Source organism: Zeus faber (genome assembly GCF_960531495.2).
Source record: "Zeus faber genome assembly, chromosome: 14".
In the NCBI taxonomy this organism is placed as follows: domain Eukaryota; kingdom Metazoa; phylum Chordata; class Actinopteri; order Zeiformes; family Zeidae; genus Zeus; species Zeus faber.
The window spans coordinates 29,346,302-29,418,390 of NC_137200.1; the positions used below are offsets into that span (position 1 = coordinate 29,346,302).

A 72,089-nucleotide genomic window follows, 5' to 3' on the forward strand; every position below is an offset into this window, starting at 1 on the left:
CTCAAAATGTTTCATGTCATATGCAGAGCGTGTGATTGGCCACTTTCACTTTTTCATTTCCCCTTTGGTTCTTCATCATTCTATCAAATCTTAATTTCCTCATTTTCCTTCTTCGTTCTGTTATCTACGTCATGAGTGTATATTATGTGTACGTTGTACCTCCCTTGACGCTGCAGAAGACTGTAATAATGTGACTTGAGCCCAATAACACTCTTGCTGGAAACACTCATTTCGATGAGATGTCCTCGGCGGAGACTCACAACCTGCACAGAATCGGGGGGAAAAGCCAAAGGTGTTCACCAAGCAGAGACGGATTTTAAAGGGAAATTGTGAAGCCAAGGTGAGGTGAGGTGAGGTGAGGTGAGGTGAGGTGAGGTGAGGTGAGGTGAGGTGAGGTGAGGTGAGGGGCTTTGAATCAGTAGGTGGACGACGTCTCCAGGATCCGTCCACCTGGTCTGGAAGCAGCTCAGCCTCCAGCAGAGATGAGGGGAGATAAGAGGAGCCGAGCTCACTGCCGAGTCACGGAGCGGCCGGAGCCTCCAACGGCCTCTTTAAAAGAGGTGCATTGCTGCCAGGGGTGGGGGTAGGGGTGGGGGAGTGAGGGAGGGTGAAGGGTCCGAAGGTTCTTGTTTTCGGGGTTTGCCTGTAACTTTGACCCTGAGTGGATAGTTAACCACCATTGTTCTAACCCCCCATGCACACACACACACACACACACACACACACACACACACACACACACACACACACACACACACACACACACACACACACACACACACACACACACACACACACACACACACACACACACACACACACACACACACACACACACACACACACACTAGCTCGAACCTGAGCGACTAACGTAAATGTATTCTTTTGTCAGCCCCCACCACAAGAGAGACACACAAACACAAACCTCAAACCCCACTCTATCCTCACCCAAACCTCACTAAAACCTCAAACCTCACCCAAACCTCACCCAAACCTCACTCAAACCTCACCCAAACCCCACTCAAACCTCACCCAAACCCCACTAAAACCTCACCCAAACCTCACCCAAATCCCACTCAAACCTCACCCAAACCTCACCCAAATCCCACTCAAACCTCACCCAAACCTCACCCAAACCCCACTCAAACCTCACCCAAACCCCACTCAAACCTCACCCAAACCTCACCCAAACCCCACTCAAACCTCACTCAAACCTCACCCAAACCCCACTCAAACCTCACCCAAACCCCACTCAAACCCCACTCAAACCTCACTCAAACCCCACTCAAACCTCACTCAAACCTCACTCAAACCTCACCCAAACCTCACCCAAACCCCACTCAAACCTCACTCAAACCTCACCCAAACCCCACTCAAACCTCACTCAAACCTCACCCAAACCTCACCCAAACCCCACTCAAACCCCACTCAAACCTCACCCAAACCCCACTCAAACCCCACTCAAACCTCACCCAAACCTCATTTAAACCTCAGCCACAGCCGCCACCAAACTACACCTCAAGGTAAGTGACGCCAAAAATGAAAATGAAATAAATTCAACGGGTTGATTTTCTGAGGCAGGAAATAGAGCCAGTGATCAAGGGTTTCACACACACACAGTAAAAGGTTGATGTTGATTTGATCTTTCTTCTTTTCATTACTAATCTTTAATGTTCATTGTTTATCTTTCGGTTCATTTTTCGGGGTCATCGTCGGGTTCACTGCACGTGGCAAATGTGTGATGTGTGTCAATCTTCCAGCAGAGTCCAGCAAGTTCTTCTCACTTATTTCTTGATGTAATTTTTTTGTTACTTGCAGCTCTATATTAATTGTTTATCAACACGTTTACTGTATATTCAATATTTTATTTTGCTTTACTGCTGATTGTCCATTTTTCTATCCGTCCATTCTTTACACATCTCTCCATCCATGTTCTATCCATCAATCTATTGAGAGCTCTTTGTTATTCTCATTCTTATTCTCATTCTTATTCTTATTGTAGCTAAGTAAGAATTCTACTGATAGAGGCCCAGAGTAGAGTGACACTGTTGATGCTACGGAAGAAGACGTCCACGTGAAACACAATTGAAAACTGAATGAAATGAAAAAGGAAGAAATGGAAATTGAACGTGGGTGAAGGCAACAAGTAACGGCGCCGGGACGGGAGCGCTGTGTGCGGTGCCCGGGATGGGATGTTCAAAAAGGAGGCGTCATTTTCATAAATTCAAACCTCGTCAGTTTGGGAGCCAGTATGAGCATGTTTTTATAAGCCGCCCCCCCCCCCACACCCCCCGTCTCACAAAACACACACACACACACACACACACACACACACACACACACACACACACACACACACACACACACACACACACTCTCACTCAGACATGTGCACGGTTGCACTGATCCCACAGTGATCTGCAGAGACAGGTCGTCCGTTGGAGGCTTTCTGCCTGTGAAGTGTGACGCTCCTCCAGAGGCAGAGACCGGGCAGACGGCGAACCATGCAGGCGGTTAGACAGACAGCCAGACGGTTCGGACAGAGAGACAGACGCAGACAAATCTTTCATCTCATCTTCCCAGAGACAGGTGAATCACGGAGTGATGGCGTGTGTTTATGTGGGTGTCTCTTCTTTCAGACATCCTGCCAAGGCTGACAGTTGGTGTGACTGAAGTAATCTTCCCCCCGCAGTGCCAATGACCTAGTCATAACAACACACACACACAAACACACACACACACACACACACACACACACACACACACACACACACACACACACACACACCGTCTGTAGTCTGAACTGATGTCTGTGTTCTAACGGACTGGAGAGATTGGCGGTTTAATGGACGCTCCTGTCTTAAGAGGAGATATCGAGTGGCTCCTGGTTTCCTAAAGCACCAGGAAGGACGCGCGGTAGACCCAGAAAACCTCGTCGACGTTCTGCCGCCGGGTTCAGCTTCACAGATCCAAGCCACTGCGACGACAACTTGATGAAGACAACGACCCACAACCCACTCTGCTTTCCAGTACAACGTGGAGTGCGGTCGTCACACTCTCCCTCTAATTGACTTTATTGATATTGATTCCCCCCCCCCCCCCCCCCCCCCCCCCATTCCTGGCTTCCTTCCAGATATATTTTATAAACGGTCATTGCGTGAGTGATTTCCACACCGTGTCGGGTTTGTTCTCCATGAAGCGTCAACGGGACCCTCACGTCCACGCATGTGATCCAGGCGTCATCTAGTGGCCAAGCAGGGCGGCAGCAGGGTGCGGGGGGGTCCTCTTACACCCATTAAGTGAGGCCTACGACGGCAGGCCTGGCTGACTTCCACCTGTCCCCGTTTTCCCAGCCTAGTGCGTCAAAAACAAATGAAGGAAGTGAATTAGTACTGTGACTAGTACTTACCGTAGACAAAACTGCTACCTGCCCATTTATGGATTTAGTGGTTAACTGTCTACATAGAGAGTGTGCATATGTGTTTATTATCTCATTTTAAACTGCATCTCTTTCTTGACTGCACTGGTTTTTGTTTTTTTTGCTGCTGCAACACCTGGAGGGTGTTCCCTCAAGCACACCTGTCAACCCTCCCCTTGTCCCAGAAATGCTCCCGTATTTCACCCTTCTCTCCCGCCGTCCCCCCGTTTATATATTTTCCCGGCATAACCGCCGGGCCTATTCGATGTGTTTGGAACATCCCCCTCCAGTCAAGTAGGTGGCGGTATGTAGAACATAAGCCTGAAAATGTCAATGCTTTGCGCCGAAAATAATGTGGCCCTCAGCTTTTGCGATGTTTTCAGCCGTTTGAATGTACTTAATATATTCTGAAGTTTGAGAACTCCGGCTAATTATGGTTTTAATTAATTTAATCACTAAGCTTCCAATGCATTTCCAGGGAACGCCCCTCGCGCCAATTGACAAAAACTCCCGTCGCAGGTCTCAAACTCCCACGACGTCACCGCCTGGTGAGGTCCTTTGCGTCATGCGCTCCCTCACGTTTTGGACGGGTATAAATCTAGTTTTCCTCTCCTGTGCGAACGGTGCGACTCGGCTTTTAACGTTTGGTTGAGAGCCAAACAGCAGCGGCGCTCGTCAATGTTGCATCACGGTCGCTTAGCCAATCAGATAAAAGAGGCGGGTCGTAAAAGTTTTCACTACCGATAACGTCCGGTTCATACAAACTGTCTGTTATTCCTTAACATGTTACACATCAAGTATATATCAAGATCAAGTTTGAGTTCATATGAAAAGTAATTAAGGACAAATGGGTTTAGTTGATAAAAAAAAATCTCCAAAATAGCCCAGATTTGATTTATTTTAATTTTTTTTAACAAACAAAAGAATAATAAGAAAGAATAGTCCCGGCTCTATTCATCTGTCATTCCGATTATGCATTAAAGCCCTCGAAAATAATATATCGTCCCAAAAATGCGAGCACATTTTGGGTCTCCCTCTCTATGCACAACGGAGACATTGGAAAAGGAGCCGTTCCTCTAAATTAAGCAAATAAAAACATTGTGTTTTTATTATCTTACTCAATTTCCTTATTGAACGAAACTAAAAAAACATGGGGACTGTTTTCCCAATAATTGCGTGCGAGTAAATAAGAAATGAATGAAAAAAGTAATGAATGCAATGAAGTCGATATAGATATATATATATATATATATATATATATATATATATACACGCACATATACATACACATCCATACATACACACACAGTCTGCAGCTACGCAGCAAGCTGCCATGCCCTGTGTGTTCTACACCTTTCTATCATAGCAACATTCACTGTTTCACCACTTTGTGCTACAGTAGTTCTTCTGTGGGATGGAACCAGACAGTCTAGACTTCACTCCCCACGTGCATCAATGAACCTTGGGCTCCATGACCCTGTCACCAGTTCACGGTCGTCCTTCCTTGGACACATTTGGTAGTAACCACTGCAGAGCGGGAACAGCCACAAGACCTGTGCTTGTGGAGATGCTCTGACCCAGTCGTCCAGCATCACAATGTGCTCCTTGTCAAAGTGGCTCAGACCCTGACCACGCCCATTTTTCCTGCTTCCAACACATCAACTTCAACAACTGACTGTTCACCTGCTGCTTCATACATCCCAGCATTTGACAGGTGACACTGGAACCAGATGATCAATGTTATTCACTTCACCTGTCACTGGTTTAATGTTGTGTTTTTGCAGGTAATTTTTTTTCTAATTGTACACAATATGTTGGGATCTTATTTTCTGTGGCAATACACAGTAGTTGCCTCCATATTTAAATACTGTATAGTGATATTATTTCATATTATAGGCTATGATAATAGTGGGACTGAACATACCTTGGCAAAAGAAAGTGCGCACACAGAATATGTACATGCAATACAATTATCTGTGACCATTTGTCCTCTTAAAAAATGATTAAAAACAGAAGTTTGAAATTGCAAGTTGATGAAGGCTTCGTATCAGTTTCTTTTATTTACAACATATTTTAAGGGAACTAACCGAGTATAAATGGAACGTGGAGATTGTTTACTTTCGATCAGTTTAAGTAACTCATGCGTTTCATAATCGATCTGCGCCCACCCATCGCCCCCCCTTGTGCGGGGCATGGGTGGGCGTGGGGGTCTTGCCGGCCCGTGCCTTACGCCCGTGGCCCGGGTTCTGTGCCGGCAGCTGCGTCTTGTGCCTGCGCCCGGGGGTTAGTACCAACATACAGCCTCCTCGTGCTCCCTGGGACTTGGTCATGCTCCTCGGGCTGGGCGTGGGAATTGCTCCACGGCCCCTCTGGCTTCTCTGGGGGCCCAGGGGTGTTCCGTGGCCGCAGGGCGGGGTACCTGGGGATTTCCTGCAGCCGGGGGTTGTCCGCGGGGCCGTGGAATTCGGGGGGCTTCGGGGCCCCTTGCGCTGCCTGGAGGCGCCGCAACATAATACCGACTTATCCCCAATGGGGATAAGTCGTGTACACTCACTGGTGGACATCTTACACACATGCACTCACGCACCCCAGCAACCGGGGGTGCTTTCCCCTCCTTTCCTCCCTTATTTACTGCCATAACTTGACAGGAAGAGGCCACGGGACCAGTTGTAGTTCCAGTTTTCCTGGACCTAACTGGACCTAATTTAGTTTTTTCCAATACATGTTGTCGTCCACTGTTCATGTTTTTGTGTAAATGTTGTTTGTTTCTATGTTTATTTGTCTCACCGGGGTGATTCTCTCCCTCTTGGAGCAGTGATCAGTTGTTATAGATCCAAACATGAAGTTCTCCAAAGAGGGGGGTTGGTGGTGGCTCTCCATAACGAAAAACTGTGTTCTTGTCATTCTACAGGGCTTCCACAGGACAGAGTTACTGCATCAGTTCTTGATGATTTAATAATGAATAAAGAGTTGCATTGCAGGTGGAGAACTTGAACTCCTCTTGCAGACTAACTCTGTCCTGGATGCAAATGGCATAAAAATACTCTGTGTTGTATGCCCAGCATGCTGACAGCACAGGTTTATATATATATATTAAAAAAATAAAGGAATGCAAAGAGTAAAACGTTTCATCATATTTTGAATCATGCCTAATTCATTCGCATGACTTTCCTTGGAGTTGAATTGAATCCTCAGCAATTAATTTTATTTTGTGATTGGACTCGCTCGCCCACTGTTGTGGTTCGCTAAAAACAAATCGGCCACAAGTCTGTAATCGCTATTAGGCCATAATATATATTTAGTGTTGTGCCGTGGGATTATTTCATTGTTAAAAAAAAAAAAAAAGTTTGTTCAACAGTTCAGAGAAAAACAAACGGCAGATTTGATGCAAGCACAGGACAAATCCTGAATGTTTGCACCGTAGAGAAATAAACCAGACATTTTGCATCTTGGAAACCTTCTATTGACTTTTAATAAGTATTAACCTCATTAAAAAAAAAAAAAAAAAAAAAAAACAAGACTTCCAGACGAGAACTTTTAGTCCAACTCAAGCTGCATCTGAGCCATTTAAATTACAACGTATAAAACCAAACTTGGACACGCCAAGAATTATTTTTAAGTTTTACTCTTTAACAGCATGTCCGCCCTGATCAGGTCCGCTCAAACGATCTTTGTCTACCTGCGTGAATAGCTTTCATCAAGAGTAGTACGCAGATTAAAATAAAATCTTAGCGTACAATATATTTGTATTCAAAATGTGTGTGTGTGTGTGTGGAGCTGCTACTGCGGGTCCTCAGAGGGGCTTGGGCAGCGTGGACACCTCCTCCACACACTCGTCGTAGGACTCCTGGTACTCCACGTGGGGTTTGATCAGGATCACGCAGGTTGGTCTCTTGGAACCGGCCGAAGAACCCAAGTCCTGTGGCGCGGGAGAGGGATGAGGAAGATAACACACGTTTAACAACGCATCACAGAGGGAGGCTGGGGCATGGCCCAACAAAATTGCGCCTTTCGGTGGAATCCCGCTGGCATTAAATTCAGATGCCATGATTCACAATTTGGCCCTTTTAAATGAATATGCAGCGGTGTCTGGAGCGGTGAAGAGGGCGCATAGAACGTGATGCGGCAAATGCGGTCTCCCAATACAGTGTGCAGAATTTATTATTTACAAGTAAAGTATTTCGGCAAAAACCATTCAGTTTTTACGAAATGAAGTCACATAGCAACGGAGGCGAATGGAAGCTCCCGACAGTGGGGACGCACAGGTTCATATGGAAGGAGACAGCCCCGTATCTCAGCTGTGTTTATTTTTATTTGTTTCCTACTCGTATGAAACTTTTTTTTATTTTTTAAATAGATCTTCACCCTTTGACCCTTGATGCCCCCGTGCATGAGTACCGTGCCCTCGCCGCACCCGGCGTCCGATGCGCACCTTGGCAGCCGTGATCTGCACTCTGCCATACTGCGCCCTTTGCCCAAGGTGGCAAAATGCCCAGCAGGCTGGGGGTCTATGTGGCTTTTCTTTTCTGTTTTTTTTGAGCACCTACTCCCCTCAAAGTCTCTGCACGGGACTGTAGAGCAGGGGAAGTGAATGATCACCAGCTGTTACTCGACAGCTCTGAGCGGAGAGCCTTCGCTCCCCTTCTCTCCGCTGCTGTTTCAGAAAACGGAAAACTCCACACAGACCGTTTCAACGCTCTGGGATTTTCTGGCAGATAAAAAAAAAAAAAAAAACAATCGCCAATAGACGATTTAATCCTAAATCCGCCCAAGCCTAACCCCAAACCACTGTCTCAAGCCAACATGGAATGGGACAGTTCCTTGACTCAGTCCTGTTAAAAATGTGTTTCATACAAGTAGGAAACAAACAGAAATAAAAAAACATTTAAAATAAAAACACAGGAAAAGGACGGTGGCGCGTGCGGCGCACAGCTGTCTAGAGGAGAGATAAATTCCACTCCAGTTCTGAGTTATGTTCACATTTTTGATTTTCCACACAAGTAAGAAAACCAGGAAACAAAATAAATATGTTCAGCCTGAACCCGGCGCTGCGTACAGTACACACGGCACCAAAACTTCAGTCTGTATTGTTTTGATTTTGCCCACACGCCAAGGTCTCTGCATTCGGTCTTCGCAAACAGAAGTGACGTACGCGTTTATTTAAATATGAAGCGGGGAAGTAAGATCTGATCACAAGTGGTTACTGGAGACGCAGTCTAACGCCAGGTGTGGACAGACGTACTTAGAGCTGTGAACTTGTGATTGGATCACCCAAGACGCATGTCTATGCCAGGTGTAAACAGGGCCCGACCGCACGCTTACACCAGCAGCCGCAGGCAGCCACCGCAAGCCCTTAGTTTCCGATGGCAGATGGTGATGGGGAGCAAAGGGGAGCGATGGGATCTCAGAATAGGCGACGGTAGAAAGTTGAATGGATTTCAACTCTTTCCAAATTAGCTGTGACGCAAAACGGCGATAATGCATTTCCGCTGGGACATCCGCTTAAAAACGTTAAACTTGTTCCCAAAACGGAGGAGGAGCTGATAGTTGCGGTCGCCAGTTTCCCAGTGCCGTACGCGAGTCACTCATTAAATACTTAAGATGTGTTTTTTGGTTTTTTTTTTTTTAAACGATGCTTTGAAGAAGATTTAAGAGGTAGTTGGGATCCTTGGTGAGGTTTATCACATGCAAAGTAAAAATGTGAAAGCATTTTCAATGTACAGTATGATGTCATGTAGCACAGAACACACACACACAGTAAACAAATATAAAAAAATAACCCCGTCACTTCGCCATGTGCACATGATGCGATGAGTTGAACAGCTTCTGGTGCGAGCTACAAGAGACAGCTCTTTGCGTTCGAGCGTACAGAGGATGACATGGCGTCTGGTGTGAGCGCTCGCTCACCACTTTGGATGGAATGTAGGCGTAGGGGAGACTTCTGTCTTCACACATGACGGGTAAGTGGCAGTAAACGTCTATGGGGAGGGTGTCACCTGCGAGCACAACGATGCTGGAAAGAGACAGAACACGTTTCTTTTTTTAAACTCACACGAGAAACACGAAACATCAGTATTTCCGTCCCCAGGAGTTCACAACGTGCTTTTCTGATCTCGAGTTTGTTTCCGTATGGAACCGTGGAGGACTCACCCTTTCTCGCCTTTGTTGATGAACTTCTGAACCTCTTTGACGCCGCGTCGAATCTGCTTCAGCTTGGCAGCTGATATGAGAGACACACCATGAAGGAGGGACACTTTATGTACATCTTGTTTTTTAATTATTACCAAGACGTGCCCCGTGTATCAAAGAAGAGAAACAACCAGACGGTGGCTGCCTGCTACTTTTTCACGACTAAAAATCGAAGGACTATTATTCATGTTAAGATGACCATGAGCAAAATACAATAAAAAATAATAAAAACATTCTCAGGTATTACAGAGTGACATTTAGTCATTTTTAAATAAACTTTGTCCTTGGTTTAGCAAGGTAACGTGATTTCGGCACCGTAATACATCCAAGTCAATTCGAACGACAAGAATACGCCATGTTAGCTTCCTCACTAGCATGAAGCCCCGGGGGGAACGCTCTCTCTGCCACTTTAAACCACCATTACCGTAGTGTGTACAACAACAACAACAACAACAACAATAACAACAACTTCTGCGGCTACTAAAGCACATTCACCCTTTTTGACGCATTTGTAGAGCTTCTTGCTGAGTTTCCGCGGGGCCAACGGCTGCGCTATGGGGTTGATGTTGGCGATGAGCTCCTGGTAGGACTTGTCGTTGCCCCCGGTCGCCTCCGCCGCCTCCTCCGCCTCGGGCGCTGCCTTCTCCTTCTTGGTTTTGGCCATTTCTCCGCGTCAAGTCGAACAGAAACCGAGGAAAGTCTGGAAGACGGCGCGAGGTTGGCTGCGGCGGGTGGAGCAACGTGCGTCCGAGCTTCTTCTCTGCACGTGGTTGTGGAGGCCACGAGCACCACCTGCTGCATGGGAGGATACCTGACGGCGCAGAGGGTGGATGGACAGACAGACAGACAGACAGACAGACAGATAGTGTAGGTTCTTGATGAATTTGATGTGTTGATGAAGAAGGAGTGACCGCTGACGCTGACTTGAGTAAAATAATAGATTTATTACAAAAGAACAGCATCAGACCAGACCTTCCATGGACGCCCAGGAGGTGGGAGGACGGATTCTCTGCCGAACGAGACTGGAGCGGCCTCTTTTATGCCTGCCCCTTTCTCCCTCATTTGCGGCCATAACTTTGACAGGAAGACGGACCTAGACGATGGACCTAATTTACTCATTTTTACTGATACATGTTGTCGCCCGACGTTCCTTTGTTTATCTTTTTCCATGTACGTGTTGTTGTTGCTTGCCCTGGCTTCTCGGAATCGTTCCTCAATCGTCCCTGGGCGCTGCTCATGGAACCGTCTTTCACAGGTGTCACACAGTATCCGTAATATGAAAGTGACCGTCAAATCTGATACATCTTCTCATTGGAAATAATGAAGTAGATGTGCAATAGAGAATGCTTTATAGTTCTAGGCAGGAAAATGTTTATTTATAATCATTTTCCATTCATATTTCTATATGGAGATTTATGTCCCCTCCATTACATGTAGCAATCATCAGCCTACACATCTGTCTCCCATCTACTTATCACCTGATCTGTGTATGATCTGATTAATCCCATATGCTTGTATTCATTTTTCATGATTTGTTTTATGACATTTTACTCTGAAAACCGGTCAATGTGTTTAAATCTGGTGTCCGTGCGCTAACTTCTCCCAGTCTGCCCCGTCAGCTCGCTCTGGGTCGGTTCAATGCATTTGCCGTAAGAGTGAGAATACGTGTGCATTACGATTTTAGGGGCGGCTGATTCGACCACGGGGCTGCGAGTGACGGCCAGTTTGAGCGCAGTCAGAGAATCAGGGTGCAGGGAGACAGGCAGATAATCAGACTCCGGGGAATCAGGCAGATGTTCGGACGGAAGGCACCGGAAACAGGTAGTAGTGCGGGAAAGCTTAGCGTAGAGCAAGGGACAATTTGGCAGAGAGCAAAGGGAAGTGGACTGGTATTTATACTGACGGAGTATTGAGGGAATGAGCTGCAGGCGGGGGAAACCCAGCGAAGGGAAGCAAAAGACAAGTGGGCGGATCTGAAATGACATGGAGGTGATTGACCAGATGAAAATTAAACATGAAAACAAACAAATATTTATACCGGCGGATCCGGGGGGATTCATGAGTTACATACGACATGTTTGCTTCCTAATTGCTCCACATTGATTCTGACCGGCATAGTTTGTGTGTGTGCGCGCGCGCGTGAGAATATGTGCAATGAAAATCCTCAAATTCCTTCATAATCAGTTTTTTCGATTCCCATGAAGCATGGTATTTTCTTTGAAACTTCAGCCGTATCTGAAGGCTGGTAATGTTATTTAGTCTTTATTTTAGCTCAGTGACTTCAGCTGATGCCAATGAGGACAGTAACATTCTGACATAAGCGCACACACACACACACACACTGCGTCTGTGCATTTGTGTGTGTTTGTGTGTAGCTGCATGAGCTTGTTTCTCAGCATGTCTGTAGTTCATGTAAATGTGAGAATCTTTATTAAAGTCTGGGTGGATGTGGCTTCATAAATAAAAAAAGACACATCCGTTTGTTAGTAAACCACTCCAGTCAGTATCAGTATATTTTATTGTATATTTGCATGATGATTATTGCATATGTCGAACCCTCAAGGGGAGGGAGTGCGGAAAGCGGAGAAAAGGGGAATAGAGGAAGAAAGAAATCCCTGCTTGGACAGGTTTCGATTTATACAATAATATTTATTTGGAACGAGGTTACTTCTTTACAAGTTAGTGTTAGTACACAAGCAGGGAAAATAAAAGTGTCGTATAAATGCCATGATGAGTTACTCTGGCAGCAGACACTGCACCTTATGCTGCAACACTCTGAAATTCATTGAAGGCTGAAAGTCAAAAAGGGAATTTCATGAGTGGCTTTTATGTTTATTATTCAGTCTGACCAATGGAAGGAGTTAAAAGATCAAAATTGATGTCACCAACACATCAATTAAACATCTTTTATGGGAATTGTAGTTGAATAAATGAGGAAATATATGTATATATATATATATACACATACATACATACACACACACACACACACACACACACACACACACACACACTGTATTGCATATATTGTGGCAACCAAAGGGAATTAGGCAAGATTCACAATAAAATAGCAGGCAGAAAGGCAAAGGGGATGGGGTCCAACTTAGGAGGCCCCCTGTGGTGGGCACCTGGCTTGTCCCCAGTCGCCGTGTAGGGTGGTTGGTTTCCTTAAGCAGGGGAGCCACAGTATTCCAGGACATCAAGCACTTTTCCACGGCCCTTGTAAAACATCTCTTAGCAGCCTCTCGGTGGGAATCCGGCTGGTGGTGGCTGCTTGGAATTCTGTTCTGCACGGACTCACCTCCGCAGCTTTGTGGAGGCCGCCGTGAACAGCTGCTGTCATCTGTCGTTGCCTGACGGGCGGCTGGTGCGACCACATCCATAAGTCCATCCCCCGATGGAGCTGGGTTGGCTTGGCTCTGGCCCCTATACAGTCAGGTAAGAATTCCTCACATCATTTTCAACATGTTCTTTAGTTGAGCTTTGTCCCTTAGCTTTGTGTGTGTCTGTGTGTGTGTGTGTGTCTGTGTGTGTGTGTGTGTGTGTGTGTGTACGTGTGTGTGTGTGTGTGTGTGTGTGTGTGTGTGTGTGTGTGTGTGTGTGTACGTGTGTGTGTGTGTGTGTGTGTGTGTGTGTGTGTGTGTGTGTGTGTGTGTGTGTGTGTGTGTACGTGTGTGTGTGTGTGTGTGTGTGTGTGTGTGTGTGTGTGTACGTGTGTGTGTGTGTGTGCTGCAATGTTGTTGATTAAGACCTTTATTTGCTTGGCACTTTCCAGTGATACTGTAAATAAAACTGCTGTGAGTACATCGGTTTGTGTGTATTGAATTGGTTAGTTGATGAGTTTGTGCATTAGGGGTGTGTCTGTGTGTGTGTGTGCGCACGCACGTGTGTGTGTGTATGTGTGTGTGTGTGTATTTTCAAGGTCTAATATTTATCCATTTCTCATTTGCAGAGGTTGGCGTTTGCGTTCGTCTTTCAGACTGTAGGGTGCATGGCAGAGGAATGTGCCGCTGCTTGGCCCCCTCCCTGACGGACGACGTGCAGCACACAAAGCAGATGTGGCTCAGCCCGTTTTCTGTTGACTCAGCGAACACGCTGCCTCGTTTTATGCGACGTCGACATTCTTCTCGAACAGGCCAGCGGCTACTGCCTCCGTAGCAGGTGGTGTTGGTCTCATCATCTCAACCATCAGCTGACGCTGTCATGGAGACGTACGGTCTGAATGTCCTGCTTCTTACCCCACAGTATCAATATCATATTTCTGAACCATATAATGAGGCTATAACTGTGGAAATTGTGCAATGTCACCCTATAAGGGGTAGATAACATATAACTAACATTTAACTAAGTAATAAATTTAACAGAACAAACAGGGCGACAAGATTTGCAAACCGTAAGAGTGTAGAACACGCCCCTGCGTGCAAAGTTTTATATTCGTAACTAGAGCAACATTCAGCCCGTAATTACACTTTAATAACTTAACGATATTATATCATTTCCATTTTAGCCTCAGCTTGCAGCAGTGGACGTCAACATGTTGACCAACTTTTGTTACATTTTTTTTTTATTCGTGCACCAATTCTCATTTTGTAAACTCAGTTTAGCGGAAGCGTCGCGAGTCCATACGTCTGTCTGCCTGTCTTTCTGTGTGTCCGTCAGTCGGTCCGTCCGCCTGTTTGTCCGTCCGCCTGTCTGTCTTTCCCTCCGTCCGTCTGTCTCCACCTCTCAGACTCTGGGCGTCCCCTCCTCCCTCTGCCGCTGCCTCTTCATCCCTTCACATCAAAGAGAGGCCATGCCCTGTTGTTTAGAGCAGAGGATGACATGACGCTCCATTAAAACAATTCTTTCAGTGGAGACTTTTAAATCCTGGTGAGTGCCTCCCAAATGACATTCCACTGTAAAAGCCCAAACTTGCTACACATAAAGATGACTCCCCTGCTCCCATAGATCGGATAGAGAAGAGACTCCGTTATGGTGTAAATGCCTCATGGGCTGCTGTGAGCACAGTTTATATGATCTGGTAAATGAATACTCGATGTAAAATAGCAGGCGGTAAAGCAGTGAGTGAATAGAGCCACTGTCCATTCAACGTCTAATATAGTAGAAGATCAAGGATGGTAATGACATTATGGGGTGACCTCATGACTCTCTCTTTGAAACACAATCGTACCGAGACGGACTCATCCTGGCAGCCGGCCATGACACAAATCACCCAGAACCCTGGAAAGGAATTTAAATGTCTATGGCCACACACACGCACGCACGCACGCACGCACGCACACACACAAACACACACACACACACACACACACACACACACACACACACACACACACACACACACACACACACACACACACACACGTTTCAACTTAGAGTTGAAGTTTTAAAAAACGCCATATGCTGGGTATCATGACTAACTTTCAGTTACACTTGCATCATTGATTTAATATTCACTGTAGAGTCAGAGTCATATAAGCATCGATTTGCATACAGCTACAAGTACATACAGTTTATACATGTGAACGTATAATAAAACAGAATAATAATAATAATAATGCAGAAACACTCTGCATTAAGACTCAAGACTCGGTGTGAAGTTTGCATGTTCTCCCTGTGCCTGCGTGGGTTTTCTCCGGGTACTCCGGTTTCCTCCCACATGCCAAAGACATGCAGGTCAGGTTCATCGGTGACTCTAAAATTGACCGTAGGTGTGAATGTGAGCTGTATGTGGGCCCTGTGATAGACTGGCGACCTGTCCAGGGTGCACCCCGCCCCTCGCCCAATCACAGCTGGGATTGGCTCCGGCCCCCCCGCGACCCCTCGAGCATAAGCGGTATAGATAATTGATGAAGGTCTGAACAAGTGCTGCCGTCTCCTTTTTCGGGGTCTAGACGTTAAATGTCAAAATGCGGTAGAATAAAAAAAAACAAAAAAAAACGTTTCAATTTGTTCCCACATACATATCTCTGAACTGTGGAACAGCACGACACAGCGTCCTCCTCCGATCCACCACTCACTCTCCATTGCTGTCGTGGCTCACTGGGGACGCAACATGTCCCCACACGGCTGGTTTAAAAGAAGCAGGCAGGTCTTCTAGCTCCTCTGTGTCGGACTCACCTGCACTCTCCATAGTGTGAGTGACTCAGTCAGACGACAATCAGCTTTCAGGTGTTATGTGCAAACCAGCTAACCTGGCAACGCAACTAAACTGGCACCTATATGAGAGATGGTACATGCAAATATCCAGATGTGCAACACGCTCAGCTAAACAAACATAAATTGAATTCAAGAATTTTGCAATCATCTGTTCAATGCCCAGATGAAACAGGAGAAGCACTGAAAACAGTTCAAACGTGCGAGACACCTGGAAACAAGAGATGTACAGAGACGTCACTATCATCATCTGTCTCTGTATCTGTGCTCGGAGAGAGTTATAGACCAGACGTGGTTTATACCGGAAGTCACATAAATCGGGCAAATGTTGTATTTTCTTACCAAATTTTCAATGGCAATGCAATTTTGGTACCTCCACCTCCAGAGCATCAAATTGATGTAATACTGCTTCGGACTCCACCCCCTCTCTCACGCTCTGCCCCCCCGTAACCCCTCAGGCTACTGGCTCACTACTCTCCGTTTCCATCAGGTTCCACTGCAACCGTGAATTCCTGAGAAGAAAAATATGTTTGGAAGCCTTACACTCTGGTGCTCCACACACAAATTAAACTTAAATGCATTGCAACTGGTCCAAACTTAATTTGTGCAGTCATGGGGCTGAAGCAGCCGACAGGAGAGCTTGCCGGGCACACCAGAAAATGCTGTATCCCCCACGTCTCCTGCAGCCACAGCCCCACAGGAAACCTCCCCTAGTCATAAAATACTCTGAATACAAATGTTATAAATACAATTCCGACAATTTATATATTAGGAAAGCACTATAAAACCTAGCTAAGGTCTAAAGATGATGCGGCTGCGTACAGACATCTACCTGGCGGCTTCGTTGAGACTGTGCTTTTATTTTTATTTTTCTTTGTTCGTTTTTTTTTTATTTTTCTGCACCAACTTTATCAACACTATGCAACCGCAGCACACTCATGGACATTGGTTTACATATTACTCACCAGTTTTTATAATTTTTAACAAGATATCAGTGCAAATGGCAGCCACGGTGCTACCACGGTGCTGTTTTGCATCTTTTTTTGTGTTAATGTTGTTTTTTGTGACCGCACATGGATGTCTGTACGAGAGAAGAGATCCTTAACATCTGGATTTATTCCCAAATTTTCTCTGCACCTTCCGTGGAATCAATGAACATTGTGCTGAAAGGTGCTGTGGCCCTTGGCCAGGCGGTGAGACGCTGGAGATGGAAGCACTAGGGAATGCTTATGTGCTTCGGGCGCAGGAGACCACGCAAGGCGTTGCCGGCGATATTCCTGTTCAACGCGCACTCACCGTGTAACAAAATGGAGGAGTTATTCCAGTCTGCGCTGCAGCTGAAACGAAAGGTGGAGGGACCTGTTTCAATGACAGCAGGGAAAACCCCGAGCAGCCTGCCCTGCAGCCACAGAAGACCCCCCAGCCCCCAGAAAAGCCGGAAGCCCACAGAGCAACATCCACGCCCGGCCCCGGGACCATACCTTAGTCCCGGAGCACGTGAAGAGACCCTGCACCCCTCAGGCGCACACATACAACCTACCCCCACGTGCAGGCAGAAGACGCAGCCGCAGGTACAGAACACGGGCTGGGGACTCCAGGCACGGACCGCAGGCAAGCCCGGCCGGGCCCCGCGCGAGGGCGGGGCCCGCCCCACCACAACCGGCCAGACGCCCCATCCAGCCGCAAGCCCTGAGTGCCCGTCCATTGGAAGTATAGCATTGCAGGTTGGTAAGTTGAACTCCACTTGCAGAAAAACTATGTCCTGGATGCAATAGCATAGAAATACTCTGTGTTGTATGCCAAGTATCTGGATTAAGAACGGTACTGTTAAGATCACGGCTACGAGGGACTCAAACCCACGACACAGAGACAGTAGACAGACCAGAGTAAACGGAGGAGGTTTATTAGGAGGTACAGTGGAGATGACCGGAGGGGTCCAGTCGATTTGGGATTGGTCCGAGCCGATGGGGCTACAGGAACGGTGGCGGCTGGGAAGGAGGGATCCAGGTTCCGAGTGGAAAGACCGAGAACTGGGCTGGACGGACAGAATTGAATGGTGAGAGGAGACAGGAAGGTTGGGACAAAGACCCGACACTTTGATAAACAGATTGGATAGGATCTACGGACCAGGAAGGAGCCAGGAGAGTTACAAATTCAGTTAGGTTTGCTAACGATTTGGCGCTGAGTGACAGGGGAGCCGGAGAATAAATAGTGCAGTAGGTGATGAAGATAATCCGTCCCAGGTGTGTGGAATTGGCCGGAGGGAGGAGCAGCAGACGAGGAGAGGGGGCCTCTATGGTGTTGTCAGGCGATCGATAAAAAAATTATCTAATCTTCATCGTTTACCTTGAAATACCTTCAAACAGCCGACATCTTTCTTTTGCTCCTTATTTTGAGCGTCAACTATGCAACTACTTTACGTTACATAATATTTATATCATATACATTTTGTGTAGGTTCAGCTTGCTGAGAATGGCTGGCCAAGTATTGCATAATCCACAGTCCAAGAGCGACGGTAACCACTGCAGCCTAAAAAGGCCATCACTTGCTTTCTTGTCTGTGGTTTTGGCATATCCAAAATGGAGGCAACTCTTCTGTTGCCCAGGGTGCGACCCTGAGAACAAAAAGAAAAGTAAATAAATACATTTTATGACCCATCTGCCGGTTGGAGTCTAGCTTTGAGAAACTTTGTTACCATTTAGAGCTAAGTATTTTATAAGAGCCTGTGTATCTGCGACACATGACTCCTCGTCTGGCGAGCAGATCATTAAATCATCTACATATTGGAATAATGAGCTACCATTTATAAATTTGAAAGCAGCTAAATTTTATTTTCCGGAGACTCCGCATAGCCCTGTGGCATGCAGGTGCATGCGTGATATATCCCTCTAAAATCAAAAAAAACAAACATGATTGTGAGTCCCTATCTACAGGGATGCTAAAGAAAACATTTGCAAGGTCATAGGACTTCAGAAGAAATCGCAGTGTAATCATTTACAGCACGCATATTTTTTAACAAAATGCCACGAGACTCCGTCTGCCTTCTTGACATACAGTATTGATGTAATGTATGTAGATGAGGGACAGGTAAAGCAATTCCTGCTTCTGTCCATATACATATACAGTATTTAGGCATATATATATATATATATATATATACATTATATATATCGGATGGCGGGAGTGTAGCCTTCTTCGTTTCTGGCAACCGGGTGAAGATCTCTGATCATTCCACTCTGTGTCCTTGAGGGTTCTGTGGAGAAGCTGAACAGGGGAACAGGACGTTCAGTCCTCAGGGCCGCAGGATGCTAAATCAGCCGTTGACAGATAGAGAAATTCCATCTCCTTCAAAAGGGCGGGGGCGTTGAGAGCCAAGCGCCCGTGCGTGTTGCGAGGCCGGGGTCGGAATAGGAATTTGGGTTCGCGGTTGTAGATAGGGTGGCGGGTGATCCAAGAGCGCTTCTGCTATGCGCGAGGCAGGAACGGTTACCATCTCATGAGTGGCATTGCTTTGTTTCTGTCTTCTCTCCCTATTCCGTGCCTCCTCTGCCCGTGCGACATACGCTTGCCGATCTACCTTCCCTTTTCATAACGCCGTCGTTTTCCCTTCAAATGCTTGAGTCGGCTTAATCTAAAACTAACGTTTCTCAGAAAATTAAGTCTTTCACACAGTTGTAATGCTGTGCTGCACCATACGTTCAGCAGGCCTGGTCCACTTCATCGGAGGCCTTCGCGCTGGCTCCCCTGGTAGCAGTGCGCGGTGGAATCCGAAGGGGAAAGACAAAAAAGACAAAGAGGGAGGGGGAAACAGAAAATAAGGAAAAGAAAAAATAACGAGTCAGTCAATCAGATTATTTTCCACACGCACACACTTTGTCTCTTAAGTTATTTCCAAATTATTTCAGGCCTTCTAATATTCTTTGCCAGCAATTACAATGATATGTTTTATTTGAGTGTTAATCATGTTTAATGCTGTCCTTTCACAGGGCTCATGTTTGGGGCTGATATATTTTGTGCAAACATACACGCAGCACTTACTCCACTCTAATTGCGTTCACTTGTTTCATCGTGATTTGTTCAGCCAGGTATGATACGTATGGTTTCGTACCCCAATGCACTGGTAAAATCAATGTGAAATCATAACATGGATACGTGTTCCAGCGTGATCTATTGGCCAGGTGGTCGCTATCTCATACATTTAACAAGATCTCTGCTTTTCTCTTTTTTTTTTTTTACTTCATAGAACGAGAGCAGAAGTGCACTGCATGTTTTACTGAGCGGTGACCTTCACCGGCTGCAGAGCTGCAGACATAGCAAAATAGAATTATCTAACAAAATAAGAATTTTCTATCACACCATGTAAGGTAACACATTACTAGAATGTGTACGAATGATGTACGAAGGCATATAAACCCAGTTTGTCTGAGGATTGTTGGGCTTTTCCTCATGTGACTTGGGACTTTTACTTTTTAAAGACTTTCTATCTCTTTCTTCACTCCTTCGTGTCTGTCTTTTCTTTGTCTCTTTGTACTTTAACCATGGTTAGTTTACCATTATTCTTAATTCATAGCTCACTTTTTCTTCAGGATCTTAAACTAAATATTGATAATGTCCATGCCTTTATGTTTGTGCACTTGTAGTTTGCTCTGTCATTTAGATTTACTGGTATTTCTTCAGTCACTCGTTGTGATGAAGCACTCTCTCATAGACAAAACAAAGGTGTGTATTTGCACCATGTAGCACACTTGTAAAAAGTGTATAAATTATGTGTAAAATGTATAACCTTATTTGGAGAAGGTATTTTATTGTATTACACTATGAACAGATTCAGTAGTGTTCCCAGGTGCCACCTGTTGGAGCAAATGACGGAGCCATGGCCTGATGTCCTCTTGGAAAGGTGGAGGCGGTGCAACCGCGACGTTAGCAGCCAAAATGCTGCTGACGGAAGGAGGAAGGAGAGGGACACCACACATGTGAGAATCGAGATGAGTCAGAGAGCCCGACCTGAGCCACCTGGTTTTTATTGTTCTTTTGTTTTGCTGAAGAAATCACCAAAGACTTCGATCATAAACTGTATGTCATGTTTTCTCCATTCTCTGTACAATTGTGAATAAATGCCCATGTGGTTTGCAAAACGCCTCCGCTTGACATTTTTTGGCCGGATCTGACTCCATTTTATCGAACCATCTTGTACATCCTCACAACCCTTTCATGGTTAGTGTGAGGGCACGGCTGGCGCTGGGCCAGGGAATGAGGAGGAGGGAGCAGGCGGAGGCGAAACAGCGGCGGTTGGCGTGTTTATGAAGTGTTCTAGTTAAAATCAAACTGTGGCTCGCGGGCCAAAAGGAGAACTCAGGGGCTCACAGGCCAATACATACATAGTCCGTGCGGAATTTCAGCTTCTGCGGTCTGTCCGGCATTTTGCCTTTCGGGCGGAACTCGCCCCGGGCGTCCCGTCTCTCCCGCACGCCGATCCTTACCACGGGGACCAACAAACAATTATTCCTTCCTGTTTTGGGATCAGGCCAGTCAGCGGAGTCCCTCCTGCCTCGTCTCCCGCTCTAACAACTTGCTGCTGAGGTCCGCACCCTCGACCTCCTGGGACAGAACGGCTCCGAGCCCCCTGTCCGACGCGTCCGTCTGTAGACGGAAGGGAAGAGCAAAGTTAGGGGTACGCAGTACAGGCTCCCCACAGAGAGCTGCCTTTGATTTGACAAATGCCTGCTGACCCTCTGACCACTGCACTGGATCTGGAGCACCTTTTTCGAGTTCAGCTGGTCAAGAGCCTGGACAGTGCCGCAAATTCCGGCACAAACCTCCGATAGTCGGGCCCAAAAACTGCTTTTCCTCCTTCTTAGTCTTGGGTCTCGGTGTCTTCGCGTCCGTATCTACTTGCGGTCGGAGAGAGTGGTGCCCCAAATACCGTACCTCCCTCCGCCCAACTGCACACTTCCACTTTGGGTTGGAGCCCTGCACCCTTTGGGGAAGCTAGCACTGCGTCCATATGCTACAGATGCCGCTTCCATGTATCGCGATGAATAATAACATCATCTAAATATGCAGCGGCAAATGCTGCATGCGGACGCAGGTCCCGGTCCATGAGTCTCCGAAAGGTCGCGGGGCCACCAAACAACCCAAACGGAGGCACTCGGAACTGGTAAAGGCCTCGTGCAGTGGAGGAGGCCGATTTTTACTTGGACTGCTGTGACAAGGGAATCTGCCGGTAGCCCTTGGTTAAATCTAGCGTCGTAAGAAAAACGAGCCATACCTAACCCTTCGAGAAGCTCGTGGACAGGGGGCATCGGGTAGGCATCGAACTTTGACACCGCGCTCACCTCCCGGTAATCTACGCAGAACCGCACCGACCCATCGGGCTTACACACCAGCACGATGGGGCTGGACCATTCGCTCGTAGGTTCCTCTATTACCCCCATGTCCAGCATGGCCTCTAACTCCGCCCGCACCATTTTCTGTTTATGCTCATGCAGGCGATGCAGCCGAGGGCGCACCTTCACCCCCGGGGTCGTCTCCACATGGTGGAGTGTGAGGGAGAGAGACGGTCACTTAAAAGGGCTGCGGTGCGATCTGCCGGCTTTGGAACCTCCGGCCCCAACTCGCCCCTCTCAATCTGACTCCACGTGGTAATGAGTTTCTGTGGGTCAATGTTTTTTCATCTCTTTTCGCGAAATCCGGCAAAGTAAGGATGATGCTGCACGATGCTGCATCTAACACGGGGCCTTAAGCAGATGTGGAAGCCTCACACATGGTCAAGTCATGGTGGAGTTTTCCTGAGTGGAGGCTGTGAGCAGTCCTAGTCGTTCGTCTCGTGTCGTGTGGGAGGTAGCGGTCAGCGGTTGGATGGTGCTGGGAAAAGTCAAAGTTCCCAGGCGACCGGAGTGGTTCACAGGCTTGGGAAGGCTTATATATCCACATATATATATATATATATATATATATATATATATTTACTATAGTGTATCTTGTGGGGCACATGCCCCCTAGCTTGAATGGGCATGACACCCCTGCTTGTCACACTACGAACAAATCTGGTGAAATAATGATAAAGTGCAATTTACTCTGCAAAACGAGAAGATGACGTCAACAAATACAAAAAAAAGCAACTCCTCAATTGAGCAATAGGAGATTTTTCATCGAATACTTCCAGCACCTGCGTAGACCTTTTTTTTAAGGAACCAGAGCCACCAGGGCAATCTGTCTGGTAAAAGTCATTGAGAAATGGTTTTGTGTCCAACGAGAACCAGCTGTGGTGGCACCGTGCAGCTCCATGGCACCAGGAGGAGACGTCTGTGGTCAGACATCAGCGCTTCATCACATATCTACATTCAATGTGTGAGCAAACAAGACTTTAAAGGCTTCAAGGAAGGTTTGGGAGCAGTTAGCTACCACGGATACACACACACACACACACGCACACACACGCACACACGCACACCTCCAGGAAACGTTAATCTGCAAACAACGAAAACCAACAAACCACATTCTCAGACTCAAATATTCAAATTGTCTATAATACATGTATATACAATATATATATATATATATATATATATATATATATATATATATATATATATATATATATATACAGTATATACAGTTTATATATATATATACTGTATACTGTATATATATATACTTTGTATATATATATATATATATATATAACTTGTGCAGATACTGTAAAGCACTGTGACACAAAATATTTCCCGAAGGCAGTTCTGCCGCTGATTTGCTACATTGCTTGGGGGCGGGACCCCACGTACAGGTGTTCTATCACGTCGGCGTGATCAGATGATGCAAAGTGTTTGTCATGATGTACAGCAGATATACAGAACCTAACCAGAGCAAAGGAAAGCAAGATCCCACTTCACCGACCACTGATATAAACTTAAAATGCGATGCAGCGATTACGAAAATGAATCAACAAAAGGAGGGTTGTGACAAGTTTTCTTTTTTGGGGTAACTGTAATATTAATACTGAAATGTTATTAGTAATTTGTTGCACTACTCATTACTGGGAAAAGTAATATTATTACTGGAATTAGTGCTGCCCAACACTGTTACATGGACACCCACCACATGCCCCGTAACATGCATGAACTGTACTGAACTCCTGTCATTTGAAAGAAGCAGCCACTCTCCTCCAGCGTGCAGCTTCTGGGTTCCTCAGCCCAAATATACGACCTTGGCCACCGCTCTGCATCTCTGCGTCGTCAGTGGAAATTGTCACTTGTTGCTGTGGGATGAATTCCACAGAGAGATTTGACGACTTGTGTACGTTACCGCGCAATTCATCGTCCTCTGATTGCAGGGCGCTGTTTATGCATTTAAGAGGGATCTTAAAGCTGAGCAGGATGAGTCGGCGCTGTCTGCTCTTTGAAGAGTAACGAGTAAACACTAAATTGTGTTTGTCTATTTTTTTGCCATGTTTGTCAAACTCCTTCATGGAGAAATGTCTTCATCGTGGCCCTGACTTCAACAGGTTGTTTTCCACATCATGTGGTCGGAAAAAGAAAATGGAAAAATAAATCGTCCCTCCTTCCTCTTTTGGTTCTTTGTTTATTTGTCTCTTCTGTGGTGTTTCTCCCTCTTGGAGTAGTGATAAGTTGTTCTTATCACTACTCCATAGTGTTCTGTGTTCTTGTCGTCCCACAGCTCGTCCACAGGACAGAGTTATTGCAGCAGTTGTTGATGATAAAAGAATGAATACAGAGTCATTGCAGGTTGACAAGTTGAACTCCACTTGCAGACTAACTCTGTCCTAGATGCAATGGTACAAATACTCTGTGTTGTATGTCCAGCACGCTGACAGCACAGGTAACAAAATATAATTTAAAAAATGCAATTTGGAGAAGGACAACAAAAGGGTGGGTGGGGGTCTCTGCCCTAGGCCACGGTTTACGGTGTCTACGTTGATATGCAATCGATCCACACACACACACACACACACACACACACACACACACACACACACACAAATGTAATTATACAAACAAACCTGTACAGATGAATGCAACCACATTTGAACCTACAGACGGATGTGGATTCAGAAACGCTTGCACACAAAAACAGCTGAACACACGTTTACTGTCCTCTCATGCACCGTGACGAGTTTGTGTATTTTGGGTGTTTATTAGTCGTCCGCAGCTCGGCCCTGAACCCCGTTTTGACTCGGGTGGAAAAATGAAAACCACACACTTCAGTTCATCATGTCTCAGCGCAAACACTTTGGGATGCTCGAGACAAACGGCAACAGCATACACAGAAAGGAAGTTCTACGAACACCTCTTTCCGCTGAAAAAGAAATTGCCCAAATAATACAAAAACAATCAATAGAATATCAAAATATGAGAAATACAACAATGTAAATACACTGTTGTACACTGGTATAAAAGTCTTTAGCATAGTGAACGGCAGCCCATCAGCATTGCAATGGACTGGCAGAGGAGTGTGAGCCTGCTGCCTGTGTTGCTGTGCTCCCCCCACCTCCCCTGCCTCCACCTCCCCTGCCTCCACCTCCCCTGCCCCCACCTCCATTTCAAATTGAATGACAACTGTCCAAGGCTGACGCCTCTGAATTTGGGCAAAGAGCAATTAAATCATGTTACAACATGAGCTGTCTGTCAATGTATGACATGACTTACTTAGCACCACCTTGCAGTATTTATTGTTACACCAATGTTGTTGTTACACTAATCTCTGTCGCAATGTAGCTTGAATGTTATTCTCCCTTGTAAGTCGCTTTGGATAAAAGCGTCTGATAAATGACTAAATGTAATGTAATGTAATGTAAGGGAGGGAGGGGGGGTGAAGGGGGGGGGGGTGCATGGAGCGTTTTTGACACGTTGGCTTTTTTAAACCTTTTAGCTTCAAGCCCTCAACTGCTTCTCACTTCACTCTTCACTCGTCGCATGGGGCCACGTGGAGACGGCAGCAGGAGAACTGCAGGTCAAAGGAAGCTTCAACGGCCAAGGGAGGAGGACGTGTGCGTCACTGGTTCAGCTCCTTCTCCGCTGTCAGTCTCCAATCTCATGTTTGGGCCCCACCTGAGTGACGAGGAGCAGGACGCCGTCCGCCAGCGTTGCAACATCAAAAACAGGCGCCGAACATAACATTTGTAATGGCAGTTACTCTGGCAACAGTTGAGACCAAAGATATGAGTCCAACCCCCTGCTGTGTCCTGTGCGTTAGAATATAAGAAAATTCTGTGAGCGTAGAACATTGCGACGGCAATTGTTATCCACGTTTCAAGCCCTGACCCTGACCGCAGCCCACCACCAAGACTGCAATTCTGCACCGTTTTGTGATGCATCTTGACGCCTCACGGGTAAAGACGTGAATTAATGGGTAAAAAATGAGATACATGTGTTAATGGGGGTTCATTTGGTGCTGCACCCCACTGCTACACCCCACTGCTGCACCTGAATAATGCACCCCACTGATGCACCCCACTGCTGCACCTGACTAATGCACCCCACTGCTGCACCCCACTGCTGCACCCCACTGCTACACCCCACTGCTACACCCCACTGCTGCACCTGACTAATGCACCCCACTGCTACACCCCACTGCTGCACCCCACTGCTGCACCTGACTAATGCACCCCGCTGCTGCACCCCACTTCTGCACCTGACTAATGCACCCCACTGCTACACCCCACTTCTGCACCTGACTTATGCACCCCACTGCTACACCCCACTGCTGCACCCCACTGCTGCACCCCACTGCTGCACCCCACTGCTGCACCCCACTGCTGCACCCCACTTCTGCACCTGACTAATGCACCCCACTGCTACACCCCACTGCTGCACCCCACTGCTGCACCCCACTTCTGCACCTGACTTATGCACCCCACTGCTACACCCCACTGCTACACCTCACTGCTGCACCCCACTGCTACACCCCACTGCTGCACCTCACTGCTATGGCAGGTGTGGATTGTCTTTTTATTTTGTGGTAGAACAAAACCAAAGACATTGAGACAAGGTCTCATCTTGTAGGTGAACACGTGTAGGTCTGAGAGGTTTCAGCGACGCCTTCTTCTCCGTTTCCCTTTTTTTTTTCTTTTGCTCCGAATCAAATGTTTTGTGGTCACGATTCATCTGGAGCTGGTCGGCTCACGTCCAGGATGAAAACTCTTGATAAAGTGATTTTCTGAAATGTCGACGGAGTGAATGAAGGGAAATTCACTTCCGGGAACGGAGCCGTTCTAAAGGCGGGCGTTCACTGCTGAGCTCTGTGGTGAGGATGTAGAGAGGGAGGGATAAAGTGGAGAGGGATAGGGGAGGGAGACGGGGAGGGAGGGAGACAGGGAGGGAGGGAGACGGGGAGAGGAACACGCTTCATCTTTGCGGGTTTTTCTTTCTCTTTTTTTTAGTTTTTTCTTCTTTTTTTTTTTTTTGGACTTGACTTCCCCAGACTGAAGCAGCCGCTGAGGGAGACATGATGGACCAAGCCATAAATGGACTCTGGCATATTTTCTCACAGTCCCCCTTGTGTTGTCTCCATGGCCCCTGGAAGATTACAGTTCTGACCGCCTCTTAACCACCTCCTTCCCCATCCCGTCGGAGCGGCTCCTCACCGTCACCGATGTCAGAACCGGCCCCTCACCGCCAGGAGCCCACCAGTCTGCCATGGAGGACAAGACCACAGCGAAATGAGTTTCGGTGACGAGGATGTGGCATGGAGCGCCTCTTCCTATTCCGCGGGGCTTTACGGAGGGGCCGAGGCTCCCACCGCGGTCTGGAACTCCTCGGACCTCGGCACGGGGGTGGCGCCCGGCTCCAACTGGACGTACTCCAACCGGACGTACTCCAACCGCACGGCGCCCGTGGACCTCGGCCGGGCCGTGCCGGTGGGCATCGTGCTGGGTTCCTTCATCGCCTTCGCCATTGTGGGCAACATCATGGTGATCCTCTCCGTGGTGTGCAACCGCCACCTGCGCATCCCCACCAACTACTTTGTCATCAACCTGGCCATCGCGGACCTGCTGCTGGCCACCATGGTGCTGCCAGTGTCGGCCACGCTCGAGGTGCTGGACTACTGGGTGTTCGGCAGGATTTTCTGCGACATCTGGGCCGCCCTGGACGTGCTGTGCTGCACAGCGTCCATCATGTCCCTGTGCGTCATTTCCATCGACCGGTACTTCGGCGTCCGCTACCCGCTCCAGTATCCTGCCAAGGTCACCAAGAAGCGGGCGCTGCTGGCCATGTTAGTGGTCTGGGTGCTGGCCACGATTATCTCCATCTGCCCGCTGTTCGGCTGGAAGCAGCCCCCATCACAGGTACTACCAAATGTAAAAATCTATACTATATTCTATACTATATTCTACATTTTTCCATACTGAAAGTATTTTGAACTATGGAAAGTGCATTTATTTCTATCCATTTGCTACTTGAGTACTTTTTTTCTACTTCGTATTTGCTTCATTTACTACTCGTGAGTCGGGAGTCACTCTGGCAAACTCCAGACAGACACGCAGCCGTTCGCTGGGTCAAATCTCTGGACTCACTGATTCGGAGCCTTTCATCGCCACTGACATTGACCCTGTGTATTCTTTTGACCATTTAAAAACTTTGAAATAACAGTTTTCAAATTTCAGAAAGCTATGGCATAACAGGACATATACAGTACACACACACACACATGCACGCGCACACACACACACACACACACACACACACACACACACACACACACACACACACACACACACACACACACACACTGCACAGTCCTGTTGCTGGGGGAGCAGTGTGCAGGGTGACGCTCGGTGGCAGCAGAGCGCTTGAATTCTGACGACAGCACTGTCCCCATTGGGGAGCTGAGCCGTGTCAAAATTAACCTTAAAACCTATTCCGGCTGCAGATATTCCTCTATCTCATTCGCATTTGTATGATTTATTATTTTTAACATTATAACGTAGGGGGGGGCGAAGCTGCAGCTTTATTCGCCTTTAAGTTTCCCAGATGCAGTAACCTCTACCCAACGTTATTGTGTGATCATTTTCAACCTGTTCTCTCTGCCCCATGGAGAGTGAACTTTCTCCACCCGCTCTTTATTTTATTAAAAAATAAAAATATGTTATCATTTTTTTTTTTTTTTAATCGATAAAATCTATTTAATAGCAATGTCCGTGGCTACCTATTAAAAAGTCTCTGTGTCTGTGCTTGGTGCGACAACATCGCAGCATCGTGTTCCGTTGACATTGTTATCTTATGTTTCATATCACAATCCAAATCATATCCACGACAAATCACGGGTTCAAAGCTTTTTGCACTCAACAGCAGGAAGCAGCTCAATCGGCCAAATTTAAAGCCTTGTGCAGCAACGAGCGGGTTTCAGGATTCACAAAGCCAAGTAATGTCACTTCAACTAGTTGAATTCTGTTTAATGGAGTGAGACCAGTAACACACTTGTATCATCACGATGTACGCAGCATTTCAATAATTGCGCACTTAAAGTTCTGCCATTTGCAGCCATTTGCAGCCACCATCTAGTCTGAGTTAAGGCCTCTTTCCTGCTTATCCCCAGCCTGTGCGGAGATATTTTGATTGATGGCGGCCATGTTTTTTGACCAATTTGGTCATTTATAATAGAATTGTATCTCGCCTCTCATCCTGCAACCGCGTACATTAAATTTGGTGTTGATACAGTCACAATCCAAAAAGCCTCTGGGACCATCAAAGTCTACATGTTGGATTTTTTTTGCTAATTTGCATAATGTGGAAAACAGTACTGTGAATAGGCTTTTTTTTTATTTTTTACTTTATCAACACCAAATTTGGTAAACAGCATTGTGGCATTGAGACACATTTCTATCATAAAGCAAGATTGATCTAAAAACATGGACCTAAACCAAATTTTACCATGTACCATTACCATTTACCAAACTTTTACCATGTATGTCCTGCAACGTGACTAAGTAAGACCTTACGATTCACTCAGTAAGTAAGCTGAAACTGTAATGTAACAGGAAGTATTGTTTGTTTCCATGGTATTACAATGTTCTTACCATATCCTTTCGAATAGAACATTCCATTGTCCATGCAATTAAAATGAGCTTGTACCATTGTACCTTCCGGCTGTCAAGTTATGTCCGTGTGAAACTTTGCTGAAACTTCACTAAACAGCTTCCTAACTCTACCTGACTTTGAATGACTGATTCTGGATTGTTCGCACTGTGATATCCTTATCATTTTTTGGCTTTGACCCTTGCCTGAACTTTTTTCAGGAATTTGGAATGCAGACTTTGGCTTGGCTAGCGCTCCGCTAGTGCTAGTTAGCCTGTTAGCTTAGCATATTGCTAGCTATGCCGGCATCGATGCCTACCTCCTCGGACTGTGAGAACCGTCTGTGCCCGGTCGACAGACTGAGCACTCTAGAAAAGTTGGTATTTAAAGACATCCACAGCCTGCATGATGATGTGATGAAAAAGAATGAACTGTTTGTATGTCTGACCTCCATCGCCAGCGCTCATGGTAGAAGTCCACTGGACGTGTTGGCACAGCGTATGGGAACGTGTGGTTTTCCACCGGCTCCAACGGCTACGTTGTGAAGCATCCCAGACGTGTCAGTGTTGTCGTAGAGACAGGAGGAATCATGAAAGGTCTTGGCGTTTTCACGGCCCTCCGGCACAGAGACACAGACGACGGGGGGTTGTAAACACCAGTTTATTGTAGAGAGTTCACCAGCTGGAATTAGCCTAGGAGCAGATAGAACATGTCATGACAGGGCTCCTATCCTGAGTGTACGTGGGAATGGGGGTTTTAACCCGTTGCTCGTTAGACCAACCAAGCAACCAAGCGACCAAGCAACAGGTATGCAGCCACCCTGACCCAATCACATAGATCCAGGTCAGGTGTGGCTGCTCAACAGACCATCCCCACACCACATACCCCCGACACCAAACTTAGGCCAGGGAATCTACTTGGCCGAAGGCTACCCCCCCCCCCCCCCCCCCCGCCCCCCGCCCCCATCAAGCAGAGAACAGAAAAATAAACTACAGACACTGACATACGGTTCCTTTACCTAGAACTACAAACTCTGACATACAGTTCCTATACCTAGAACTACAGACTCTGACATAGCGTTCCTATACCTAAAATGCTCCAAACACTGGACTCTGAAACAGGGTTTCCATACCTGAAACAGACAAATGTCCAAACATTTTTTTAGCTGGTCCCCTGGAACACGACAGTCAACCGGCTTCCTTCCCCCAGAGCAATGATGCAGACTCCCCTCCTCTCTTCTGGAGCGTGGGACTTCTAGCTGCTGTGTTGCCTGGTGAAAGCGTGTCCGGTCTTGGCTGTCGCGGGGGCTGCTTGGAGGGGTGGCCTGGCTGCTGGGCTGCTGGGCTGCTGGATGGTTGCGGCGATGGCTGATGTAGTGGAGAAGCTAGCGGCCAATATTGTGATGCAGGAGTTTGTTCGGTGTTGGTGATGTTGGACCACTGTTGGACCACAGCTTTTGATATTGTTTACCACCATATCTTGGTTGCGAGACTTGAACAGTGGGTGATGGGGGACTTGGTCGGTACTTCAGTGGTTCTCCTCCTACCTCTCTGATTGGAGTTTTGCAGTTTCTGTTGGCAGCCTCGCCTCCTCATCGGAAACTCTGTATTGTGGTGTGCCCCAATGTTCAGTCGTTGGTCCCTTGTATATGCTTCCCCTTGGACAGTTAATAAGGCACTATGAAGGTATCTCCTATCATTGCTATGTAGTTGATATTAACTCTCTCTTTTAAACCACCAGAACATAGCTACATTGTCAGTTTTAAATAACTGCCTAAATGCTATAAAAAACTGGATGACAGATCATTTTTTTACAGCTAAATGCAGACAAAACAGCTATCCTTATCGCGGCCCCTCCTGGTGTTGTCTCTAGGATTGGGGATGGTCTTGGGTCTCTTACCTCGTCAGTTAAATCCTCTTTAAGATACTGTATAGAGGTGTCAGTATGGGCCAGGCTTTGACTCTGGACCAGCGTGCTGAGAAACATTGCAAAGCTCAGGCCCATTGTGTTTCAAGTGGACATGGAAATGTTTGGAAATGAAATTCATGCCTTAATATCATTCCGTCTTGACTACTGCAACTACCTTTTCCCCAGCCTCGGCAAATCATCCCTGGTTTGTCTACAAGTAGTCCAAAATGCTGCTGCTAAACTCTTGACCAGGTCCTCCAAAAGGTCTCATGTGACACCAATTTTCAGATTTTCAGATATTTTAAAGATCTACTGCAGCCTTATGTCACCAGAAGGTCTCTCAGGTCCTCTGATCCCGGTTTGCTGGTTGTTCCACCATCAAGATTTAAAACTAAAGGAGTGCTTTTGAGGTTGTGGCGCCGACTGTACTGTGGACACAGTGAACACTTTTAAAAAGCAGCTCAAGACCCATTGCTTTAATTGTTTAATTAAATAATTTAATTAATTTCTTGCCTTTGTGTAATTTGTCTATTTCTATTTTATTTCTGTTTTATTGTGTTTTGTGTGTGTATGAACAGTATGTTTGTATGTATGTTTATCCATCTGTGAAGCACTTTGTGACATTCCTGATGTTGAAAGGTGCTGACACAAATAAAGATACTTACTTAAATGTATGATTGTGTGTGTGTGTGTGTGTGTGTGTGTGTGTGTGTGTGTGTGTGTGTGTGTGTGTGTGTGTGTGTGTGTGTGTGTGTGTGTGTGTGTGTGTTAGCAATGACCATAGCCTTATTCCTAATAAAATAAATCAACACATGAGGGCGCATTGAAACTAGAATGGAAATCTGATGGCCTGCCATAATAAAAATGATTCGTACACTGAGATCAAAATGTTCCATAGTCTGTGCTAGGTCCATTTTTCTGACACGTATAACTTTAATGCTATTCAATTAGGAGACAACCAAAAAGCAAAAGTTATCAGAATTTGTGGGCTATGGCAACAGTCATCAAGGAATTGAAAACCGGCAAGCTACATATAAATGATATATAATTGTGAGCCATCTTTTTCCAAATGATGGAAGTTACCTCTTTTTCCAAATGCTGTGGGGTTTTTCTTCATCTTCCCCCCATCAGAGGGGGAGTTTGACTCAGAGTCAGATGGCGAAGAGCCTCAAGAATCCATAAACCTCCCTTAGTGGGACCCTTAAACAGAGTAATACAAATCGTAAATATGCAAAATAACAAGTAACTAGTTGAGACTGTGGAAAAAGCCTTCCATGTTGCCTTTGGCAGGGACAGTCTGGATGCCTTTTCAAGTTGTTGAGGGGCCGGTCTTCACTGGGTTGAGGGCTTTCTCCCTTAGGAAATCCCACTCCTCTTTCAGAAGCCGGTTCTCCTATTTGAGAAGCCGCCTCTCCTCTTTTAGAAATGTATAATGCTCCCGGAACTTATCCTAAAATAGGGGATGGTAGCTCAGGAGGTAGAGCTGGTGGTCTAGTGATCCAAAGGTTGCTGGTTGGATCCCAGGCTCCTCCTGCTAGCATGCTGTAGTGTCCTTGAGCAAGACACTTAACCCCTAATTGCTCCTGATGGCTGCATCCGTCAGTGTTTGAACAATTGTAAGTCGCTTTGGATAAAAGCGTCTGATCAATGACTAAATGTAAATGATCCTTGGTTGGAGAAGTGGCTTACCGTTGAATCTATAAGAACTATAAAAATACAAACAGAAATGTATTTCATACTTATATATTATATTATTATATATATTCTATCATATTATTTCAAATTCCCCTGTTTCCTCCTAATTTGGTGGTCAGTCATAACCTGTTCTATTTCAATTACACAGCTAACCTTTGTAGCAACACAGCCCCGCAGGCCAGCAGTAAGAAGGAGGGTGGCCTGCCATTTTCTGGCACCTCACCTCAAGTCCCACCTGTAATTCTGCCGCCATGCAAGGTCTCTGTACATACAACAAAGAGCTCCCTACCATGGTAAGATAAATACAGTAAATAGCCGAAATATTTTAATTCACTCTGCAGTCTATTCATTACCTGGTGATGTTACAACGGCTTAACTAAACAGAACTTATATTGATTACAGCTGAGTTATGAAAGAGGGTTATAATTAACTAAACCACTTTCTTTGCCAAGAGAGCAAAGAGACGGGGAGATGGAAAGGAGAGGTGATGTTGCAAATTAAGACTATTACAACAGCAGTGATGACAAATATATAAATGATTGACATTATATATATATATATATATACACACACAACACACACACACACACACACACACACACACACACACACACACACACACACACACACACACACACACACACACACACACACACACACACACACACACACACACACACATATATATATATATATGTTAGGACCTTGTGGATTTACTACCTCTTAATCATGACTTTCATGCTGAATTTGAGGAATACTTTGAGGGCCTTGAAAATCCATTTACTTATACATTGAATACATATATATACAATAAAAGCAAAATTAAGTGAGAAGTGGGCGATTACGGGCTATTTCCATGTAGTGTAAAGGCATCTGACAGAGACAATGTCCGGATTTTCCGGACATTATTGTCCGGAGTGCATGTGTGAAAGCAGCTCTAGTGTGCTGAACTCCCTTGTGGCCTGTAGATGTGAGAATTATTGGGAACAGATTCCTTTGGTAGACATGAAGTTTACCATACACAGAACTTAGCATGAACAATTGACCATCTGTTTGGATGTTTCACCTAAGCCGGAAGTCTGAAAGGAACCAAGCTGCTCCTGAAACCCTCCTTTAGGAACAGCATCTCTTTTGTTCACATGAGCAGCCATGTGTTTTTCTTATTTTGTGCCCAGCTGTTGTTTCCGGTGTTTTTCACTAGCTATCTCACTTCCGTTCTATGGCTTCTGTGAACAATGGGAGTCCCTCCCGTCTGAGAGCCCGTTTATTTTATATATTTATTTATTTTGTAAATTAATACAAGACAGAATAAAAGGATGATCTAAGGCATTTGTTAAATATGTGCCAGAAATGTCGTACTTTGGTAATCACATTAAGACCCAAGCGTGGTGAGACTTTGGATGTTGGGTTTGTCACACATTAGTCACGCGTGAGGATGTACAAATTACATTTTTGAACAGAGCAGAAATATTTATTGTTTCATATTATATCAATTTCAGTTTCAAAATGTACACAAATTAAATTGAAATATATGTGTCTGTACAGAATTGTGTAATTATTTATTAACAATACTATTTCATTAGTAGGGTGTTGTTTTTCTTATTAAAAAAAAAAATGATTTTTTTGCATTATTCAAGGTATTCTGGAAATGATAAGGTGTAGTATAATTACATTGAATAATTGAAGTGATATATGTGCACACATACCAATCATAAGTCAAAACATTGCTAAATTAGGCTGAAGTATAGAAGCCAGAAGTGGTAGTGAATGAAGAGCCGTTTGGCCGGCTCTCATTGCTGAGCTGAGCTCAATGATCTGACTCCCTAGTGCCGCGTCACGCACGGCAACTGAACTTATCAGATCAGATACTGTATAATAAAAGATGCTTTTAAAGTAAATCCAAGAGTTGTCTGTTAGAACTACTATTCATGTGCTACTCCGAGGTAGGATTTTTTTTACTCCTGGTCCAACTTAAATTCTTCTCTCTCATTCTCTTTCACTCTTTGAACAAAACTAATAAACATTCCTTATCCGTTTCCCGCAGGATGACACGGTGTGCCGCATCACGGAGGAGCCCTCCTACACCCTCTTCTCCTCACTGTTCTCCTTCTACATCCCCCTAGTCGTGATCCTGGCCATGTACTGCCAGGTCTACGTCGTGGCCAAGCGCACCACCTTGAACCTGGAGGCCGGCATGATGAAGGAGGGGCAGGATGACTCCAACGGGTTGACACTCAGGATTCATTGCAGGAACCAGCAGATCCAGGAGCTATGTGCCACGGGGAGCGGGAAGCCGGGAGGAGGAGGAACGCTGGGGGGCCTCGGGGGGGCCCTGACAGTGAAGTTCCTGAAGTTCTCACAGGAGAAAAAGGCAGCCAAGACGCTGGGTGTGGTCGTAGGCATGTTTATCCTGTGCTGGCTGCCCTTCTTCCTGGCACTGCCCATCGGTGAGTCCTGGGAGTGGGATGATATGGGGGAGTGTTGTGCATTAATATTGTTTTGACAATATACAAGTATCAGAATAACCAAAGACCAAATAAAAAATGAACTAAATTAGAATAAACAATCAAGCTGTTGATTGATGAGAAATAGTCAACAGGCAAGTTACTTTCCTGCTATTTCCTACAGAACTCTGAGAGCAACTCTGAATTGAGTGATGAATGTGATTGACTTCAGTTAGATTCCTTAAATGGTAAATGGAGTGCATTCATATGGCGCTTTTCCAATCATACGACTCAAAGCGCTTTACAGTGTATGTCTCACATTCACCTATTCACACACACATTCATTCATTGATGGTGGGTGCCGACGTGCAGGGCTAGGGGTTCAGCGTCTCGCTCAAGGACACTTCGACTTGCTACGAGGAGGAGACGGGGATCAAACCAGGAACCCTCTGATAACGGGATGACCCGCTCTACCTCTAGTACCTCTAGCCACGGCTGCCATGTTAAAATGGCATCGTGAGAACATAAGCAGATATTGTGATATGATATATTGATGTTGTGCAATGTTCCATTTGATTGCGATTCATGCTTGTGGCAGTTTCAGGGCCCTCCGGCACAGAGATGCAGACGATGGGGTTAAGAAAACACAGTATATTGTAGAGGGTGGGCTAGGTGGAATAAGCCCGGGAGCAGATGGACACGTGTCATGACAAGGGCTCCTCTCCTGAGTGTATGGGGGGATGGGGGTTTTACCTGTTTCTCATTAGATCAACCAACGAACAACTAGTATGCCTCCACTCTGATCCTGGGCCACAATTACCTTGACCCACGTCAGGTGTGGCTGCTTAAACCACACCATCCCCAGACCACAATGCCGAACAATGTTTTGGTAGACAATTACATCTCTGGCTGTGCCTACAGATTTCACTAAATCGAAAATGTTGGCTTTGTGAAAAACTGCGTGTTGTTGACACTGTGGTATCATATCAAGTGCAAGCATGATGATTAGAACGGGTGCAGTGGGGTTGCTTCCTGGAGCTGCTGAAATGTCACCTCCCACTCCTGCTGACTCTCACCAGGCACCAGTTAAGTTTTATTAAGGAAGATTATTCTCTCTCTGCTCCTGCAACGCTGGCCATGGAGCAGTAAATACGAGGAGCTTTTGCTGCGTGTCTTATGGATCAGGCCACCTCACCTGTAGTTGAAATTTCATTCTCTGCGGGGAAGAGGGATGGTGGTCTGTGAACATGTATTGATGTAAAGCATCAGCACTTAAAAGTATTAATGCTACTGCATTAAGACCTTGTCCTTCAAGACATGTTGGATCGATTATTTTTCTCATTATTTCTAGAGTTTGAAGCTATAAGTATAAGCTATATGTAAGTGTGTGTGTGTGTGTGTGTGTGTGTGTGTGTGTGTGTGTGTGTGTGTGTGTGTGTGTGTGTGTGTGTGTGTGTGTGTGTGTGTGTGTCTATGGGATAGATTTTATATTTTTAACCTTGGCTGTCAGCGGGCTGGGCATACAACACTGAGTATTTGCATGCCATTGCATCCAAGAGAGAGTTAATCTGTCAGTATGAGATAAGATTCTCAACCTGCAATGACAATCTTGCACTGAGTAAAATGAAGGGAAAAAGAATGAAGATGGCGAGGACCAGAGATGTGGGCACATGCCTGAAACAAAGCTTAGCTTGTGACTGAAATTGAGGTCTGACTCCCTTCTTTCCACCGATCTGCAGATCTCAGTGTCTAAAGGCAGGAGTTACAAACAAAGGCTTGAATGGGTATTAGTTAGTCTGACACCAAGCAAACATAGGCGCAGGGTGGATATCATCAAAATAACAACAGAACTGGAGCTGGCAATCCATCTTTCGCACAAAAAAATATAAGTAGTAGCAGTGCTTGTGTTTGTATAATTGTTGTTGTAAGTACAAATTCATTTTTGAGTACATCTATAGATGGGATTATGACTGACCCACTCGACTTACTAAACTTAATCCTCTTGCCTCCTTGGGAGCACGGGGTATCCACCATGATGGATCTTCACCCCAGTCTCTTCTGTGCAGCGGCCTTTGCTTCCTGATAGGCGTCTCCGTCTTATTTAGCTGGTGTGGAGCACCAAGAGATGATTCAATGTTTCTATTCCCTGAAGCTATGAATCCATTTCAAGACAGAAAGCTTCTTGAATAGCTCACACAGGTGATCATATCTCTAAAATAATTATTTGACTAAAACAAACCTTTTTGCCACGTGGATGCCTTTCAACGCTGGAGCAAAATCCTTTGAATACAGTTACAAAACCGTGGGGGTAGAATATCACCTTACAAGTCCATGTTTAGAGGGAGCATACTCAGGTTCAGCTCTTCCCTGGTTCCTAACAGCTACCACCCGGTCAGCGGATTTAAGAGTTTGTGCAGTTATCTCAGCTTGAGTGCATTATTCAGTCCTGCCGACTAGAGAAGTCTTAGTTTGGTTATCCAAAGAGCTATCCCATAATCTTCCCTCTGAAGTTCTGCCTGACTCCGATTGTCCACCTTATCGTGAAGTAGTGGCACGTTCACTTCCCAAAAAGGCAAACCACATGTTTTTTGTCAAAATGACCACAATAGAATTTTGCTGGATTTGTATTTAATATATATTTTTTAATCTCCAAGTCCAATGAATAGACTTTAATTCGTGAACTACCTAAAATGCTGCTGAAACAAAGAACTCAAGAAAGAGAATGACTGAGTTAGTGCTGGACGATATGGCCAAAAATGTTATCATGATGAGATACCTCATGCCATTTGATAACGATATTTATCACAATATACTGTATATTGTGGCAGTTTTGCCTGCCACATGACACCTGAGTGGCATTTTCAGGGTCCTCAGGCACAGAGACACAGATGATGGGTGTAGAAGACACACAAACCGTCTGCTTTGGGTGGGACCTAAAATATCCCCCCAAAAAAACAAACGCCAAACCTTCGATGTATGTGGCCCTCATTTGTCAGTGATACATCATCTTTCTCTTTCTCCTCCGAGTTGCTAATTTTGGTCAGCTTTAGCTATTCTTTTATCTTTTATGAATTAACAGATCTGCGGAAGATATTATCAAAACGATCGTTGTCGTTTTATTAGCCAGCACTAGTCTTGAGTACATTTTGAGACACATGCAGGCCCCACAGGACCTTGAAGGGATCGTTGAATAACACACAGTGCGGGGACAACAGGAGAGATAGGCATCAGGCCCTTTTAACCTGCTAGGACATTACCACGATACACAAGGCCACACATAGTACAGGGACAATTTGGTCACAACATACGAACTGATACACATGGTAGAGTTACAGTCCCACAGTATATCCTGGCAGCTAGAACAGGTGTCCATGGATGGCATACGAGAGCAGACAATGATTAGGGCTACTAGGTACATAAGGTTACTGTACTTACGGTTACTTCACAAAAGAGTATATGTACATATTTTTGTATGATATGTACATCAATATGTCCATGAAGTGTAAAAAGTGTAAAGAATATTTGACATCACTATTTGCATTGGAGGCCATCGAACGCCAGTTATTGTTATCTCGCATGAGAAAACTTTTAACGTCAGTTCTGGCCTGTCTAATAAAGCACGCAAAGCCTTGGTAAACAAACTAACGTCCTTCGTGGTCTGAGAATGATTTCAAGATAATGCAGGCAACTTGAGAGAGGTTTGGCTTCAGCCTGAGGATTATACGTTGCAGCTTGACCAACAAACCTAAGAGAAGAATAACAAAACAACAGACAAGTTCTTAGACCGTCGGGATAGAATCCAGACGCCAACCTTGTAAGGTTCCCCAATGGCGGCAGTAACAAACTGTCTGATATCTCAAATATTTCATTGACAACCTTCTACAAAAATGGAAATACAGGATCCACATTAACAGCTAAAATAGATTTTCCTCACAGGAAATGTTCGATCAGAACAAAGATAGCAGTTATTGGGAGATGAAGCGTCAGTGATGATGAAAAAAATAACCGGGGTCATCCCTCCTGTTTGGATTTATTATGGTGCTTAGCTTACCTTCTAAGGTGTTGCATGAATCCAAACCAAACCAGGATATAGCCCATGCTAACCCCTAGATTTTCTCCTTCTCAATAATTGAATTCTCTATTGAGGCGATCGCCTGTTTTATCCCTGTTTTAGCTGATCAGGTGAGCGTAATCTTCACCCAATGAGGTCAATTTACAAAGCGCTCAGTAAGAAGGACTCAGTTCAACTGTGGATTGTTAAGAGTCAAAATCATACCGTACACCCCTGCTGGAAGTTTGGTTGCAAAAAACTCTTTCATTCCCCCAAATAAAAAGTCCCATCGATGTAGGGTACGTTGGACATGTGGACCCTCAAACATGTGCTTCATTGGTCTTTAAGACCACTCTTGAATTGAAATTGAGAGAGTTTACTCAGCTCCGTCCACCGACATGCATTCACCATCCTGATCTCTAAAATGTACAACGGGCCTGAAACTGAATAGCTGTAATATTCTAATTGCATCCCAACCTCCAATTGTGTGTTTTGTCTGACACACACGACCTCTCGACGCCCTGTATGGACCGTCTGTGGTTAAGTTATGGTTTTAATCTGCCACGATAACCCGCGGAGTCCTTTCTCTCCATCCGCTCAGGAAACAGTCTGAAGGATTTGGATCCTTCACTTGGTGACTGGGTCCGGACGGCTCTTTGGTTGAAGCCTACGCTGTTTGTTTAGAATTGTAGTGCATTCCTCTGCAACCCACAGCATCTGTGTGGTGGCTGCTCTACTTGGTGCCAGAACGGAGGATTATGCCCTCAAATGTGTTAAATATCAGCATGTATATAGAGAGGAATCATCTCTGTTAGCTACTGGAATCTGAATGAACATAACATAAATATGGACTGTTCTTTGCTACTCTGCACATGGACATATGATTATGACCGCTTGGATTCTAAACCTGGGTTATACTGCACAGAGACACCCCAAGTAGCACCAATGACTCGGCCCAGTTACGGCCCAACTGCAGTCGCGTGCCGACATGGCTTTGTATTGTTTCTGTCGGACGCCGCAGAATCGGCCCGAGCCCATTAAGCCGAGCGGATAAGAGCCCGAGTACCAGCTGCGTGTGGGCTGTGTGAGAGCCATGTATGAGCCACGTACGAGCAGAGTAGGGGCCTAGTACGGGCTACGCATGGGCTGAGTATTCGACCCGAAAAAAAACATTGTACCTTTCTTTGCCCTTTGAGCAAAGAAAAAAGCAGACATTGACTCATTTAGGGACTTTTATTGTTTCATCAAAGCATTCTCTCAGATTCAGATTCTGGCTCCTTCTGTTCTCTGATGGCTCCCGCTATCCTGTGGTGGATCAATCTGTCTGCTTCTCTGCTTTCTCCCTCCATCTCTGTCTGAGGCCAGCTGCATCCACCTCTTCATATACCACTCCATCTCCTCATCAGGAGCTTGTGAATCTATATATATATAAACAGTGTATGTACTTGCTGTGTATGGGTTGCATGGCCACAGACCAGTCAGAGTGCCCATGCCGACCCCTGTCCAGCGCCGAAAACACCTACAATGGGCCATGAGGGGACCATGGAGCAATGGAAGAAGGTGGCCTGGTCTGATGAAACACCTTTTTTACTACATCATGACGATGGTCGGGGGTTAAGGTCCCGGTGAAAATAATTCCCTCTAAGCACAGCTTTAATTAGTACTGTACTGTAACAATAAAAAATAATGATTGCCATATTTGTTTTCCACGATGTCTAAAAAGAATGCACTCGATCATTTTGAATAAAATATCCCGCAGATCTGTTTATTTGGCAACATAATTTGTTTTAGATCAGTTTGACTTAGGCTGGATGTTTCGGAAATTGCTTCTTTACTACCTTAGATTTTCTGCTTCTTTGCATCTGGAACACGAATAAACTCAAAACTGCAATTATTTTATATCACATAACATAATACATGATACATGACATTTTATTTTCAATTTGTATTTCATTACACCTGTGCTACAATTCAAGAACACAGTTAAAAAGATGAATTGCCTGAAATGCAATACAGACATTTATTGGACAATAACATAAAATTGGAATTTTACTTATTACGAAAGGACTCGTCACTATTTAACGTCTTCTCTGTTTTCAATTGAAGCCCGCTACGTTTAGCTGCAGGAAGCCTCCTGGAGATTAAATGTATTTGAAACAGCCGTCTACTTAAACCAGAACTTGTCATTGTTATAAATCACCGTGTTGTCTGGGAAAATAGATTTGCACTCTCAGCCACCGACAGGTGACTGCTTGGTGCAGTGTTGGACAGTGATGACGTAGCGACGGAAACGTCACCATTTGATGCCGTGTGGGGCTACGATGACAGAGTAAAGTAATGACCTGGTGACCACTTTCTGTGATCATTTATCATTTTCCGGGTCCTAGCTTTCCCATACGTTCCGAGTAGATGAAACCCATCGTGGACTCCCGCAGTTTGTTTGTTTGGCTTCTTTGAATCCTGCAAAGTAAGGAGGGACACAATGTCACAGCCTTTCAAATGCGTAACAAAAAGAGCAAAAGTCCACGCCACGCAGCTCGCACCATACAAATGTGTGTTCGCAGCCACAACCAGTGCGTATATAACAAATTGGATGACGATGTCACAAAGCGTTTTACTCCACAAAAAACTTTGATGTCTGTGATGTCCCGGTTCTTACGAGGCCTCAACCGTAGAAAAGACATTTTAGATTTTAAACCTTAGAAAGAAAATTTTCCTAGGACATATTGTGTGTTATCACCGGGTGCGTTGCATTACATTTCACTGCATATATGTATGAAAGTATGTATATGTAAGTGAGGAATAAAACCTTTTGAATCTTGAAACCGTGTCGGTGGGTTCAGCGGTTGTCGTGTTCCAGACACTTTTAGCCCGAAAAATAGCAAGGGAATAATGATAATAAAAATTTAATAGTAAAAATCTGAACAAACAAACAACAAAATTGGCATTTTCAGTAAGATATTAAGTCCCTTTCTCAACAAAATATTTAATATATTTAAATTAATAGGAAAAGTATTTTGATAATGTTGAACTTACTTCAAAATATATGTTTCCCTATAAAATCTGTGACATTTGCACATTCTTTTCTAAATGTTATCTAACAACATTTACATTTGTCAAACTTTCAGACAATACTATTTGGCCCCCATTCGTTTATAAAGAAATCACACAAAGGTTTTGCAAACTTGTGATTCTAATACATGCTGTCTTTGTGACTTTTCTTCTGTTTTGTGTGACTGATTGTATAGTTCTGTTTTTCTTATTTGTATTTATTTATATTATTTACTTATTTTAAACAAAAGTAGTAACACTGATAATGAATAAATATTTATTTGGTTTATTTAATTGAAGAAGAGTGCACTTTCAAATACTTGTGTGTGTGGTTTTTTTGCCCTTTATATTGTCCTATAATGTAATATTTACTGTCTTTTCAAAGTTTGTTTAATTTTTTAACTTTTCTTCTGTTATGTGTGACAAATTGTACAGTAATGTTTGTATTATTATTATTTATTCATATTTATTTGAATAATAAGGGTAACATTGATAATGAAAATATAATTATTTGGTTTATTTAAAAAATGTGTCTACACTTATGTACGTACATTTTCAGAGATAAATTTTAGTTTATATTTTAGTTTGAGTTTAAATATTGCTATTATTATCTTTATATATATATATATTTTTTTTTTTAGTTAATGGGAAAAGCCTTTTGAGAATTATTTAACTACTGCAAAATATTTGCTTCCTTATAAAATCTGTGATATTTGCACTTTCTTTTCTAAATCTTTCCCACGACAATGATATCTGGTCAAACTTTCAAACAATACTATTTTGGCCTCATTTGTTTGTAAAGAAATCACACAAGGTTTTTATAACATGAAATTATAATTTGTCTATTTCCATGAAAACACCCATTGTGGTTTAGAATTTCAATGAAAGAAGATGGTATAAAATGAGGTTCATTCGTCACATACATATACATACTTTCATACATATATGCAGTGAAATGTTAATGCAATACACCCGGTGATTACACACAACATGTCCTAGACTGAACACAGTAGCTACCTAAGGAAATTTCTTTCTACTAGAGCAACTTTCTACGAGAGCATTTTAAGAGACTGTTCTTCTACTCTGCTTCTGTCTACCCACACCGTAATGTTTTGCCCTTCGGATTGGATCAGCCCCCATTGTGATCTGCTTTAACACAATGACCTGCGGGATGACTTTGTCCAAATGGTTATGTTGTTATTGAGTCTCATTGGTGAATTTGGAGATCCAGAACATCTCTACTGCAGCAATCAATCTGTTTTGTGGGGTGGCTCCATGTCACTGGAAGTCCTTCAGGCTGTGCCAGACAAGTTAGAACGGGTTCAGATCAGTCGACCTACAGTGCGGTAGTAAATGGAAAAGTAAAACATTTGTGCCTTGACACAGCATAAAACCAGCCGCACCCAGCTGTGATTCATATTAAAAGCCACTTACTCTGGTGGTGTTTGAACCAAGTCAACCCAGAACCCAGTTGAGTTCACTCACCAGAGAGACCAGTGCCCAGACTCCTCAACCTCAACACCAGCGGCGATTGGATCCGCTTCACGGCCTCTCCATCGTCCTGGATGACAGCAGGGGTTTTCATCGACTTTCCCGGAGCCGGGGCCGCGTGGAGGGCTGGGGGTGCTTGCTGAAGAAGAAATTCACCGGGTTTGGTGTGTCACAACAAGCTGGAAGGGATCCGTGGGGAGGTGGGAGCTCCCGGGACACCCTGGAGGTGTTTGTCACGACCACTGTCCATCCAAGATTTCCCCGAATGGCGGTGAGAGAGGAGGAAGCGCCGGCCAATCGCATCAATGAGTTCCTGGGAAGAGCCTGTCAAGCGGTCACAGCACTCGTTAGTTAGGCCAGCGAATGCAGGAAGCACAACCTCGAGTGAGTCTGAGAATGTGTCTCTTGCTACACTAATAATAAACGCTTTCTGTGAAGCGCTTTATTGACATTACTCACAGTACTACACTGTCACTTTCAAGATAATCTTGATAATAAGTGATATATACGTAAGTTTCTTACCTCGGACATATGCATATGTAATTTTTACAGAAACACACGGTTTCAAAATCAAATAATACATAATAATAAAATAATACAAAATCATTACAATGCAAATTAGAATGCAAATTGAATAACAAAAAAACAACATAAGTGTGTAAACTTCAATGATAGATTAGCCCAATCCATTGATTGTTTTAAGCAGCTCCTTAGAGCCTATTTTTATTTGTTTTTTATAAAACCTCTTGTCTCTGGTTTTGTCCTCTTCATTTACATTTTTCACCCTTTTCTCATTGTGTTTTTACTTTTTCTTTTATACTTAAGTTTGATTTTATTTTTTACACTGTTTTGATTATTTTCTGTTATTATTTTATAATTATATGTATTGGAGCCTCCCAGCCTAAGAATTTCACGAGTGTACTTGTACAACCAGAGTGACAATAAACATTGTGAATCTTGAATCTTTATAAACAGATGAGGGCCAAATAGTATTGTTTGAAAGTTTGACCAGATATCTTTGTTGTTAGATCTTATTCAGAAAAGAAAGTGCAAATATCATCTCCATTGCGCATGGAGAGGGAGACAAGGCGCACCACTGACACCACTTTCAGCCAATAATTATTAGACAAGTCTTAAGGGAATGTATACTTATGCATATTCTTTTATTAATTTATTAATTTATTATATACCATTTGATAAAGTATTAAACAGGGATTTTTCTCAAAAGGAGGACGAATGAGCGTCCGGCTCGAGGCTGAACCAAGAATTCTTGGTTCAGAATAAATGTATATGTTGATCATATTTATTGGTTATATATTATGAAATCACACTTGATTGAAAACTGATTAAAAAAACTCCTTTTAATTATCTATGTCTGTGTTTCTGTATTCCTGATGATATGGTGATAGAGTGCGGCCGGAGACGGCCCCGGCAAATGTGCCCGATGAGGGGTCCCAAACGCGGAGACGCCCACACCCCGAAAACGACCTTCTGTACACCACATTTAAGTGCAATGTCAATGAAATGTGTACGTTAATAGAGCCTAATAAGTTTAACCCATGTGTCGCCGAAGTGACGTCAGGCACAGCTGTCTGTCTGGAATGCTCACATGTGCCACATCATGGTGGTTGGTGCGCGCTACAGTGAGTTCTCACGGCACCGCGCCGGCACTGCCGAAGCCACGCAACCTGCGTTGTCTGAATCCAGTGACATCTGCACGGGCACAAAGTCAAACCGTCTAAACCTGTTGCGAGGAGAACCAAGAAGTGGAGCAGCGAAGCGGCGGAGGAACGGCTTGAGTGCCTGCGGCGCACGGACTGGGAGATGCTCAGAGCCGACAATGACAGTCTGGATGAGTACGCAGACTTTGACGTATATCAGCTGCTGAGAGGGCGGCTGTATACCGACACACACCAGGGTGAGTTAAATCAATGATAAGCCCAGTTTCACAGCCAAACAAATAGGAGGCATTTAAGAGTGTGCGACAGGAAAGGTGCTAAAGTGGCAAAATTCACATTTGGCAAGGCGGTTAAATACATTTGTATTAGTCCTTAGATATTAAGCCAAATTCCAAATTAATCGTAGTTTACAATAAACGTTATATTTTATAGAAAAAGCCAGATTCGTTGCCATTATAACATAAGGGTCCATTCCATTACAGACAACAGATGGCTTGATTTAAAAGAGGAGGAAGAGTTTAGGAGTGTTGACAGCGAAGGATTTAAAGTCGAAAAACACAAGTCTGGCACGGCAGTTATTGGCATTGCTGCAATTGCTGCGGCTAAGCTGGAACCCATGCATATTTTTCTTTGATACTCTATCTCCTTTTCTCTCCCTTTGTTTTACATGAGCCATCATTACTGAAGATAGTCTGCGACTTATAAATCACGGATGAACAATAGTTGGGGAAGAGATGTTTAACGGGCAGTTGCTGTGTTAAAAGTCCAAGGGTTGGTTTCGCGGACAAGGCCTAATTTTAGGCCAAGGCAGATTAGGCCTATTTTTAGACAAAATCACACGTTAAATCTGGACTAATGAAAATGACCTTTCTTGGTCGTGGTTTAAAATAATCTCAGACTTGCCCTAGTCTTGGTTAGAACTAATCTATGTCTAAGTAAAGGCTTGAAATTTAACCTGGCCAGGGACATGTTTATTTTTGGATGAATGGTTGTGGGCGTCCAGGTCGAGCTTGACAATAGAGAAGATGGATTATCTGGACCCGCACCAAGTCAAGCAGAAGGAGCAGACTAGTCCTTCATTACCTTCACCTGGGATTTCTTGGTCTAGAACTAATTTGTCTTAAATTAAGCAACGTCTCAGGAAGGCATTTTTAAATTCTGATGAGTTTAAGTAGGATTATCTTAGTCCTGATTTAGATTAAACCCCCGTCTGCGAAAGTGTAAGGCAAGTCCGATGGGCTGCCGGGCTTAAGTAGACCCCCCGCCGTGCCCAATCTGTGTTTTATAATTTGTTTTTAATGTAATTTTAAGATTGTTTTTTAAACTACAGTTACATTTGGGTGGCTCAGTTGGAAACATGAATATGGTTAGAGATGCCTCGGTGAGGAATTTTCCCCATCGGTTTATAAATTTATGACAAGACAACATATTCGTCCGTGACGCTCAATATCTGTAGATGCTACTGCGCATGTCTGCCGGCCACAAGGACTCGGTAGAAACTGCTTTCTCTCAAATATCGCACTTAACGGCTGAAAGGGGACCCACTACGCTGTTCCAGCTGCTGCGGTCAGGCAAGCGCCTCCGCAGTCACACAGCGTAGAACAGAGAGACTGAAACTGAGTTTTTTTCCCACAAGCCATTAGAACTGTCAATGCTGACCTCACCAGGGGTCCTCACTGAGCCACACACATAGGCTCCACTACCTTACTGTATGTAGCATACTGTACCGCATACTGTACTGTATGTAGCATACTGTACCGCATACTGTGTCACTGCTCAGGGTTGTTCGTGATGCCGTATTGCTGCGCCGTACTGTTGTATACTGTGCTGTATTATCCCAAACACTACCTCACACTATTCACATTCACATGCCACTTTAAGTCACATGCCACTTTAATGCACATATCTGTATATACATAGGCATATTCCTTCTATCTATTCCATTTTATTTCTTTTTATTTTTATTGTATTTTATTCTATATATTTTTATTTTATTCTATAAGTATTCAACTTACTGTATTACGTTTTAGGAGTCAGTTAGTCGGCCTATAGAAAGACATTTTTTATTTTAATTTTATTTTTTCCTAGGACATATTGTGTGCTATCACCGGGTGCGTTGCATTACATTTCACTGCATATATGTACGAAAGTATGCATATGTAAGTGACGAATAAAAATCTTGAATCTCTTGAATCTTGAATCTTGAATCTTCTTTTCACCAGGTCAATATGATACAATTTGATACAGAATGCGGTGGCGCGACTGGTATTCAACCAGCCAAAGAGGGCACATGTCACTCCGCTGCTCATCGAGCTCCACTGGTTACCTGTAGCCGCTTGGTTACCTGTAGCCGCTGGGTTACCTGTAGCCGCTGGGTTACCTGTAGCCGCTGGGTTACCTGTAGCCGCTGGGTTACCTGTAGCCGCTGGGTTACCTGTAGCCGCCCGCATCAAGTTCAAGTCTCTTATGCTGCCTACAGAGTGATTGCTGGAAATGCTCCCGCCTACTTAAATGCTCTTGTAAGAGCACATGTTGTCCCCCGCATGCTGCGCTCGTCAAATGAGCGTGGCCTGGCTCTGCCGGCCATACAGCCACGGCAATCCAGGCTATTCTCATTTGTAGTTCCACGTTGGTGGAACGAGCTGCCAAAAATGACCAGAGCGGGGAGCTCCCTCTGTCTTTAAGAAGCACTTGAAGCCCCAGCTCTTCAGTGAGTACCTCCTGTCCTAACCTACAATTACTTAGCACCACCTTGCAGTATTTATTGTTACACGAATGTTGTTGTTACACTAATCTCTGTCGCAATGTAGCTTGAATGTTATTCTCCCTTGTAAGTCGCTTTGGATAAAAGCGTCTGATAAATGACTAAATGTAAATGTAAATGTAAATGTAATATAGGTCTCTGAGGTCCCCAAAACATGTCTTTCAATTTTTTTGCTTTGAAATACCACTCACATTATGCATTCCAGCCATTCTAACATGCCTCAAAACCATCCTGTCCCTGACGCTAGGTTATTTTGTTCCCCGCCCTCGCTCCCCCTGTGCCCTTCAGAAAGTGCGTTACCGTGTTCCTTGTGAAAGCATGGTATTGATAACACTGTTAGTATTGTTCAAATTTGAGGTTTTTTCTACTCGATGAACGTGGGTGCTGATACACAAAAATGAACTAATTGGGTTTTATTTCTATTAACAAAAAATTGCTAAATGACAGTGTGGGTAATGTTATAGGTGTATGGCTGAATGCTGTGTGACGCCAGTAACCACAGCAACCACAACAACAAAGGCTCCAGAAGGAGGGTGTGTAGTGATCCAACAATGCAGTCAGTGCCGCTAGAAGTAAGGGCCCCATTTATTTAGCTTTTGTCTGAAAGTTTGGATCTCTTGGGTAAGCACAGCCAATCAGGACTTAAATAAGTTTTTTTGAGAAGTGAAAAATAATATACTGTTGGTAAACTATATAAGTGCCCAGCATTTCAAGGCTGCAAAACCAGTAGCCAATCAGTTTTTTTTTCACGTTTTTTGTAGAGTGCAAAAACTTTGATGTTATTTATTTTAATTTAATTAAATTTATTTCATTTTGTTTAGCAAGACCGTACATTGTCAGATTCTTTGTAAGACTCTGCTATAGTTGTTCATTTTTTTAAAATAAATGATTGATTTTTAACAACACGTTATGTAGTCATATTTTCAAATCTCCAGTCAACTTTTAGCACTGACTTAATATTAGGCCACATTTTTGAATACTCAATTCCGCAATTCCATCCGGGATTCTGTTATCACAGAAACTAAAGGCCTATACCTATACTTTAGCTACCAAGAAAAGATTTTTAAATATTTCAGTTTTTCTGAGAGACTCACAAAGATGTATGATGAGGGGTTATTTATATTTTTTGAGACCTGTTGTCATGCCAACTAGCCAATTTTAGTTTGTTTTTTTCCCAAACTTTTATTGTTGTTTTTCATCATTTAGTGGTATTGGTATGAAATTGGCATATTGTCAAAGTAAAAGTTATTGTCCAAATTAATGATGATTGGATAACCCTGTAAATAACCTAATATTAACATAAAAACAATAAAAAATAAAAGCTTTAAGATGAAAAACACTTTAAAATTGAATTCACGTTCTGGTTTTGTGCGAAGATGTTTGTTTCTTTTTTCATCATTATTGTTATAATTCGGGTTCAAACCCCGAAGGAGTATAACCTTATTGTTTCTCTGCCGGTTCATTATTCCTTGTTCCCTGCTGTATCAGAAATTGCGGTGAGATTGGAGAGATTGGAAATTGGTCCAATAACTGGCAATGATGTGCAAACACTTCCCAAGAAACATGAGCCCAATCAGTGATGGCGCTGTAATTAAGGCCCAAAAGCGTAATTTGGAAAGGCCTTGACCCTCACACCATGACTCCGAATGACTTGACTTGAATTTGACCAACAACTCCAGCTCAATGTGTGCTATAAAAAGCGCCTCGGACCATAAAAGTCTGTCATAATGGATTTTTTGCTAATTTGCAATTAGTGAAAAACAGTAATGTGACATCTACATTTTGGATTTTGAATGTATCAACACCAAATTTGGTATTCTGAGATAAACATTTCTATAATAAATGAGCAAGATTGGTCCAAAAACATGGATGCTGTTAACCAAAAAAATGGCGGGACATATCAGAAAATTGCCTATAACTCATCAACCATTTGTCTAATCATCATAAATCTTGGTAGATATCTTCAGTCTGTGTTTGGGAGTAGGTCTACCAAAGCATTTTGAGCCCAACCCATAGGGGGCGCCATAAATGCCACAAACGTGAATCTGAAAACCCAGTTGACAGAATTTCACCAAACTTGGTGCACATGGGGCAAGTATTAACCAAAATCCGAAGTGGCATATTGATTGGTGCATGCGGGCGTGTGCAATGTTTTTTGAGTTGATGGCGGCCATGTTTTTGGACCGATCTTGCTCATTTATATTAGAAATGTGTTTCTCTGGCGGGTTGATGTGCGACCCAGTGGGGGGTTGCCGAGAAGGCCCTGCCACGGGGGTGCAGGGTCTCCTCGTGCTCTCTGGGACTGGTTTATGCTCCTCGGGGCCAGGCGTGGGTGTTGCTCCGCGGGCTTCTCTGGGGGCTGTGGGGTCTTCTGTGACGGAAGGGCGGGGTGCTCGTGGCTATCCTGCGGTCGTGGGGTGCCGATACGGCCGTGAGACTCAGGGGTGGCTTCGGGGCCTTTTCCGCTGCTAGGGGGTGCAACGATATAATACTGACCTCATACACCCGAACCAAGTAGGACAAGTCCTGTACACTCACCGGTGGACACACACACACACACACACACACACACACACACACACACACACACACACACACACACACACACACACACACACACACACACACACACACACACACACACACACACACACACACACACTCCCTCCTGGTTGCATCCTTCTCCTTTTCTCCCTCATTTACTGCCATAACTATGACAGGAAGAGGCCACGTGACCAGTTTCTGTTCCAGTTTTCCTGGAATGAATGAACTCTGTTTTGCTGTGAAAAGTTGTCATCTGACATTTCGATGTTTGTTTTACCATGTACATGTTGTTGTTTGGTTCTATGTTTATGTTTTTACATCTACAAGTTATTGTTTGTATATGTTTATTTGTCTCACGCGTGGTGATTCTCCCCCTCTTGGAGTAGTGATTAGTTGTTTAAAGACAAAAACATGGTTCAATCTTCTCCAAAGAGGGGGTTGGTGGTGGTTGTGTGCTCTGCTTGTCCCACAGCTCGTCCACAGGACAGGGTTATTGCAGCAGTTGTTGATGATTAAAGAATGAATACAGAGTTGAGTTGCAGGTTGACAAGTTGAACTCCACTTGCAGACTAACTCTGTCCTACATAAAAAGGAACATATACTCTGTGTAAAATAGCACAACACAGGTTAAAAAATATGTTTTCTGGTCCCGCAATACTGTATACCACATTGGGTGTTGCTACGGTCAAAATTCAAAAAGTACATTATATTACTCGTTTTCATTTTATGCAAATGAGCAAAAAGTAATTCATGGCAGACTTTTATGGTCCAAGATGATTTTTGGATATTGACTGTATCAACACCAAATTTTGTATACATCATTTAAGGATTGAGAGACACAATTCTATTATAAATGAGAAAGATTGGCCGAAAAACGTTGGCCACCATCAATCAAAATATCTTCGCACAGGGCAGGAAAAAGGCTATAACTCAAGCTGTCAACTCAAGCAATCCTGGTTAAACTCAGAGGAGACATCCCACACTATGTCCTAAATGTACACACCAAATTGTATTTAAATCAGATAAAGGGGGTGCAAATGTCAGAACACTGTGTGTGCAATTATTGAAATGCTGCATACAGTGTGATGATGTGTGTCACTGGTCTCACTCCTTTAAACAGAAATAAATGAACTGAAGTGACTTTGCTCGGCTTTGTGAAGCCTGAAACCCGCTCGTTGCTACTTGCGGCTTTAGTTTTGGCTGTTTGGGCTGCTTTCTTCTGTTGAGTGCAAAAAGGTTTGAACCCAGGAATTGTGAATTGTATGTTTATTATTATGATCAGAAATATCAGGGGGATTTTTTATATTTGCTTTCCCATTGTTTCCCGTTTTTTTCTATCCTCACCAGACATTACCATAGAGTTGAATGTGATGATGGATCTTAAATTAAAAAGCTAATCTTGTGATATACTCTTTGTTGTCAATGTTTCCATTATTACTGTAATTATGAATTTCAAGTCTCAGTCTGTAACCGTTTTTGTTTATAAGATGACCGTCCCACGTCTCCACGGGACCAAAGATGAGAAATCGCCAGCATGCAAATCAACTTATTAATAGTTTGGTTTGGGCTATGACTCGGAGCAATAATATAGAGCAATGACTCCGGCTCTCTATCTCTCTCAATCACACAACACCCACCCACCTCAAAATCTTTCTGATTGCTCTCTATCTGTCTCCCTGTCTCTCTCTTTCCTTCCTGTCCCAAATCACAGCATTTTTAATCCAGACAGCGGAACACCGTGATGTCTAGGTTGTCAGATTTTGACCACTGGCGTGACAGCTGGTACAGTGTGGTAGAGACACACCAGAAGTAATAAGATAGCTCTCCCTGTGAAGTCAAACTGATTTTTTCTTCTTTTTTAAGGCCTAAAATGGGGAAATTAGGTATTGGGGTAAAAGGTTAGTATCCGGCTAAAGCCTCTTTCACGCATAGTTCCCGGTAAATTACTGGGATGATCTTTCAGGTACCACTAGTGATTTTGCTGGTTGTGAAAATGCCATAGAATGAACCTGTATTATAATTATTATCATTTCTAATCTTTTCAAATGGTAATAGAGTTGTACTTGCCCTCTGGCACAGAGACACAGACAATGGGGTAGAACAGCAGTTAATTTTAAGTAGTGGGCAAGCTGGAACAAGTCCAGAGCAGATGGAATACATGTCATGACAAGGGCTCCTCTCCTGTGTGTGTGTGTGTGGGGATGGGGGTTTTACCTGTTGCTTATTGATTACTCTAACGAGCAACAGGTTCAAACCACACCATTCCCACACTACACCATCTCGTGCCTTTTTACATATGCCAGAAAAGATGGGGTGGGGGACGGTCCGGAAGATGGCGGTAATGCAACACTTAGATGCTGTCATAAAACTTAACAGAAGAAGAAGATGGGGCAATGCCAGATGTACATGTATCTGGCAGAAGACATCTCTTATTTTTTTCAGGAAAACAATGGGCAAGGAGCTGTTTTTGTCTGGTGAAAATGTTCTTTTAATGTATTTAATATTCAACAAGTTTGACCTTCATTGTTTTTGATAGTAGTTTTTGGTAAAAAGGAGCTTGTTTGTAAACAAGTGGAAAATACTTGTGGGATACTTTCTGTAGCACCTGCATACTCAGATCTGTGCAGCAAACAGGGCATGCAGCAGTGCAGACCTAGTAATGTCCAACATGTAAAACCACACAAATGCATGTCTCTAAGAAGTTACAGGTATATATCCTCCACTGACGCACCCCTAAAGAATGCCCATGAGGAGGACATGCCCATGGTGGAGTGTGCAGGCAGGCCCTGTGGGGCCTCCAATGACTGGCTCCTGTAAGCCAGGTCTGTGGCCTTCACTAGCCAATGAGCCAATCGCACTGTGGATAGGGGCCCACCCTTTGCTTGGGCGCCGAAGCACACAAACAACTGGTTCCCATGCCTTAAGTACTAAGTGCGGTGATGACCTTCGGAGTGAAAGATGCATTAAGACACCTGACCACTATATCTCCTCCACCTACTAACTGCATGCAGCTGGCATACTCGTTTTGTCAAGGCGAGTGCCAGCAATAGAGGCGTAACAGTCTTGATGTCAAGAAAGAGTCTTGATGTCTGCGGTGTGCATGGGCTCAAATGAAAACCCTAGGCAATAATGATGCACAGGTATACGGCGCATCGGTGGGTTTAATTAAATGTAGTGTGGTGTGTTACCATGAGGTGTGAAGGTGATAATGCACTTTGTTGTACATCACTGATGAATGGGTTTGTCGGTAGCCTGGAGTGCTAGTTGCTTGTTTGTGTGTTGGAAGATTAGGACTGATAGTGCAACCACTGTATGAAATCTCCAAAAGTTGACTTCCAAGTGCTTCGTTGACTATTCCCATGTGTGGCAAGAAGAAGCCATGAGAGGAGGCTGATGCTAGGCTCAGGGCAGTAAATATTTACTTTGGAATGACAGTGTGTCCTTTTTAAACGTTAATGGAGAGAACATTCAGAACAACTTTGACCTAAAGTACGCTCAAAAACCCCTGTCAGAAAATTTACACGAGAGGGCTATTATCTACTTAGTAGCCGCTCACACTACCCAGTAAGGACTGACAAGGTTGGTCTGGAAACCCCAGTTAGCTACTTCCATTAGCTGGATAAATGGATCTCAATTTCAATCTCCGCTTGATTCATCAATGGATTAAGGATGCGAGTCTGTCTTTATTTCATCTTTCAAACAACCATTTCAATAGTCATCCATTGTTTGAACACCTGAAAGTTATCATGTATGCTAATGAGGTCACCATCATTCACTGGTCGCACAGAGATAAGTTGAAAATAGTCTGCAGCCAAAACTTATTTCAATATTGTGGCTCTAACGTAATATTCATTCATAATCAATCTTGTGAAATGTATATAACGTGTCCTCTAAATAATGAGTTTTCTAAAACAGAGTCATGATGTCTCTGCAATGTATGATTTATTGGTCAGCAGGGGTAGATCCAGGACGCTGATTTAAGTCATAGGTTTAACGTCTTCGCCTTCAGGTTGCATAATCGAGCAGGAAGTGCCATTGTCACTCTCAGTCTGGGTTTTGTACATCGAGTACAAGGATCAGTTTACAGGCTTTGTATTTTCACACAGGACATATTTGGTAGCAAAGAGTCATACACTAAGATCAGACACCAGTCCAGTTGGTCAGGAGAGTCACACCCTTTCTGTCAAGGTCAACCTCCCAGGTCAGCCCGATTCCAAGAATAGAGTGTTCTTACAGCCACTGAGTCTCCTTACTGTTAGCAAGGGCATCGATGAGGGGCGGAAACCGTGAATGAAACCTGGTAGGGGCCCCTAAATGTTGAGAAAATTATTTGTTTGTTAGACAAAAATATTGAATGACAATATGTAAGGAAAATTAAAAAGTATAACCGTAACCATATCAGGCATCTCTATCCAAACATCCCAAAAAGAGGAGAAGGGTTTAATGGCTAGTGCAGATGGCTTGCCGAACTGCCTAGGCTTACTTAAACTGACCATGGTGTATTGTATTGCTTTCTCAGCCTGGTCAGTCCATGTAAATGGATAGTAAATATTAGTTTGCAATTCTACAGTGGAATTTTTATCTTAGGCGATCCTCTTGTGGTCCCAGACCTATTCTAGTACTTTTCAGTATACAGAATCCCTTACCGAGAAAGACACCTCCGAATGGAGTTTCTGTTCGTATCTTATCTAGGAAATGTTGCGGTGACTCAACGGCGTTCTCAGGCTTCCGGTGCCCCATCTACTTTGTTTGTAGGGGATATTGGGACTGTCCGTGGATTTTCCCTTTAACACTGAGTTTGTCATCGATTCACATCAAGCATCCTGTTCGTGACACCAAATTCGTCATTCATTTAAATGTTTTTATCATCCATAGAGACAGAAAAACAGTTAAAAAATTATTTAAAAAGATAAAAAATTAGAAAGACCTGAAAAATAACAGGTCATGTCCAAAAATGAAATATACGGTGCTATACAATAACTTATGAAATAAACTTATGAAATGACGCAGAACGATGAATGTACAATAAGCCTAACATTAAATATAAAATTTTAATAAGCCTTTCCACCAAAAAACAAAGATTGACAGTACATACTGTACACCGCTGTATTAACCAATTCACACTATAATGAATTCACATAATCATGCTATTAATGTGTATTTTCTCCTATTTATATCTGTGCAGAGATATTTGTTTTCGATACTATATATATTAAAGCCACTTTGTTTCTCCCTCAGGGTCATTCAATGCCAATTTACGCCCCTCAGAAACGCTCTTCAAAGCGATCTTCTGGTTGGGGTACTTTAACAGCTGCCTCAACCCAATAATTTACCCATGTTACAGCCGTGGATTCAAGCAGGTAATACCATCGCTGCTATATATATTATTTTTGTGCGGTGATCAATGACCAAAGTGCTGTTACTATCACAGTTGTTGCTATTATTCTTCCTGGAATTCTATGTAAACCACGTAATTAGTGCTGCCGCAGACATTTTTTACAACTAAAAGGGAATATTTGTACTTCAGTTGCAGGTAGTAGTGCAGTGGTATTCAAACTGTTCACATTTTGCCATTGTCCTTTGCTGAGATTTGTCGTGCTTTACTCTGCGCAGGCCTTTATCCGAATCCTGCGCTGCCAGTGGAAAAAGAAGAAGGGCTGGCAGGCCTACTACAGCTACCGCCGCCAGCAGGTTTCCAACGCCTAGTCCGCCCTCAACGGCAGCCAACAGACTCTGTCCTCCGTCAACCCCAGCCCGCACTCCGTGGCCTCTCGACTGGCTCCCACCCAGGGGACCAGGTGCGGCTCCTCCTCGTTGGCCTTGTCCTTACCCAGGAGCCCCTGGGTAAGGACCATGGCCAGCCTACCGGGCGGACCATGGCTCTCCCCGGGCTGGGCAGGTGGATCCCGGGATCCCCCCTGGCTCGGGGGGTTAGCGCAATTAGCCAACAGGCTAAAACAAAACCAAGGGGCAGAGGAGTCCCAGATACAGCCGGACACTGCAGCGGGGACACCCGAGTCCAAGCCGTGACCTCATAGCCGTGACTACCATCGTAACATCAGAAGACCTGACCCCAAATTTCTCACAGTGTGTATTGTGAAAAGAGTTTATTTTGAAAGAAAATCTGAATTTGAAGTTGATATACTCTAAACTACCCTATACTATAGATCAAATCAATAGATCTGAGTTAAATTATTTGAAATCAAATTCATAAGGATGGGGGTCCCAACTGGATCTGCCTTACTTGAACCTAATACCTCCACAAGCTTTTGGGAAGTCTCATCCAATCTGAACATTGTATATAGGCCATGGAATAATGGTCAACCACCCACTTTCCTGTTCTGTTTTCCTGTTGGGAAAAAAAGGCAAGGCCAAGTGTATTTGCAAGACCAAGTGACTTTAAAATCCAAAATGAGTGCATTTAAGTGCTCAATCATCTGGAATGTTGAGTTTTCTCATCTCCCCATGCTGGCCCTTTCAATTGCAGCTCATCTAACCCACATGAGTATGACAGAGTGTGATCTATTTAACCCACTCAGAGTTCAATCAATACTGGCACTCAAGGTGTGCGCTTAATATTATATGGCTTGTACCCATGACAATTCTAGTTTGATTGAACCAGAGGCTTGAACAGCAATGTAATGTACACCTAGCGGCAACCATGAGATGTTTAGACAGAGTTTTTTTTTCATCCTGCTAGCCTGCGGTTGAGCACCTTTAAGTCCAAGGACAGCACTTCATAGCCATTATTGAATTGTAAGGCATGTTGGCTCTAGGCACAAACAGTCTACAATTTGTACAGGAAGTGCATGGGTGTAATGTGACATTTGCCTTGCTGAAATGTTGGCTTGGGCAATATGAGATATATATGATACATATGTGTGGTGGACAAAGGGGCGTATTCAAGCACCAGCTGTGGACGACAGCACAGTTTCCTTTTCCAATCGGCGCCGTGCGGGCGCCGATTGGTCCAAATCAAGGCAGGGAGTTTTCTTAACATTTTGTCTCTCTTACAGAGGAGAATGGGCGCATGGGCTCGTGAGCAGCCCAGGAGGGGAATGCCAATCCTCCTGCGTCCGAGAGGACTATTGGCAACCCTTTAACAATAGATCCTCAGATATATATATACTGTATATATATATATATATATATATATATATATATATATATGTATGTATATATTGTGGCCTGCGTGCCAGAACTGAACTGAACAATAAATAAAGCCATGTTGGTGCACCACGGCCAAAATGACTCAGTCTCCCTCCCTGAACCCTTATCTGTGGGAAGAAACTCCCACAATATGATATACAGTATATATACAGTATGTTGGAGTCTATACCCACAGTTAGGGTTTTAGGGAGGGAGACAGAGTCTTTATTGTACAGAGGAAAAAAAAAAGGCTCGCTGGCCAGAAGTATAGATAATAAATAATAATTAGGATATCGGGGGCAGGAGGGATGGTGTTCCGCTCTCTGTCCTGGTTGGCTCACGAGCACGTGCGCTGATCCCCTCTGCAAGACAGACAAACATTAAGAAAACTCGCTTGAGCCAGGTACCACCGGGTGATCAGCGTTTGTGTCCTTCATGTGGTGGAGCCACTGCAGCGGGGCATAGTCTGAACGGAGGGGGAAAGCACGTCCCAGGAGGCACTTGATCGCTCTCCTTCTCAACTGTGATGTAACTCGACTCCCATTCTGAGAGTTTGCAGCTGAGGTACAGCACCGGATGCTCAGTCCCCTCCACCTCCTGGGACAAGACCGCGTCCTCTGTCCGACAGTATGGGGATGGTAGCTCAGGCGGTAGAGCTGGTGGTCTAGTGATCTAAAGGTTGCTGGTTCGATCCCAGGCTCCTCCTGCTAGCATGCTGTAGTATCCTTGAGCAAGACACTTAACCCCTAATTGCTCCTGATGGCTGCGTCCGTCGGTCTTTGAATAATTCTAAGTCGCTTTGGATAAAAGCGTCTGCTAAATGTGATGTAATGACACGTCGGTCTGCAGATAGAAAGGGAGAGAGAAGTTAGGGTTGAACAGCACTGGCTTCACACAGAGAGTTGACTTTACCCTCGCAAATGCCTGCTGGCACTTCTCTGACCACTGGACCGGATGTGGAGCACCCTTTCGAGTTAAGTGAGACAAGGGGGTGGTTAGCGCCGAAAAAGTCAGGTACAAACCTTCTATAGTAGCCGGCCAGTCCCAAAAACTGCTTCACCTCCTTCTTCTTGGTCTTGGTATTCAGCGTGTTTGGGACTGCAGCGGTTTTATCACGCAGGGGTCGGACCAGGCCTTCACCCAAGTGGTACCCCAGATACCGTAACTCCCTCCTTCCCAGAGCACACTTCTTTGGGTTGGTGGTGAGCCTCAAGGACTCAAGCACTGCGCCCACATGGTGCATATGCCGCTCCCAGGTGTCGCCGTGAATGATTACGTCCTCTCGGTAGGGCACGGTGTATGCTACATGCTGACGCAGGATGCCGCCCATTAGTCTCTGAAAGGTGGCTTGTACACCGAACAACCCGAACAGAAGTTTGAAAAAGTGGTACAAGGAATCCCGACTTGGGAGATGACCTGAAACGGTGCCTGCGCCACACTTTTGGCCGTAATACCGCGCCATGGCATCGCCCCGGGGTACCGGGTTGCATAACGGCCGGATGAGGTCCATACCGAGTCTTTCGAATGGGACCTCAACTAGGGGGAGGGGCCTCAATGGCGCTCTTGGCATAGCCAGAAGGTTGACTAACTGGTACTCAGGACACGTGGCGCACCATTTACACACATCTGCCCAAATGCCTGGCCAGTAGAAGCGGGCCATTGTCCGATGTCGTGACTGAGGTGACCGGCCATATGGTTATGGTGAGCTGATGGAAGAGCATTTCCCGGCGGCTGTTTGGGACCAACAACTGGATTATATCCTCACCTGTCTGAGTGTCACTGCTCACTTGATATAACCTGTCCTTAATGACCGAAAAATACGGTTGAGTGAGCACGGCATCTGGGCGCATCAATATGCCAACGACTTTAACAACCCCCCCAAGGGTCCTGCGTAGGGTGTCGTTTCGCGACTGCTCCAGCAGAAAATCGTTGATAAGGAAGGTCAAGGGGACCGGGAAAGATCTTACTTGGGATTCCGCAGCCCCTGCACCCATCGCGCCTGCTGACCATCCCCCAGCCTCTCTCATCAATGCGTCAAACCCTGCCCAATCCATGCCCAAAATCAGGGAGTGCGACAGACTGGAACCTACCGCAGCCTGTACCCTAATCTTTTTGCCCTTGTAATGAGTTTGGAGCCGGACCATCGGATACGTGTGAACATCCCCATGGACACAACGAACCTCCACCTGTGATGCCTCCACCAAAGCCCCGGGTCAAACCATCCATTTCTGGACCATTGTCTGCGAAAATCCTGAGTCCAGCAACGCGTGATGTCTAACCCCATGTGGCCTTACTGGTACTTGGTAGGCCCTATCCTGACCATTGGAGGGGTCTGGCGGGCCCGCGACTCAGACCACCTGGTCGAGTTCCATCCGGGGGCAGTGCTGGCGGTTGTGGCCCGACCCACCCGCAGTGCCCGGACCCCTGCCCAGATGTCTGCGCAGCTCCCTGATTTCCCGCAGCGACACTGCCCTGGGTGCTGTTGGGGGACAGAGGGAGATGGTGTCCCGCGGCATCACAGGACCCGGCTGGTCAACATCCGCCCTGCTCCGGGCCGGCAGGATGGGGATCCTGTGGTGAAGAAAAGGGGCATCTCCCGACACCTGTGGGTGCAGCCGAGCCCCAGCCGTTCCCCTCCGAGGATGGGCTGGGGACCCAGCGAATCCCATGTGGGTCCTGGGGTCGGACTCAGCAACCCCCTGGACATTCTCCTCCAGAACATCAGGACGGGCTGGGGCCCTGGCGAATTCTGCATGGGTCCTGGGGTCAGACGTGGGTCTGGTCCTCTGGCCGGCCCCCTGTTGGTGCCGGCAGGCCAGCGGTCAGTTGGGGCATGCTCCTAGGAGCTTACATATGCGAGGATGCGCTCCAGCTGACAGCAGAGGAAATCCAGCTCCCTTCCAGGTCCGCAAGGTGCTTCCGCAACCAGCGGATCTTCTCCGGGGCGCTTTTCACTCGGCGCCCTGCCCCACCCGAGTTCCTGTCCAGGTGCCACTTGTGGGAGTCTCTCCCACAGGTAGGGTTTTAGGGAGGGAGACGGAGTATTTCTTGCCGTGGTGTGCCAACATGGCGAGAGTTTTCAATGTACAGAGGAACAAAAAGGTTCGCTGGCCATAAATATAAAAAATAAACATTAATGAGGATGATTGGCCTGTTACATCAGACCTCTACAGTGCATCCAGAATGCAGCCGCCGGTCTCGTGTTTGACCAACCAAACAAAATTTGCTCGTCACAACCCCCCGCCGTTCATCGAAATAGCTCCTCCATATGTGATCATCCCAGTTGCGACTCTTCTCATCCCTGGCGCCTAAATGGTGGAACGAGCTGCCCCCATGTGGCAGAACAGCTGGATCGCTCCCCATCTTCCATTTAAGACATCTCCTCAGACTACTGACTACTGACAGACTACACCTGGACTCTACTTGCACTGACCTGTCTACCCCATGAGCATCTCTTTCCACTTTACTGTCTACCATACTTCCCATATATCTCGTTAACGCTAGTAGCGCTGCTTGTTTCTAGAGAATGTTTAGCTGGCTGTGACTGTGACATACAGTTGGTTTGATACTGTGACAAAATGTACTTATTGTAAGTAGCTTTGGACAAAAACGCTGAACGATGTAATGTAATTTAATGAATATATCCCCACCATATGGGGGAGAGATGAAGTGTTGGGTTTTGGGTCTTGCTCTGAGACACTTTTATTTTAATTCGGAGAAAAGCAGTTCAACATGAATAAATAACTCTAGTCCTTTACTGCTCTCTGTAGGAGACTGCTGGGTTTGTCCGATGACGGGTGAATGTGCTTTGTGGCACCTATTGCACACGCATCACATGACCAGGTCAGCTGATTAATATTACATAATATTACAGGAACTCAGATACAAAATGTAATGCATTCATAGTCCACCACATCCTGTACAGTATGTAACTGAGGAACTTCACTGCTTCAAAACCACAAAAATACTATTGATGTTGCTCGGGATTTGAAGTATTTTGCTTAATATCGCAGCCGATATTACTGATATCATCTGAGATATCTAGCTTTTTATATTCACAGCCTGGTCTGGATGCTTGATTGAAAGCAAAGAGTAGATTGCAGTCTACCTTGTGATATTTATTATTTTGATGGTGATTGGTTGTCAACGCAATGTTTATTTGATTTGCAGCTTTTGTTTTTGTGTTTACTGAGTTCAAAGGACGAGGAGTGAGTCCAACATAGTTTTACCATATTGACTGAGCTTAAATGCGTATCTGATATGGTGAAAGAATGAACCTAGAACATAGCCTGAGGTTCTTGACGACCAAATATCTTGCATTCCATGACATATTTTTGTGCAAACTCTTATATGATGGTATCATCTCCCCGTAAAGGTATCGACATCTTTAAACATTGTCTCACGATGATAACGTCACTCGGAAGAGACTGGCACATGGCACAGGCTCAGAAAATGTCAGTTACTGTCAGTAAGTGCCTTTTTTTTAGCACTTTGTCAGGAGGACAAAGCTGGTATGTTTTGGGTGAACTTCATGTAAATATGTTTGTGACATGAATTTCATTTGGTGTGTGGTGCAGTGATTAAAAACATTATTTTTGACTGTTGAATGCTCATTATTTCGATTAAGTTGGGTGGTGACATGCAGGGTTAGGGTTATGGTTAAGGTTTAAATGTTCAATTGGCTGTCAGTGTATCTACTGTTGGCCGACCATGTGTTGCTGAAAACTTCATTGGGATCCTGTTGGTGATGACTCCATTTTATGATACAATTACTCCATTTAAAACAATCATTCAGTTCTCCTGTTGGAATTGGAATCTCCAAACTTCCTATAAGTGTAATATAAAACAAAGTAGAATAATACAAGCATTAAAAGAACAAAAATCAAGTACCAACAAGTATCAACACGATAAGAATATGCAAATGTCAGAAAATATACTGGGCAATTACAACTCCATCAGGGTTGTAATCCATCAGAGTTAAAATGTACTCAAATGCAATGTGTGTCAACTGTGGCACGGGGAAGGGACACAGAGAGGCCGTCCGAAGACGCCCTGGAGCCACCCGCGGGTCAGCGGGCCCCAGCACCGGCCCTCTCCCGACTGGCAGCAGCAGCAGCAGCAGCACACAGGGGGTCCGGCGGAGGGCCGGGGGAGAAGCGGCCGCAGCATCCACCTTGGGTTACCGCCTGCAGCTAGCTCCTCCGCCCAGCAGCCACCGCCAGGACCACCCGGCAGCCAGGCCATCCCTCCAAGCAGCGCAGTATCAGCCAAGTCCGGCCACGCTGGACTTGGCTGATACTGATACTGCGAGTCTGGTGTTTTATTATTTTAAGGTATAGGAACCCTGCGCACAGTCTGTCGCTTTCGGGTGCGGCAATCCTGTTCCGCAGTCTGTTTTCGGCATTTTTATTCCATTTTTGTTCTCTGCTCGGTGGTGTGGGGGGAGAAGTCTTCCACGTCTCTGTGCCGGAGGTCCCTGAACGCGGCACTTGGGTGGTGCATGGCAGGCGAAACTGCCACAGACAGCAAAAAGGGAATTGCAGTCGTGCAATGGACTTGTAATAGATGCATTTCAGCCTCTTCCCGGGCTGGGAAAGGCCCGTTCTTTGCAATGTTTCTAAGGTGAAAGAATGCTGTCCTGGTTAATAAGTCAATAAATAAGTCGTCAATAAATCATTGACTTTTTTGGTGAGAGCAGTTTCTGTGCAGTGATTGGCTCTGAAACCTGACCGAAATATTCTCCAAAATATTGTTTTTATTAAGAAGGCTGTAAATTTGTTTTTCGATTAAAGCTACCGAGGACCCCACAGTCCCAGTGTGGTTTCTTCGACAGTGGTTTCACGGCAGCAATTTTAAAAGCGTCAGGAAAAAACCCAGTCTCAAGTGATTCAATGATTTTTCGGAGCAGAGCTTGAGACACCATTAAAAAGCTTTTAAAAGAATATGCTGGAGACAGGATCAAGAGAGCAAGTCAACAATTTACTAATCCTGAAGAGCTCTGCGACAGAAATAGTACAAAGGGTCCTCATGGAGTATTGAAGTTTCCAGCAGCGGAAGAAATACTTATACTAATACTTTGCTTTGAAAGAAAGAAGCGAATTCCTCACATTTTACGACAGACGCTTGGAACCGGTTCAGCATGAAGCAGTTGGTCAGTGGTGGAAAACAGTCTTCTAGGGTTACTCCCTCACCGCAAAACCAGGTCAAGTCTGTTCCCATGTTCCTGTGCATCCTCAGTGACATGTTATTAGTTCTCAATGTCCAGTAGCTTGATGAATTCCGTGCTCTTGGGATCCGTCCTGTATTTACACAGTCTGAGAACATTATTAATATAAATGAATATTTCACCTAACACGCTTTTTCAGCCGTTAAAATCGGCTGAAAACACGAGAAATACATGTTGCACGTAACTTAAACTACAAGGCACTTTACAAAACACTTTACCAAGATACACACATTGAACTCAGTATTTACGCTATTTGAACAGATTATAGAGTGACATTAATAAAACTTTCACCCGACATGGCATTTACCATCTAAATAGGCTGAAAACACATTTTGGCCAAGTGCACACATTTTTATGAAAATAATCAAAACATGAGAAATGAGACATGTTGGAGTTTCCAAATATTCCAAATTCCAAATATGAATGAATCTTTCACTCAACTTGCCCTTTCTGCCTTTAAATGGGCTGAAAGGGCCTTTTTGGCCAAAATCCACTCACCTTACCTGTAGTAGTGATAACATGAAAAATCATCCAACGTTCCCATCTAGTGACCTAAATGTGTATTGCAAGCAACCCATTCCAAAGATACATCAGTTGCAACCACTATTTAACACAGCTTTTAATGGCTGGAAAATTCCAGTTCTGCCAAATATACTCACATAATTAAAATGTATGGTATCTTTAAAAATAGTTGTTGGAAGAACTGAAACTGTGTGGCAAACAACACTTTACCAAGACACACTAGATTCACTCAATGTATACACTATCTGAGCACATAATAGAGCAAAATGAATTCAACTTTCTCTCTACATATACTTTCAACCTTTAAATGGACTGAAAACACCTTTTTGGTCAAATGAACATACTTTTATAAAAATACTCAAAACATTTGAAATACATGTCGAACATACATAATAGTGCATGGCGAACAAAACTTTAACAAGATATACTAGTTCAACTAGTATTTACATCACATTATAGAGCAATATGAATAAATCTTTCACTTTTCACTCAACACAGCTTGACAGCCTTTATGTTATTTCCATCCATTAAACTTGTTTGTTGTTTTGTAAACAATTAAATGCATTTTATTGAATAAGGATCTTCATTGATTTGATACTGCAGGCTGAGTGCCAGTAGTGCCAGTGGAAAATCATTTAAGACTGAATAATATGCATATTATGCCTCTCTTGTCCAGAGGCCTGCCATTAGGATTTAAATTGGAGTCATGTAGCTGCTTTCTCCTTTTTGTGTTGAAGGAATACAATTTTGTTTACACAAAACTAAAACCTATATTGAGCACGGATTATGTTATTCAAATAAATCAGTATGTCATCGTAATTTCATGCAACTTTAAACCCTACTGTCTTTTCCCCTTTCAACATGCCCTATTACAAACATAAACATAAGCGCTTCCTCTTTCCCGTCAGCCTGATCCATCTCCACTGCTCCATCACTGCAGAGGATCAGGGATCTATTGTGCACTGAGCATGCTCTCTTAAGTCGGTGGAAAACAAATAAAATAAGGTCAACTCCAGAGGAAAAGCCAGTCACAACAAGAGGCACCTGCATCATAATACCGAACTAATCTGCTGCATTTGGGTTTGATTCCCGCCTGGTGCGCTGTTGGCACCGTGCTCCAGTGGGTTATCTCCCGATTAGGGGCCTTTCTGTGTGGAATTTGCATGTTCTCCCCGTGCTCACATGGGGTTTTCTCCATATAACCACGTAAGAACCCCCACTAAAAACATGCACAAGAAACATCATCTGAGCATCTGAAGTTGGTCCCCGGGGGCTCTAAGCTGCCTGAGGATGGACAAACCTTGATGGGATAAAAGCGGACAACACATTTCACGGCCTCCATTCATTGTATGTGTGAGTGTGTGTCGGCCATGTGTGTCGGCCCACATATGTGGTATGTGCAGTGACCATTAAAGATGGGCTAATCTTGTCCTGTTTTACTTGATTTTCTATTCATTTCTTTATTATTATTAGGGTCCAAGCCCACAGAATGTGGGCACGACCCTATTGTTATTGCTCAGTTTATTAGGGTCCTCGTCCTACAGAATGTGTGACGAGGAACCTACAGTATTGTTATTGCTCTGTTTATTCTTCTTGTTAGGGTCCTTTTCCTACAGAATGTAAATGTCCTACAGGTAATGTCCTTGAAGTGGACCTATAAGGTCCTCGACCTGAGAGGTCCTTACATATAGGATGTTTTAGTCATTATGTTCACACAATGAATTTTGTTGTTGTCATTATTAAGTAATATTCAATGCTTAACCTGCATAGCATTGTGTACTCCTGGAATCTCTCCATGTCCATTTATTCCATAATCTGATTCATGATTTTTTTGTTTTCTAGTTAGAATTGTAGAATGGCCTCACGTAGGATTTTTTCCCTCGGTGCAAATTGTGTTTTCCCAATGTACACATCAGCCAGTGTGGTAAACATTTCCATGGAAACAGCTCCACCAATCATCACCAGCATCGCTGTTGCACTTAGGATTATGGGTAGTGTCGTCTCCATGACATTGCAAATAGAACATATTTTTCTTAAAACAAGGTTGATACCATACGGACTTGTGGCTTCTACAGGAGCAAAACAAATTATTATATACATTGCATAATAATGACATAGTTGTTTATAAATGTTTCAAACCCTAACGCTAAACTCTAAAAGCTACACAAACTACAATTCCGTTCCATTTTGTAATGCATCTTGATGCAATTCATCATCATCTATGACCAAGTAAAAAAAGTGTGGATTCTAAGACCATTCATAATCTAAAATGATATTTAGTGTCTGTCAGTCTGCGAGTAAAAAAACCCATATGATTTTATTACACGGATCATCAGTGCTTCACAAGATGGGACTCTGAACGGCAAGTAATTTAAGGAAAAAAGTCCTCTACATCACAAAGGGAACAGAACACTTCAGATCTCTAGGATGGATGCCAGAATATCCCCTACACTGATTAGCATTCGTACATAAGAAAGTCTGTCACTACTTGCCCCTGTCGGTCGAATATACAACATTCACTACGCAATATCCCGTGGATGCTATGAAATACTACCACGTAATATCAGCCCTTGGAAGAGGAATGTCGGCGTGGGTGGGGGCCATACTCACCGCTCCACCGCAGTAGGATAAATATGAGACGCTCAAAGCCCACCTGCTTTTAATTATTGGAAGCTCAACTGGCTCGGTAGCTCCTCGCAATGCACGACCTAGGTGACAGCATGCTGTCTGAACTTATGGACAAGATGCGAGCCCTTCTGGGTGACTGCCAGCCTAAACTCCTCTTCATCTGCGTACTCCTGCGGCAGCTACCCTTCCAGGTTCAGACGGCCCTGTCTACCGCCAACAAAACCAACTTGTGCTGGCTGAGGAGGCTGACAGGTCCTTCTCCACATCCAAATACAAGCTCTGCATGGCGGCACCCGCACCTTTACTGGTTTCCCCACCGCTGTTCGTTGATGCACAGGTCACCGCCACGACAGCAGCTCCTCGGCGGTAGCAGGACGCAGGCCTGTGTTTCTTTCACGCTAGATTTGGAGCCAAGGCCAGGCGGGGCTGTCCACCTTGCACCTTCAGCGTGGTGGGAAATGGCAGGGCCTCAGTAGGGGTCCTGAGCGCCAGCTGACCAGGCAGGCTGCTGTTGGTCCTGAGCAACATCTCCAGGCGGTGTTTCCTTTGACACGTGTAAAACGGGTGCACATCGGAGGATCCTACCCGCATCGAGTATGGACATCCTGACGGCGGACACGGTCCCCCCTTGGAAGCCGCCAACGGCACCCCCATTCTCACCTATGACTTGAGGTATGTGGACCTGTGCTTTGGCAGATGGCAGTTCGGCTGAGATTTTGTCACGGCTAAGGTGTCTTTCCCCATCATTGGGGTTCTTGTGTGCCCACGGATTGTTGATGTACTTTAAAAATCCCCACCTGATCGACGCTGTCTCCTTCTGTGCCTACGCTTGCTCTCTGGGGGAGGCCGGTTCGGGCGGTCTGTCCAACATTCTTGCCGCTGGGGATGAATTTATCCATCTGCTCATTATTGAAACAACTTGCATAGCCGGAACAGCTGGGGAACTTCAGGAATGTGAAACGTGTCATTATATGAGTTTATATCCCTTCTATTGAAATGCATGGTCAAGTTTCTCAAGAAGGAGGTGGCATCAGTCCCCTGGGATGCCCCGGAATTGCTGTCCAAAACTATCCCATCAGTATGACGTTCATTAGGTCCATGCCAGTCCTGCCTTAAATCAGGACTTACTATAATCTCCAGTGAAGTGGCTTGGAGTCATGGGCTGCATGGGCCCCCTCATGGGGGGACGCCACAGTGATGGTTCTTTCTTTGCGGGAAAAAGAGAAGCCCATGCGTATTGCAAAAATAAACTGAATGTCTGTTTCTTACAGTGTTTCTCACAAATACGGGTAGGTGTGTGTATTGTTTTGAGGTAGGGCCACCTAAGGGGATTTTTCAATTGTTAATGACAATGAAAAGATTGAGCAGCGCACATTTAACGCCTGACATTTACAGATTTTCGGTCTGTTCTGCACACACACATAACTCATAACGCACATAAAGTCTTTGAGGAGCACAAATCTAAAGATGGAGACCAGACGAACACAGTTGTATGGTACTCTACTATTTTGACAAACATGGATGACGTATGCATGGTTGTAGTTTTTTGTGCAGGGAACTTGCAGCGCTGACATTATACACTAATCAGACCCTCACAAGTCGCCATAATTGCACAAGTTGCTCCTCCATTTTCAGAAGTCCACACTTGCCCACTTACCGCTTTCTTTGGCTTTGCCATCATGCAGGCACACAATGTTATTGGCTGTTGAAAATTGCCGCTGTGATTTGAGGCTTTGATGCCCACACACCAAAGGTTTTTGCAAAGACTACCCCTAATAAAATCAAGCATGTTTGATTGAATTGTAAAATGGCCGATTGGGAAGGTACAGCGACAGATTTGAGTCTTTCACTCACTCACACACCATGACAGATACGATTCCACAGTGCGACTACCCCGGACTACCCTGAACTACCCCAGACTACCCTCAACTTGCATCGACTACCCTGGACTACCACGACTCAGCCCAGTCTCACATTGTTGCCAAATCTGCCTTGAAAATCACATAATGTGGCCCGAGCTTTAAAAAAAAATAATAAAAGAATCTCATGGATTTGCACTTTAAATTTGAATGATTTCTGTGGGAAGTAGTTTATGACCATGGCTGTTAGAGGCATATCCTTACTCAATACTATAACCTTTGGAAAAAAAATTAAAATAAAATGTAATTTGCCTCAAAATGTATCAATACACTCGTCACTAAAAGAAACCTTTTTAATCATTACAATTTTTTTATAAGAAGAGTTTATTGGACTGAATTTCAATTTAGAAGGGATTTTATGAGCTCTTCCCCACTTTAGCATGACAAAGGGTCATTAAAATAATTGATAATTGAGAAGAAATGGTAACTATGTATTATAATTATAATTTATTTATAGATTTGGGCATTTGGGCACATTTGAATTGTGTGGGCGCATATTTGAATGGGATTGCAGGCAATAGTCCAAACATGTCTATCTAATAAGAGACTTTTACAAAAACAGTGAAATACAGAACGCAAATGAAGATGTATTTATAAAATTAGTCACTTACATTATCTCATTCACAGAAATACATGAAATAAGAATATATTAATCAAAATGTTAAGAACCCAAAAATGATCACTCTCTTTATCTCTGTCACTTGCTCATTAGCCTGAAATACTGTATTTTCTGAAATTCCACCATACTGTGTTATTTATGAACTTCCTTAATTTGTACTAGTTTTGGAATGAATTCGAGAGAACTACTGCTTTTCATGTAAACAATTGTGAACAAAAAAGGGCAAAAATAAACTAAGGAAAATAAACATTGTGTGATTGCAAAGAAAATAAAAGAAAATAAAATAAAAAAAGGAAATAAAATCGTTCATAATTAGATTGTCCATATAAAATACAACTTTATTTACAGGTCGGTCGTATTGGTGTCTCCCCCAGACAATATGGAGTTGGGTCCACGGCTTCACGGACATTTTATAACAAATAACTTTTCATTTGGGACAGGGCTACACATCTACACATCTCTGTACATGGGACGGTCGGGCCCGTAGCCTGCGTCTGAGTTAACGGTCCATGTGACGGTGTGAGGCTCTCGTCTGGTGGAGGTTGGGATCTGATAAGGGCTGAAATGTAACCAGGAGTGGGAGCCGCCGAAACCGTGGGATCTGCCGGGTTTGGAGCCCACAGAGCGAAGGGGCAGAGTGGGCGCGGCTGGAGCCCCAGCAGCTGCTCCTGCCATGAAGTGATATGGATATGGGAGCAGCCCTCCATACTGAGACATGCTGGTCCTCTGCAAAGAAATATCAAATTATTACTCCAAATAATAAACAAACACACATTCTCAAATGATACTGTTCTTTTTTCCTGAAATGGGAATAGAAATCCTAGTTTGCACATTATCGCAATGGAATTTGTAGATTGATTGTAATTCTGTTAAAATGCCATCAAACATGTCATAAATCAAACTGCAATCTTTATTGACATAAAAAAAATTTCAAAGTACAAAATAATGGACGGTAATAAAGGACATTTTTAGACTAATTACGGCGATCATGCTCTCTTAAGAGCTTTGTCCAAAACACATGTTTTTCTAAAAATTAAAAATAAATTAAAAAGCTACCTGATTTCTACCACTAGTGAACTAGATACAGGGCGTTTTCATTAACTGTCAATAACTGTCCTACTTTTAGTAGAAACCTGGAGTAATTAAAACTTAATTAGTTAAGAGTAATAAAAAGTTAAATTCAGTTGAACTGAGTATCTCTATCTACTGATTCCACTCTCTGAGGTGCAGTGTTTTTTTGAAAAATCCTCTTCCTGAGTCAGTACCTGATATGGCAGCGTTTGCTGTGACAGGTGGAAGAGGAAGGGACTCAAGTAGCGGCTTTGTGAACCCAGGCCTTCGCTTTCCAGGCCGACAGTCCCGGGCACGGAGGGCAGCAGAGCTCTCGTTGCGGAAAAAGCCTCGGGGCTCGTCGCACTCGGCTCCGGGCTGAAGTAGGCGGGATGCCCGAAAGGCGAGGGGCCCCCCGCCTGTCTCCTCCCGGACGAAACGGCGTCGTTGACTTCCCAGACGAGGCGCGTGTCCTCGTCACTTCCTTTGAGCCGCTTGGAATTTGGTTCAACGAGAGCTGCGTCTTCCTCCCTCGACGCCGCGCGGTCGGGGC

The 72,089-nt window shown here is 44.5% G+C and overlaps 3 protein-coding genes across 3 annotated transcripts in view; 1 reads left to right on the forward strand and 2 right to left on the reverse strand.

Annotated features, from left to right (window-relative positions):
• Positions 1 to 6,881: 6,881 nt before the first annotated feature.
• Positions 6,882 to 10,361, reverse strand: nhp2 (NHP2 ribonucleoprotein homolog (yeast)). Its single transcript, XM_080014000.1, has 4 exons — positions 10,103 to 10,361; positions 9,569 to 9,638; positions 9,326 to 9,431; positions 6,882 to 7,337 (listed from the first exon to the last, which is right to left on the reverse strand). The coding sequence occupies exons 1-4, from the start codon at positions 10,269 to 10,271 to the stop codon at positions 7,212 to 7,214; spliced, it is 471 nt and encodes a 156-aa protein (XP_079870126.1). The 5' UTR covers positions 10,272 to 10,361; the 3' UTR covers positions 6,882 to 7,211.
• Positions 10,362 to 27,129: 16,768 nt separating this feature from the next.
• LOC307240267 (alpha-1A adrenergic receptor-like) lies at positions 27,130 to 57,136 on the forward strand. The gene is made up of 4 exons (XM_080013994.1): positions 27,130 to 28,067; positions 35,444 to 35,846; positions 56,662 to 56,783; positions 57,037 to 57,136. Exons 1-4 carry the CDS (start codon positions 27,441 to 27,443, stop codon positions 57,127 to 57,129), a joined length of 1,245 nt encoding a protein of 414 aa, XP_079870120.1. The 5' UTR covers positions 27,130 to 27,440; the 3' UTR covers positions 57,130 to 57,136.
• Positions 57,137 to 70,837: 13,701 nt separating this feature from the next.
• Positions 70,838 to 72,089, reverse strand: part of LOC307240029 (uncharacterized protein) — a gene marked incomplete at its 5' end in the record, with an annotated part of 2,626 nt that continues 1,374 nt past the window's right edge. Inside the window, 2 exons of the mRNA XM_080013604.1 lie at positions 70,838 to 71,212; positions 71,752 to 72,089. The exon at positions 71,752 to 72,089 is cut by the window's right edge and continues 108 nt beyond it. Of these exons, the coding sequence (XP_079869730.1) occupies positions 70,937 to 71,212; positions 71,752 to 72,089 (614 nt within the window). The 3' untranslated portion in view covers positions 70,838 to 70,936. The remainder of the gene's footprint in view (positions 71,213 to 71,751) is intronic.

Excerpts from the sequence above, each read along its gene's own strand:
- nhp2 (XM_080014000.1), bottom strand. The coding sequence starts at position 10,271 with ATGGCCAAAACCAAGAAGGAGAAGGCAGCGCCCGAGGCGGAGGAGGCG. Across the intron at positions 9,639-10,102 it reads CTACAAATGCGTCAAAAAGG|CTGCCAAGCTGAAGCAGATT; the intron begins GTGAATGTGCTT and ends CTCTCATATCAG. Across the intron at positions 9,432-9,568 it reads ATCAACAAAGGCGAGAAAGG|CATCGTTGTGCTCGCAGGTG; the intron begins GTGAGTCCTCCA and ends GTCTCTTTCCAG.
- LOC307240267 (XM_080013994.1), top strand. The coding sequence starts at position 27,441 with ATGAGTTTCGGTGACGAGGATGTGGCATGGAGCGCCTCTTCCTATTCC. Across the intron at positions 28,068-35,443 it reads GGAAGCAGCCCCCATCACAG|GATGACACGGTGTGCCGCAT; the intron begins GTACTACCAAAT and ends CGTTTCCCGCAG. Across the intron at positions 35,847-56,661 it reads CTTCCTGGCACTGCCCATCG|GGTCATTCAATGCCAATTTA; the intron begins GTGAGTCCTGGG and ends TTTCTCCCTCAG.